At 40.3% G+C, this 64271-nt stretch overlaps 2 protein-coding genes across 2 annotated transcripts; both read left to right on the forward strand.

Annotated features, from left to right (window-relative positions):
• Nucleotides 1-16768: 16768 nt before the first annotated feature.
• NPVF (neuropeptide VF precursor) lies at nucleotides 16769-19370 on the forward strand. Its single transcript, XM_074867840.1, has 3 exons — nucleotides 16769-16909; nucleotides 18447-18819; nucleotides 19327-19370. The coding sequence occupies exons 1-3, from the start codon at nucleotides 16769-16771 to the stop codon at nucleotides 19368-19370; spliced, it is 558 nt and encodes a 185-aa protein (XP_074723941.1).
• A 17445-nt stretch (nucleotides 19371-36815) lies between these two features.
• SPMIP4 (sperm microtubule inner protein 4) lies at nucleotides 36816-59105 on the forward strand. Its single transcript, XM_074869206.1, is given in 15 exon segments — nucleotides 36816-36964; nucleotides 41934-42019; nucleotides 42022-42088; nucleotides 45608-45679; nucleotides 51434-51468; nucleotides 52520-52699; nucleotides 54520-54605; nucleotides 55154-55294; nucleotides 55296-55329; nucleotides 55541-55632; nucleotides 58286-58403; nucleotides 58552-58611; nucleotides 58614-58697; nucleotides 58700-59011; nucleotides 59014-59105. Coding segments are annotated over 15 exon segments (1608 nt in total).
• Nucleotides 59106-64271: the final 5166 nt, after the last annotated feature.

The raw sequence follows: 64271 nt of genomic DNA on the forward strand, positions 1-64271 counted from the left end.
CAGTAAAATACAAGAAATTCATTTTAGCTATTATATTTTGGAAGGCTGACAACAGCTGCATGAAGAACTGAACCTGCATCTCCCACGGAGACACATAACACTTAAATCACTAAGCCATTTCCTTTGATATCCATGCTGTATTATAAAATTAATCTTTTGTGGCAATTAATTAGAGTAGTTATGAGGAAAGTCATGCAGTCTGAGACTCACATTTATTGCTCAGTGTGGCCTTGTTTGTTCAGTCAGATTCCCTTAAGCCATTAATAGAGGTTTATGTTAATTTCCTTAATGCTTCCGATCAGCATGCTCAGAGTTACAACTCCACTAGGGCTTCACAGATTATCCCAATATATAGTACAAGTAAACAATAGATGCTACTTCCCTCTGCATGTCAAACTCCCTGGATACCCTAATGAGTTTACATCTATGCCAGTCAAAAATGTTAGAGATAAGTAAACAAAACTCCTTGTGCTGTGACTGAACTTTCTGACACATTCAGCCCTGAAAAGGTTAAAAATAAAAAGCTGCCTGGGTTTGTTGCTGAAACCATGAATAAGTAAAGAAAGCAAGCACATTCTTTAGCCAGATCTCTTTTCTCCACAGGTATTTCTCTGGAAATGCTTGAAAAGCTGGGTATAGCACAGTCCCAATTTTCTTGAAAGGAAGTGAGCTAAGAGTAAATCTTGAAAATGCCAGACCTAAATACTGAACTGGAATTTATTCAAATGCCTTTCATGTCTAATGCATAAAGCCTGGTTATTCCATCAAAGTCGCTTTGAATCAACCCTAGGTGCTTAAACATGTGAAAAACCCTAAGCTCATGTAGGAGATTTTGAGCTTATGTATGTAACTTAACAACCGGGCCAAATCTCCCATTGGTCTCAGATTCCAGTAGTGATATGGAAACAACCAGGCACTTGTCTCAGGATGACAGAGAACTACATTTCTTACGCTTTCCTAAAGAAATAAGCCAATGGAAAAATTATACACTACTGTGCTAAAAATGAATTATTACACCCCTTAAAAACAATCAAACAAACAAAAATCCTTAGCTCAAAACAAGAGGCAATCACTACACAGTGGCTGCTTAATGCATTTGATTATGTGTGTTTTCTTCTTCAGACTCCAGAGCAGCTACTCACAGCTACAGAACCGGAGTAATGATCCTAAGTCTTCATTTCTGCAACTGTGACTGGTAAAAACACCAAAAAGCCAGGAAGCCCTTGGAACAGCATGTAAATGGCAGCTTGAAGGCTGCAAATCTCACATAGAGGCCAGGCACTGCATCCCACAGGAGGTAGAAGCTCCTGGTGTAGACAACAGATCAGACCAGGGCAGGCCAAGCCCTCCGAGCTGCTTCAGGCACAGGACCATGGACCCCAGCATGGGCTAACTGACCTTCTCACCCAAGTATTTAGCCACTGTGTGTCTCCCCCCATCTCCTCAAAACCTGTAAGTCACCCACAGCTGAACAGTCTCAATGTCCACTGATGTGTTTGTCACAGATAGTTTAAACTTGGGCATGTCAGCATTACTTGTGGGAAGAGGTTTGATCCTTAAATATCTCTTCTTTGATGAGCAGAGGACTAGTTCTGTTAACAGTCTTTTGTCTTGGCCCTGATTAGCAAAAGCAATCATAAGTCAGTGTCTCCATTTACCTGCTAGTTTCTCTTATTATTATTTACAATGGCGGGTGTGGTTTCTTTCCATCTTGAAAAATGATTTTTACAGCCTCATTTAATTTTTCTTCTTTTTTTTTTTCCCCAAACCTGAGCTTCCTACTTATGGTCAAACCTTATACTCTGCAGATATGTATGTTCACTGTAGTTCGAAGGCACTGCCTTTCCATCAACTTTTTGGAAGAGGCTGCACTGAAGAAAAGCTGTGGGATGCAGAACCTACTACTGGGAGGCTCACTGAACTCTGAGATCTTTGCTCTAGAGATGAACCTAGAGAAGAAAGATGAGACATATATTCTGAGAGAAATGGATATGTGCATGTCAGTGGTATATCAGTTTCTAATCAATATTAAACCTCTAACTGCCAAGATCAATAAAAGCTGCAGGGTTATAGCTGTCACATAGTTTCTCAAACATATCGGCTAATAATGATTTTTGCTTTGTGTTTTTTATGTCTAGCAGATGAGAAATCTCTACTTTCATCTTTAATATTTCCAGTATTGAAATTCATATATGCTCTCATGATCAGATGTCAGGGCCATGAGTAAACTTACCCCCTAGCTTAACAGACAATAAACACACCACAAAGATCCTACACCCTTTCTGAAATGTAGTTCTGTAATGCCAAGTTAATGTGGAGTCACAGACTCTTTTCAGTAATGGAACTGGTCAATAGCTTCCAGTCTGGGGAACTGTCTGCCAGCAACCAAAGCAATATTGCAACAGCCCAGCATGATACTTAAATGGGAAGAGTTGTTCTCTACCATACTGTTTCCTGTACCTTAAAGAATAGCTGTCAAATTGTCACTGACTACAGATCCTCTGGAATATGGCAGCTGCATGTTCTGATAGTATCTGATTGAATCACCTACTTAAGAATCCTTTTCACCTATGTTTTTCCATCAGGAGATGTTGAATCCCACCATCTCACAGACAAGTGAAACAATTGCATTTTCTGGTGAAGTTGTAGCTTTGTTGTAGTTGCAAAGGTATAGAAGTGAGCTGGGTCTAAGCAAAAGTGTAATATATTTTATGAGACTAATCACTGTTGTTAAAAAAAGTCTATACACTTTTAGGCACATGATTTTTTAAATATGAAGTTTAACTGGATAATTGCAATTGTTGGACCGAGAAAAAAAGTAATGAGTTCCATTGGAAAAGGGATGGATTACAAAGCTTCACGTTCTTCAGATGTATAAACTTGGACTATTCACCCAGGAAATTGTAAGTTCTATATGGGTTTTGGTCTTTAGGTGTATTATTCCTTGAAGTCTAGGTACAAGAATATAGAGTTGCAGTGCACCCTGATGAAGTGGTAAGGGTTTTTGTCATGCCCCCAAAGCAGAAAATGAAATGCATTTTATGTATTTCTTTCCTGTCTCTTCTCCCATTCTGATAACAATGTGTTTGTGAGGGCTCTGTTCGTTCATTGTGTACAGTCTACGTTATCACAGGAGCTTGAGGAAAAGCCCCACACAGTAAGATCTCTTTGCCAAATTATTACCCTCAATGCCAACTGCTACACAGTGGAGAAGATAAGACTTCCTTTATTCTGTTATGTCCTACCATGAAGGAAGGGCACAGATCTTGTTTAAATTAATCACACTAAAATTTGGATTTAAAAATAAGCTTTTTTTTTAGAGACTAATACTTTAATATGCACAATATATAACTGGTATACACATGATAGGAGCAAAGATACTTGCTTCTATTGTTTCTATTAATAAATATATTACAGAAAAACAGACATTATCACCCCCAAAAGTGGGCAAGATCTTAAAAAATGAAGAGCTCAATCTTTAATGCAATCCCCCTTTCTCTCTCTCTTATCTGTGAGTTTTAGTGAAAACTAAAGCTTACAGGAATGTCTGTAAGAGATTGTTTTTGCTCAATTTCAAAAGTGTTTTTCTTTGTTGGCATTCAACGGTTTTACAAAAGAAAATAATGAAAGCAAATAAAACCTGTAACCATACCCAGCAGGACAGAAGTCAAACGAGAGAAAGCTGATGTCTTTGAGCTGACTGAGCCACAATAGACAGGTCTTAACACAGTTAAGCATTCCAGAGACTGCATTAGGGACTGTCAAACCTACCTCACTAACACCAATTAACTGGGAGATAGGGGGATCTTAGAGTTTGGATCAAAGCCTTTCTTGTCCAAATGAAAGATCACATCAGCTTTGAAAGAAAGCTCCAGATGTCTATGGAAAACCCCCAAAACAATCCCTCTTCCATTCAGCTTGTTTTTCAGTGAATTTTGAATTACTTTGTCAAGAAGAACAAAATAACATCCCAGCTGGAGAATGTGTCAGATGTTTCATTTAAAAACAATATGAAGTCAGGAAGCTGGTAGCCAACTTAGAGGGACTGTTTGATCCTTTATCAAGATTCTATTGCTTTTGAGGAAGAGCAATATTAAATCATTCGCTCTAATCAGTTCTCCATCTAAGAACAAGCAATCTTTAAAAAAAAACCCCAAAATAAAACAAACCAACTAACTGCACTCTCCTCCTTCATACAAGGGTGTCATGGCATCAGCATGTAGTGCATGATACAGCAAACCACATCCAGGAATAGTGACCTCACTATGCTGTAAGTTACTAAAAAGGTTACAGTGGTTATCAACCAAATTGGCTTAATAGTGTTCCATAAAAAGTTATGTGAATAGTAAATTCAAATATATTTGATGCATTAGTGGATCAGAAAAACTTACCGGAAAACAGTATCTGACACCATGTTCATTGCCTCATCTATTTTAGAGAGCATATAGATGAGCAGATAGCTTTAGAGATTAATACATGCAAGTGCTTCATTGTTAGCAAGGAACAGACATTATTAGGAAACATAAAGAAATGCAATCAAACACACTACAGACTTTGTTTGGGGGCCAGAAACTGCACACTTGGTGTCAGTGGGCATTTTGCCAGAGTAAGGCTGCAATATGAACTCATCCTCTGTTTACTTGTAATTCCTCACTTATGTTTGTGTTTTAATTCTGAGTGAGAACACAAAGGACACATGAGTTTCTTTGTTATATAAGTGGATCAACAGTCTCAAGTTATTTTAGCATTTGCTGGGAAGGATTTTCAGGCGAGCTTTCATAGAACACTTTAAAATGCAAGATGGCAAGATCAAATTGGTGGAGCAAACAAAATGGATCTAAGCCTAGGCACTGACATAAGTAGGTTTTGTAGCTTACAAGAAATACCCAACAGTTGTAATCTGCTAGTTCAGTAACAAATTCTGCTGTGCTGTACCAACTACATTATGTTCAGAAATAGTTTTGCCTCTGCCTGCTATGACTCTGGGTATTATTTAGACTTTCTGTACAAATATATTTACCACAAAGATGGGTTTATACCAAAGCCAAAGAACAAAGCACTCCAAGTTTTGGTGAAGTATGGATTGAATTCAGAGGTCCTTTTCTCAGCTTCTTTTCTCAGAGGAACAGGAGGACAGTGTTAGATTTAGAATTCACCTGTGGGCAGTAATCTTATTTGGACAGGGATTGGTATGTCAAAGGCACATGCCAAAAACTGCAGAGTGGAAAGCACAAAATGGCTCAAAATACAAGACCTAAATTTATGGTTCCTTTGAGCTGTGTGAGCATTAAATATTTGGATCAGAAATGTGCAGTACAAAATACTGATTTTCAGCTTACTTTGAAAAGAAACAAGCTTTCAGGTACTGTGAACACTTGTTTATACGGTGTTACTGCTGCTTGGTTTTGCTTTGATTTAAAATTACAGAAGCAGAAGTAAAAATATTCCACCCTCTTAAATACCAATAAAATGCATGGATTCTCTTATAAATAAAAAAATCCATAAAATAACAGACTTGGAAATATTCATATAAATATTCTGCTGTAAACAAACCAGTTGACTGAGCAAAATAAATTTATAAATTTAGGGGAGAACAACAGCAGAAAACAATGAGCATTCTTTCCCTTTGGAAACCAAAGTGGATAAATAGGTTTAGTCATCTCTGTCCCAAGAGAGTCTCAAAGGATGCATTTTTTTCAATGTAAAGTGCAAAGAATTGCATTGCATTTCGAATTCCATTTTAAAACTAATTAAAGGTTTGTGCCACTTTCTCTGTGTTGGAATGCACTTCAATATGTACTCAGCTTAAGGCATGTGCTCAAGGAGAACTACTCAAGCACTTAACATCATTAACTATGATTTTACGTGCTTTGCTGGATCTGGGCCGAAATGTATAGAGCATATTACTCATCTTGCAAGTGAATGACAAAAATTAATGTCATCTAGGCAATTAATGAATGGATTTACTTCAGATCTAGGTTGCTGTATCTCAGAGAAGCCTCCTTCTCATTTAATTTAAATGTTCAGGTTATTTAAGTCAGATGTGCAGGGTTATATGAAAGTTTTCAGAGTTTGTTTACAGATGCACCAAAATAGCATCATAAAAATATATTTAGAGGCCAGGTTAACTACTGGGAATATTTAAAATCTGTTTTGATATTCTTTTCTGTCCACGCTGTATTTTTGTTTGTTACTATATTTCACGTTAATGTCATTTGCAATAATTGTTTGCTAAGTATTTTTGATTGCAAGAAAAGAGCTAAAAGCGCAAGTGACAATTCTGATCCCAGTTCACCAGTAAGGCTTCTTACCGTCATATATTTCCCAATCATGTGCCTAAAAAGCTCTCTTAAATAAATATCTCATGCCCCCGTGTGGTTAAATTGAGAGACTGCTGAATAAATCCTTTGGAATTACTTTTCTGTTTCTTTTTATTTGCATACAGCATTGTGTGCAAGGAAACAAAGGAAGAATGATAACCAAACTGCGTAATAGCCTAATTTAAATACTTTACCAATAATGAAGGTCTGCACATAAGAAAAATCTAGAAAATGCTGAGCTATTTTAGGGACTACCATGGCCTAACGTAGGATAGAGTGCACAAAAATCTGACAAAAAATGCTTCATGTGAAATTGCAGTATGTATTGCATTGACTGTTGCTTATGACGGCACTAGCTAAAACCCACTTGTTAACTTCTAGGCATCTTAGGTTTTTAGGTACAGTTTAATTAAAAATACACCCTGAAAATACCAACTTATGATCTTAATCAGTAGATTTAGTGTCAAGGAGGGGGATGTGTAGGCATTTTTCCTAAATAAATGTCCTATCTTAGGAGTCTTGGCAAAGCAGATATCAAGATAGATTTTTTTAGCATATTTCTTCACATCCCAGACTGAAGAATAAGACAGAATGATTATCATGCATTGCATCCAGCATCTTGCTTTTTACAACAAAAAGAAACAAAAAATTCCCCACATGTGACTGATCATATTACACTGAAATGGTAATTTTCTGGGTTAGAATTGGAAATAACTCAGTACTCATAATAAAACTCCCTTTCAATAATTTGTGTTCATCTAAAATCGCAGTCCTGCAGACATGTCTATTATACACCCATTAGTCTGCATGTGGAGATAGAGATTCAGTTCCTCTTGGCCACAGACATACTTTTTGACCTGTAGCAAAATCACTGAAAGTTGTACTGAAAGATGTTGGTAGAGACACTGTGTTTTTCTAAATGCCAAGGTCAGTTACTTCCATCAAAATCAAAAGCTTCTGGGCATCCCCTACCTCTATTCAGAGGCTTTTAACTCTCCTAAGCAGCTCTCCAGCACTGCCGTCAAGTTTGTGATGCCTCTGCTCTCAGTGCTCGGGGTACAATGGATAGATTGCCCAACTGAGCTGACTGTTAGACACTTATATTTATTTATTTGTACTAAGTAATTGTCACAGTTACCTGTGGAGCAGAATACGGCTGTGACGCTACAGCAGCCTAGCACATGACACTTAAATTAGCTACCTACCGTGCTCATCCCCTTTTGCTGTGATTACCTCCCTGCCACACTCACAACTAATCAAATTAACAGTTACGTCCATCTGTTCTGAACCAAAATCCATGGCATGATGTTAGGGTGGGATCAAGCCCAAGACCTGCCTCTTGCTTAGGCCTGGCATCTGCCTGTGATGTACCATGCTGACCTCCCCTCAGCCTTCTATTACTGTGACATCCTGTGTGAGAGGCTGGTGAGATGAACTTTAATTGAGAAATTAATATACAGCAGGGAAGCAAGAAAGCAAAAAGAAAATATGTGAAACTGGGAGTCATACAGCTGTTTGTCATACAGAGATGTGAAATTGGTAGTCATTATGCCCTCCTGCGTCTGGACAAATACACCCTAAATTGAACAGTCTTTAAAGAGACAAAGAGAGACAGAAAAGAAGTTTCCACCTCTCCCCCCAGCCTCTGGCAGCCTGTTCCTAAAGAATGATTTTAATTTTTTCTACAAAAACAAATGCAAGAGTATAGGGAACTATATGATAGAACTAGGTGAGTGTTATCTCCAGTGATGTACTGTTGTAAATAGAAAAATTATCAGCTCACTATTCTAAAAAATTACAGGGCTGTAAATCCACCAGGGGACTGTGGTGATATCATATACTATAAGAGCAAAGCTCAAGTGGCCTTATGCAGTCAACTCAATCCAGGAATGGAATTATAGCCCTATAACTCAAAATTTGCTTAGTTCTTACACTTTACAGAGCAAGGAACTGAGCTTTGGATTGACACCCTGCACAGACTGTGCAGACTTGCTCTTCTCCTCCTCCTCTTTCTGCCTCTTTCTTCCTTCACAGGCACTGCACACAGCTCTCATTGCTCCTAGCACTTCCCTTACAATGCAGCAACTGCCACCAGAGCTGCTTTTCTACCGGGACTAAAACTCCTTGATTTTGTCTCTTAGAAAATCTGTGCAAGGTTCAGGGAATCAAGTAGCAAATGAACTGACTCGCCATCTGATAAGGATTTTGAGGAATGGTGTAATATTAAAACTTCATCCAGTATACGTTTATCTGATGCCCAAGCCAATACATCAAGAATTAAAAAGTGACTCTTACAGGCCATTGCCAGCCCATCCCAGAAATGTTGGGCACTCCTGGTAACTCCTAGCAGGATCAATAAATGTTCTTTACTCATAAATTAGGGACACACTGTGCAAGTTTTATAATTCTCTGTTTTAAAACAAAGTGAGGTTGCGCACAGCTGTTTCAGTATATATGGGCCCCAAGTCAGCACAGCAATTAAACTTGAGTAATTCTGCTTTTTTTCCTCTAGATACTTTCAGTTGAAAATGGCATGTCCCATCCTGTATTCAGGTGATAGATTTGTCCTCTCAGTCTTTTTTTTTTTTTATTTCTTCATGGGCTTTCCTCATTCAGCTGCCCTGAGATATCACAGAGGAGCTGCAGAACAGCCAGTGTATGGGCTCCAGTATTCACCTGCACTTCACCATTCCTAGTCTTCCCATTAGAAACCTTCTGATCCCATGGTCATACCATAGGGATCAGATCTTTACAAGATTCTGTCCTCTATATTTCAGATAAACAGGGATTCACAGACAATTTACAAAAAAATAAATAAATTGAGAGAGAGGGAAAGTAGTGGAGAAGAGCAACTCTTTTCACAAGACCGTAAAAATTTCAACACTAAAGCAGCCAAGCTGTCCAGCTAGCCTAGCATGCTATCTCAAGCAATATCCAGTACCACATTTCAAAGAAAGCTGCACAAAATCTGCAATAATCAGACAACTGCCTGCATTGTTAATCTTGCCTGTTTTCAGTCAGGGTGGTACCTCTCTTCCCAAGCCCTACTTCAACCAGCTGAGAAGCCCTGGATCCTCTCCCTGGGAGATGGTCCTGGCAGAAGGCTTGCTCCATGGCTTCCTGGCTCCTGACTGGTCCTCATTTCTTTCCCAGGTGAGATGACAGCAGAGAAGTCTGTCAAGCATTTTTCTGGCTCCAGCTTATTTGATGAATAGCAATGGGAGCTGGCAGAAGCTTGGCAGGCCTCTGGAGCTGGCAAGAAGTGGCAGGCTGCCTCTTAGTGGCTTGGTTTGTCAGAGGTGAGTACAGCCCTGACCCTGACACAGGGGGATGCATGCTTGGAATGAGGCAGAAGTCCACCCCACCTCTTCCCACGCTCATGGTGGTGGGATGGGGACCTTCTGAGCTAGAACTGTGAATTATTATTTCTATACAAGCACTAAAATAATCCCAGTCATGGACCATGGCCCTAGGGTGGTGGCTGTGCCGCTTCACGTTCCCTGTCAATTTTCCACAATGTAACGAGATGTTACAGGCCTTGTAGCTAAGACTCAGCCCAAGATTAAGTGATGGCACAATCAGCTCCTTCACCACCACGTGCAAAGTTCAGTTCTTCCCAGTGAAATACTACTTCCCATTCCAGGATACTGTCTAATGTCACTGTCATAAAACAGCAAGGATGAAAAGAACAGATTTTGCTCTACATTTTTCCCTTTAAAAAGCTGCATTAAGAAGAAAAAAAGATAGAGAGAGAAGCTTTATTTCAAATAAGCTGGACCTGCTTCTCCAGCTTTGTCAGTAAAATGCTTGCAGCCTCTTTCTCCTTCCAAGAAACATAGGTGTTTTCCTTTAATTTTTTTCCTCTCCTAAATTGCTTACATTTTTTCCTAAAGGGAAAATCAGACTCTGCAACCCATAATTCAGCTAATAAATAGTGTAATTTTCACACTCCTCAGTGTTTATATACAAGGCATACAGGAACTATTAAATAAGCACAATATTTCTAGAAAAAAATCATTCTGAAAAAGGGGAGAACAAGGAATGAAGGTATCTGTATCTATAACTAACACAGGTTCCAAACTGAAAAAGAGAAGGGGGAACATGGAATAATGAATCTGTTAAGAGTCCCTTGGTTAATAGTTAACTTGAATAAAAGCTGCTAATGGTTTTTTAAAGTCCTGAAGGAGTTTTTAAGACATAATTTAATGTTGTATTTTTTTTCTTATGCACTTTCCATTTCTGCCTGTGGACCCTAGATTTAATCAGATTTCTCTTTCTTCTAAGACTTTATGAAGTCTTTCTTGATTTGCAGCCAACCAAAGCACTTTTAATAATGTATGGTAAGAGGGTTTAATTTTTAATAGACAAGAATGGGCTAGAGCTACTACACACTGTAGTAGATTGGTAAGTACAGTATTACACTCTGCAGAGTAGTTAGTAAAAAAGAAGAATGTATTTATATCCCAAATGTTATTGAAAACATGTTTATTTTATTACTAACATGAATGTATAATTGAAGAACCTGTCAAATCCAGAATTATTGTTCACACCTTATTTACCAAGAAGATAAAGTCATTTTCAGCTTGTTACCATAATAACTCAAGCCCCTCATTGTTTTCTGTCTCTCATGCTGTTCTGCTGCTCTAAAAGCTCAAGGAAAAAATAAAAAAAAAAACTATTAAAATGTGAAGTACACATTCATATCCTGGGTTCAGCTAATCAAGGGGCAAAATATCTTCTAACACTGGAGACCAATTCATAGGCATTACTCTTAAAATAAGATTATTTGTACCTTGATATTTGCATGCATTTGTCCTTTGTTTACTACTACCCAGCTATCAGGAAAGCTCAGAGCTACATGTAGATGAAAATCTGGTTTAAAACTGAAGGTCTGATTCTGCAAATCAGAGAGGGCTGGTTTGTAAAGGTTGTTTTTCCTTACCAAGCTATAGTACACAAAGAAGGGGGCTTTCACAGTAACTTCCTCTATTCTGCAAAATCCCAAAAGCTGAGCTAATGCCTCATTAATCAAAATAGAAATTATCACTGCGCTCACAGTAACTGTACAGATGTTGAGGCTTTATACCTGTGGTATTTCAGCAGAGTCACTCCTGATTTAGTATTGGTTTCCTAACAAAATGAGGCAAATTTGTTTCTCTGTGCACAAACATGTGCCTGTCAGTCACCCTTGATAACTTTCAAGTTTAGAAGCCAAGTTCAGTTGAATTTGGCAGGGAGAAGTCTTGCTGAAATTCCACTTCATGATAACAGGCATGGCAAGAGAGGATATACACACTGTTCACACAGGGATCCTACAGTAAGGTTAATCCTTAGTGGACCTCAGAGAACACACACTGTCGTTTACTCTTCAGTTACAAAGTCTCGAGAAATCAAGCTTCACTGGTTCCCCTGATCACTGAAATATTTATTGTCAGTACGAGAGGAACACCAGGCCTACATCCGTTCAGACTGGAGAAGAGAAGGCTCCAGGGAGACATTATAGTGGCCTTCCAGTACCTAAAGAGGCCTACAGGAAAGCCAGAGAGGGACTTTTTACACAGGTATGTAGTGATAGGGCAAGAGGTAATGGCTTTAAACTGAAAGAGGGTAGATTTAGCTGGATGTAAGGAAGAAATTCTTTACTGTGAGGGTGGTAAGGCACTGGAGCAAGTTGCCCAGAGAGATTGTGGATATCCCCTTCCTGGAAATGTTCAAGGCCAGGTTGGACAGGGCTTTGAGCAACCTGGTCTAGTGGAAGGTGTCCCTGCCCATGGCAGGGGAGTAGAACTAGGTGATCTTTAAGGTCCCTTCCAACCCAAACATTTTATGATTCTATGATACAATATTGGGATACTGAGTGCAGAGGAGGTATGACTATCTGCTTAGAGTCATATATATTCTGGGCAAATACACCTTGGATTGTGCACCAGAACTGAAGCATGACACACCAAAGCCAGCACAACTCACTGCATGCCATAGAAATGGGTGAAAAATGAACAGAATTGCTTGCCAACAAAAAAAATTACACATTTTTAAATCTTCTTACTTCAAAATGAGCCATAGAATAGGTCATATAATACATAATGGCAAAATGAATATATTATGAATGATTTGTCATTATGGAAATGCGCAGATGCTTATTAGTGGCATGAGTCATATAACATGCAATTTTCACACAATATGTTGTTAATAATGGATAAGGATTTATCAGTATATTCTTATATAAAGAAAGAGTAATATTAAAACTTGTTCTTTCACTGGAATCAAATAACTTACTCTGCATTGAGTTGCTTATGAAATTGAGCTACTCTTGCCATTACTACTAATTACATTTTAATGTTAAATGTTTAAAGTAGATATACATCAAGTCACTGCAGTAACTCATCACAGATCCGCTAAGCCAAAATAAATGTTCTTTCCTGTGCCTACCTACACTAAATGAAGAGAAAAAATGAAGCAAGCACTACATTGTTCTGGTTTGTAGCATGCAGCACCTGTAGGAAAACTCTTAAAATTGCCCCTACCTGTGAGGCTTGTTTCACATGTAGATGGGAGGGCTCGCTTCTGTTTAACTGGGGAATTTTCAAAACAAATTTCAGTTATGGTCAAGTCCTCTGAATAGTTTGGCTGATGAGTGATGTAAGATAGCAAGACAAAACAAGTGTGGGACAAGAGGCTAGGAACTCAGAAGTTGTTTTCAATGATATTCAGAGCCCACTCCCCTAAATACGCCTTGATCAGATCCTTTGTGGATCAAGCTGGAACAATTCAAGAATAGACAGCCATCTTCCCCAACACTGTTTGTTGCAACCACAAATGTGTCTTCCCTCCGCAAATAAATAATTTTAATAGATCATGCCAGGATGCCTCAGCTGCCTCAGTTTGAATTCACTGGGGCAGCTTATGCTGCTACTGAAGGTGGTCTAAACACAGCAGAATTTGCAGTCACATTGATGAAGAGTGCTCATATTAACCATTTTGGTACTTGAACGCTAGGGTTTGACAAGTCCTTCCTCAAGAAAGATAATGAACAATCATTGTAAGTGCTTGACTTGAAATTTCCAGAGTTCCTGCTGTAGAGCCATCAAAGGTAAATTAATCCATAAGAAAGTACAGGGATGTACAACCCTCTGACTGCCTGGCATGCAAAACACCTGAAAACTTCACTTTATGTTGATTAGAAAATCAACATACATAGGAGACAAACTGAATGTAAGAAAGCCTGACACAGCTTAGACAACAGCAATACATTTTCCTATTCTGTCTAGGGAAAACAGAATTTGTATTTGTGCCAAAAAATGCAGGAGAGTTTTTGGATGTTGCCAATTCCATTTAATTTAGAAAGTAAATATCTTTACACAGTTAATTGAAAGACCATTGATTAAGAGAGGTTCATAAACCAGCAGCTAGGTAAAATGAAAACCCAATGGCAAATGACCACATGTTAGATAGATATTAGCACATGAATTGCATTCATTATTATCTTTATTGTTACCATAAAGAAAAGGAACTTGGAAAATCCATCTGTTTCCACAGATGGAAGCCCCCTGACATGAGGCTCCAGAGAGTCAGGAACCCATACTCAGACCTTGGTGAAAAGAGACAATTGCTGCCCCTGACCTGCCAGAGCACAAAGAGGACATGGGCTCCTTTTAGAGGTCTTCTCCACTGACATCCTTCTTTTATTCCCTCTGTTTTCCAAAGAATTTGGCCCAGATATGCAAATACCAAAATTTTGGCATCCCCAAAACTCTGTCTCCCTGCCAAGAATATTTAGTATTTTCAAAAAAAAAAAGAAGTCACCTACTCTGAGAGGAGGGCTAATACCAAGGCACTCTGAGGGCAGATGATGCTTTCTTACTTCCTACATACATTTGTTTATGTATGCACATACAACCACTCTTCATGAATCATTACTGGTCCAGTATCTTTTCCCTCCCCATCTACCACATCCCACCCTAAAACAACGTCTTGCAGAACAGTCTCAGAGAATGCAAAGGGGAAGCATTGCCCCTTGAGACTATGCAGAACTGTGCTTATTCCCATCATACGTCACTTTTTCCAGCAGTTTTCTGAAGGAAGCACCAGATCTTTGAACCCAATATTTTCTGTTGTCAGCCAGGGCCAGAAGGATTACACATAGCAAGGAAACGAAGAGGAAATTAATGTAAATAATGTGTACAACAACAAGGAAAAGCAGCACACAAAGCCAGTGACTGATTAAAATGCATTCTTTTCTCACAGGGTCTCCTAATTAGCTTACTAATACCATTCTCATCTATTTAAACAATTTAATGGTCTCCTGTCACATAAAAAATGAGCAGAATCTTTCTGCTCATTCCTTTCCACCTGGGGATGTTCACTTCAGAGAAACTGTTCCTTTTTCACTTCCAGCTCTGTCAATGGGATTTCCCTCTCCCCTGGGAAGGGAGGCACATCCCCACACACACTGTGCCAGGCAGGGTCACCTCAGGCACCAGTAACAAGCCATATGGGTAGACACTTCCCTCCCACCCCTACCCCCCTGCTCAGCTCTCCCCACATAGCTGTGATTCCAGATGTTACCTCTACATCTGGCTCCCAGGTCAGCACTCTCATCTGGCTGACCCCTTAGTCTGAGACCCAGTGGGTTCACTAGAAAGTGTAAGAGTCTGGTAGTAGGCATTGTGCAACATCTCCCCAGCCCCCTCATGTCATCCTCCCCTCAAGGAGGTTCAAATTCCCTCTAACATTGCTTACCTTCCTCACCTTCAAGGAGACACCCCCAACAGATTGTCTTCCTATCCTCAATGATCCCCAGTAATTATAGGAGTTGGTGGAGACAGGAACCATGTATCTATGGGGAATGGGGGCAAGATAGTCCAAGCCTGGAGAACAGCGGCTTGCTGCTCCTCCTGCTATTGGATAAGGACTAAAGTGTGGAGAGGGAAAGAAGTTGTTGTTATTTCTCCTAAGGAGATCATTTATTGGCATTTATTTTTCTTCTTTTTTCACTTTAAGTGGCTCTAGTAAACAATTTAGGTGATAGGTTTAGTGTTTCCTGTTATCTTGGTCAAGTTAGAGTAGCAGTCATGTCGGAGCAGTTTCCAACACTCAACCTGAGGTTCTCATGAGTCCGAGAGGAGGTTTGAGTATCTTGTTAGCTCTAATACTGATTAAGGCCTTCAGGATCTCAGTTTCAGAGAATCTGAGGCACAAATGACTCCATGCATGCCACACAGCTTTAAACCCATAAAAACAGCCAACTTAATTCTACAATGAGGTTACTTGCAAATCCTTCAGCTTCACAGGGCAGTAAACACAGTAATATACTGTCAACAGATAAACAGTCCATACTATCCATACTGCCCAGAGCATAAAACATGTCCTCTTGGGACAACTTTGCCAGTGCTCTAATGGAATGGACATTTTACAACCCTGGTGCTGAATTGCAAAATAACTTGTCTAGAGTCCAGTTTTCCGATGTGAGTATTTACCATGAGCAGTCAGATCTTCTCCTATGTGGCTGATTTTAAGTATTAACATATGATATTTAGGCAATCATTACAAGAATTTAAAAACAACAAATAGAAAAACAACAGAATATGCTTTTTTTATGGTAGCCTGGGTCACCAGCCTATCTAGCAACCAATTCAATGTGCACCTCAAGGGCACATTTAGTGTGCACCCTGAATCCCCTTCTGGGACAGAACATGCATGGGCAGTCCAGTGCTTTCACCAGGTGCAGCAAGGTGGCAGATGCCTTTTCAAAAACTGCTGGTGGAAATTTGGCCTTAAGAATATAGATGTAACATAACCTTTGACATTTCTAAAAACTTAACTGATGTGCAGGGTTTTAAAAGCATGTTCCTAATTCAGTGTGAATGCAAATTAACGTGTTCCATTTAGAGCATAGATGCTATGTACATCAATAGATCTCATTGATGCATAACATCTCTTATGACCCGATCAACAACTTCAATAGACAGCACTTGATTTCAATTGGCCAGATGTTCCTGGTTGTACATAACTAAAAACAAGCACTAAACAAGCAGGTCCAGAAGGATCATTTAAGAAGAATACATACATGGAGAAACCTTCCTTTCACAGTCCTTCTGAGGACACTGATACAAAAGAAACAAGATGGCTTTGTCTACTGGTGATGGAACATTGTGATTGTTATGGCTCTCAAATTTAGCTAATTAAGACATATTTCACCAGAAGAAAATATTTGTAAAGTCAGCGTGTCCCTAACAAGAAGCTATGTTGGTTAAAAAGGTTCACAAAAGAAATTCCCAACATTCTTCAAATATATTCAAATTACTTCCCTAATTAATATTAAGAATTGAAGCTTTTGAGTCTGATGTCATAGGGAACAAAATCTTTTTGTTTTCTGAACATATAAAACGATGGCAGTTTTCTTTTCTGTACAGATTCTGAGCTCTCTAAGTAAGCTTAATTTGAGAAAAATGACAGTCATTTCAACCAACACATTTATTCTATTTGCTTTAGCTACAGCGGTCTTTCTAACATCAAATAGTATGTGCCTAGATGAACCGATGAAGTCCAGTCTGCAGAGCAGAGAAGATGATGATGATAAATATTACGAGGTAAGATCTGTATTACTATGACATTATCTGGGGGGACTGTGGGTCAGATCTTAAGCGCTTTGAATTTTTTGGCAAAGACTCTTCCAACCTCATTGCACAGTATTCAGCATTATAGCACTAGCAGTATGAAAAAAGCTCATTGAAAGAATTGTCAGGAAATTCATTTTCTCGGACATACATACTGTGCAAATCAATTCATGTTTCAATTTTCTTACAATACAGCCTTACGATTAGGTTGAGACTTTTCCTGAAATGTTTCTTACTTACACAGTGGGGCCTCAATTAACATTCCTGTCAGGCATTTTATGCACATAATATAACAGATACATTATTAATCCAAAATTAATAAAGGCATGCTTGTAATACTCAAAGAATAATGATAAACAGAGAACATTTTAAATCTAATATAGCTAATGGTCTTAAAATACTACTCTGGAAATTGACTATAAAAATATCTTTGCGGGGTTGTACATTTATTATGTCTCAATAGATGCCAAATGAAATTTGCACAGTTCATCTGTATTATTTTCCTTGTCTGCCCTGCAAATACTCCCTGGGAAATGAGAGCAAACCTATCCTTTTGACTCATCATCATTGGTGTAATAAAGATCTTTCAAACCACAATACAACTTTAATTACGCTAGTGAAATCCTCTTCAGGTCTTCAGCTCACTGTCTTCTATATACTTCTATATACTTCAGAAAGGGTGTGCAGGTGCATCAGAGGGATAGTTTATTTAATGTTTTAGTCATGGAGTATGAACTAGAATGGTTTATTCCCCTTCTCTCACAGTAGAAGCTCTCGGGGAAGTCAGTAAACAGGGACAAGGAACTGAAATTAGGATTAGTAGAAATTGTGTTTTTAACAAATTAAAAAACACATTTGCACATATTTGCTGTTAAGGCTTGGAAACTTATTTTTGTCACAAAAATAAGTGATTTTCAATCTGCCCAGGGAAGGAACAGTGCTATATAAGAAAGGGTCATGATATAGCTATTTTTCAGGCAACAGCTGCCCTTTACATCATGACACAGGTAATCTACTAGGCTCAGTTCTGCATTGTGTGCCAGCATAGACACAGAAAGTAGATTTTGTGCTGGTTGCACAAGAAGAAGCCCAGGAGCTCCTAATGCATCTTGTGTACTAGTGAAGGACTAAAGCAACTCAAAGCTCAGGGCAATCTCTATGCTGCAGGGCCAGAACAGACATGATGTGGACTTGACCCAAACTCTTGCCATTCATTTCTCTGGCTATTAGCCTGGCAGGATATTGGGTCAAAAGCATTCACCCAATGCTTAGGAAGAAATGAACTATACCTTCAGGTGGGCTGTCCCATCCTCCTGTTCATCCAGACCAGAGAAGTAGTTCATATTACAATGCAGTTTAGCAAATACAGTTAAAAAGCATTAGATATCCAAAAAAGAGTATTACTCAGCAGCTTTCTAAGGAGATATGAAAATGAATACTTTGTGTGATTGGTAGCTGGAGTAATGTCCTGTAAAGTGATAGTATCCTTTTTTTAATTATTTTTCTTTAGATTAAAGATAATACCTTGGAAGAAAAGCAGAGGAGTCTCAATTTTGAAGAAATGAAAGACTGGGGATCAAAAAATATAATTAAAATGAATCCTCCTACATTAAACAAGATGCCAAATTCCATTGCTAATTTACCTCTTAGGTTTGGAAGAAATTATCCAGAAGAAAGAAGCATTAAACCATTTGCCAATTTGCCTCTGAGATTTGGGAGAGCTTTTGGAGAGAACATACCTAGACATGCTCCAAAGGTATCACACAGGCTTGGGAGATCTCCACTTGTTAAAAGTGCCAGTCAGTCACTTCTAAATTTGCCACAGAGATTTGGGAAGTCACTGTCTGTCGATCTGTCTCAAGACATTCAGGAATCTGATCCAGGTAATACTACACAAGTGTTCAAGCCATTAAAATGCATATTAAAGCATAGGTTAGTGATGATCAAATACAGGATTTCCTCAAGGGATATCTCTATGCATTTCAATATGAGTCCAGTGTGCCAAAAGAAATATTTGCAGTTCATCAAATCAAAAATCTCACCACAAGAACTAGTAGAGAATCTTTTTATGAAATCTTTTCTAATGAGAAGATGACAAATAGCCAAAGCCAAAAATGTTCATATGACAAGATTAGGTTTGAAAACACTTTTTTAGATCAGGTTTCATTTTGAAATGTTTAAAGCTTTGACGAAAAAGGTTCAGAATCATTAAAATATCCAATTTCAGCACTATAAAATGACCAAACAAAATTACCTAAAAATTACTCTTCCATTTTCTAAATTTATGCAAATTAGAGTTAAAAAAAGAGAAAAAAATCCAAGATGAATTGCAGCATTTTGAAAATTCCAGGTTTTCTTTCATCTGAACCTTTCTTTTTTTTTTTTTCCAGATTGTTTTACTGAGACAAAGTTTGAGATTTTCATTCCAAGTTAAGATAAAAAATTTTTTTCGACATCTCAGAAACTTTTTCAGGATGGAAAAAATATTTCCTGCTCATTACTAAGAAGAATTTAAACCAGCTCTTTAATAACAGTCCTTCTTATCGTATCTGCTGATTTATCTGAATATGCCTATTTGTCTCGGAACCAAGTTTCAGTTGACTACCCCTGACTTGCATCTGACACATGCATAAAGTAGTTCAGGCCAGGAAAGATAACTCATATATCAGAAGCCAAGATTCTTTCGTATTTAATTTGATTCCTTTCATTCCTTTCTCACTGTCTCACCTGATTATAACAGATTTTGTTTTATTTGTCTAATATTTTTAGGGATATGAATTCTAACAGTTATGTTAATCCTGGAGTGGAATCATGAAGACAGAATCTGAAAGACTTGCAATGTGTTTTCAAAACTAAAGTCATGAAGAGGAAACATATGAGAACTGAAATGCAAACCTGTCATCATGTTATGAATAATGTATTTATTCTGTACAAACCCTTGATGTATAAGGCAATGATAATTGTAGTGACTGTTGTAGTAGTTCACTTCAGTGGCAGTGTAGTATAAATTCTATTTACTCCTGTGCAACTTATGTCCTGTTGGCTGTAAAACCTAGTTTCAGAACAATGGCTATACAATTGAAAGCATTTTAAGCAAAATTAAAAGAAGCATAGTATGAATAAAGAAGCATGGCACAAATAAAAAGAAGCCTACAATGTGAATAACAAACAGAAGCAGTATCAAAACCATCAGTACCCTTTGAGTCATATGCAGCTAAAGAAAATGAAGAAAAATGTAGAGAAAGCACTTTTCCTGTTGTTTATGAGTCATGTTAGATATAAATCTGAAAGGTGACTTGTCAAGAATTTGCCACAAATAAAACCTAGCTTCTTGGACCCCCACAGAGGAATAACATCTAGCCAATGTCATATCATAATGCAATTATCTTGGGTTTTATATCTGAGATAATGCCATCCTTAACATCCTATAAGATCTGCCCTGTGGGTGTCCTGATTCTTCTGTTAATGTGAATGACATTACAGCTACCAGATACACATAAGCCCATATTTCCATTTCGTATTTCTTATGAAAAACATTCCCTTCTAAGTGGAATATTGTGTGTTTAGGCTTCCTTCAAGTTTTCAGTAAGTTGAGTTTTCAGTAAGAGAAGCTGAATTCGCACCTGTTACAGGGAGCCAAATCTGGTGGACTACAGGATCTGAAGGATTCTTTCTTCTAGCCCTCAGATGCTGCATTATCTTGACACCATGTCCAGCCAATGATGGGTGAGGCATCCCCAAAAAAACACACCACACATACGTACACACACTATACAGCCACAGTTGACTACCAACAGACAAGAGAGCAGCACCTTTACAGTCTCCACATACACACCAACAAGCCTGACATAAACATACAAATGGGCTGATCCTTTTCTCACTCACAGGCTAACCAAACCAAGAGCTCGCTAGCAGATCTCCCACCAAAACACAATCAAACAGGTCCCTCCAGTAGCTGTTCCAGACCTGTGGTCTCTCCAGCAGCTGGCTCTCAGACCCTTGGTCCCTCCACTGTCCCAACCTATGGTCTCTCTGGTAACTGGCTCCCACACCTCTTCTGTTCACCAGCTAGTCCAGCTTTAAATTCATATTAGAATCACACACACAAATGGGTCCCTTCATCAGCAGCCCTTAGATGGTCAATCTGTTCAATAGCTGGTATCCAGACAATCCGTCTCTCCAGTTGCTAGCCCTCAGAGCTGCAGGTCCCTTCGACCCTCTGTCTTTAAATCCAGTGGCTGGCACTCAGACCACTCACACTACTCACCACCTAGCCTGGCTTGAAATTTGCTAGCAGATCACACACACACATGCACACAGAATAGAGAGCACACTCACACAGGAAAAACATTCAATTATTGAGTTTAACAAGAAGGTAAGACACTGTGATGACCAGGTACAGGGCATAGCTTGACAAAAAATACTGACAGCAGCTGGACTGCATGCAGCCAACCTCTTTTATTCCCCCTCTTCTCCATTTTCCCATGCTTGTTCTCCCCCCATCTATCTTGATCCCTCCCTTTGACAGTCTTTGGTTCTCCCCTCAACATCCCAAAATAAGTTTAGCACTTTCCCACATCCCTTAAAACATCCCATAATAAGTTTTATGTGATCCTACAAGCCCTCTCAAATATCCCATTGTAAGTTTGCTCTTTCCCATGAGATCCATGATAACCAGTTACAGAGCTCTGGCTGAACCTCCTCAAGGCACTGAGTGGTTCCTTTAAGGTCCCATCAATCAGTGATCTAAGAGTTCTGCTCTTTGTTACTGTCTTGTTATCTCCTCTTCCTCGGGGTTTGGGTATCTGAGAGTTTAATTTATTATTTCTCCTGTCTCTTGTCTTAGTCTTTTATGCTGAACAACCAGTAACCAGATATCCTTACATTCCACATATCTTTAGAGGAACCTGGAAAAAACCCTAATCAAATGGATCCTTTTTATCAGATAAATTCATAGCTGGGACAAAGCCTGAGTTGCCATTCATCTGTAAAGTTAATGAGGCTACTAGAAACACAACACTATTCAACCTGTGGCTGGAGAATCTAATTCAATCCAAAGTAATAAAACCACAGTCCTGAGAATATCTAGTCTCTCTACTCACTCAAACTTGAAATATCAAAGAGGTAGGGACATCTAAACAGATTATAAACAATGAGATTGTACCTTTTGAAAGTAAGAGTCCCAAACCAATCTTTGGGTTTCTCTCAGTCTCAGAAAACACTTTACCTAACAAGTGCTGGTGAAAGACCAGTTTTGCAGCATAACACTTGGATACTGCAGACAAGTCCATGCTGAAGGACACTGGTCAACAAATTGTGTGGGGCAAAGTCCAAGACCCAGCCTACAAAGTAGAAGCCTTATCATTGCCTGCTGCCAGAACAGGATGGTATTCTTCCTTTAGTCAGGAAAACTGTGGGATCTTTAAGTGATTTACAGTCAGATGAACGGCTGGAGGAAATGCCCTGAACTTTGAGTTGTGTTCTGATCCTGCAAACCTCACTGCACATCATGTGAACCAAGAGCAAACAAGATTTGTGAGAATCCCTGAGCAGCAGTAGAAGCTGCTTTTATAAGGCGCATATCACCTAGCAACAGGGAAGGGGTACACATCAATTGGCATTAATGATGGCTGCTAGGGGAGGAAAGCAGAAGCCCCAACACTGGCCCAGCAGCAAGTACGATTAGGTCTGCCCTGCCAGCTCCACAGCACAGATACAGGAGACGGCCGTTGATTTATTTTCCCTCAGCAGAGGAAGAGCTAGGTGAAAAGTACATAAAGGAGGAATTATGCTGTGCTGTGCAAAATTTCTGTTTGGCTTGAGAGCATATGAGCCAAGAAAACAATCACTGGATAGTGCAACAGGAGGGGAAGGGGCACAACAGGCAACATACACTGCTATAGCTGTTACTCAGCAGATTATTTATTATCCTTACACAGATATTATTCATGAACTGGGAAAAAGCAAGGAAAGGACTCAAGTAAATCAAGTGACAGACTATCAAGGCTTACCAGTATGAATTCTAGTAGGGTTCAGGAGCTCCCAGCCTTCCTTGCCATAACATAATATTTATGTCTGTTATTAAAGCCTTCATGTAAAAACAACACCAGGCTTATTTTAGATTCTGACTTAAGCTTATAGAGAGGACAGCTGACAATCTACTGATCAATTTATAAGTCTGAGGGCTCATCATGTTGTTGATTTCAATGTATCATTTGGACAGATTTAGTGGAATGTAAAGAGACATTGCTGTTTTACCATCAGAAGGAGCCAAAGACTTGGGCATCTGGCATTTGAAATCTGTCAGTCTTAAATTCACTTCAACTGCTTTTGCAACTGTCTTTCGCATTTTCTTCAACAAGTGACAACTGGGTTAGCCTTGGTCATCACAGACCACTAGTAATTTCCAAACCCTAAACAAGGCATTTTAAAATTGCTCCCTCTTGAAAAGTACTCATTAGCAGGAATTGGAAATTTTTTCATTAGTTACACCCATTAAACTACATCAAGCACAGATGCACGGGCACCCACAGATATCCAGTTCACACTTGTGCTGCTCTCCTGATGATGTAAGGTGTAGAAGGGCCTCAGCTAGTGCCACTCAGATCTTTTGTAGTACAAAATATGGGTGAAAAAAACCTGTGCTATTAGGAAGGGAAAAAGAGGCTTAAGGTATCCTTACGTGTACTTTATCTCAAAGAATGATGGATAATGTAAAATACATCTTTTCTTCTTTTCATATCTATCACACAGATCCTACGAAGTGATTAGCCAGAAGTTCAGTCCTATGGACTTACCCAGAACCATATCCAATTAAAATTTTGGTGAAAACCAGCAAAAACGGTTTCTTTTACAGATGTCATCCCAATTATCCACTTAGAGTCCTAGAGTTAACTGGTGGAAGAAATAATCTAGACAGGCTTTCAGAAAACTCGGATATATTTGTAGGCTACCATTGTACTTGTATTGTAAGAAAAGTACATGGTTATAATATTATTTATTACAGGCCTGTCAGCTTGACTTTGGTGCCCAGGAAGCTGATGGAGCAGCTCATCCAGAGTACCATCACAGAACACATGCGGGACAACCAGGTGATCAGGCCCAGTCAGCAGGGGTTTATGAAAGGCAGGTCCTGCTTGACAAACCTGATCTCCTTCTACGACAGGGCGACCTGCTTATTGGATGAGGGAAAGGCTGTGGATGTTGTTTATCTTGACTTCAGTAAGGCCTTTGACACCATTTCCCACAGCATTCTCCTGGCAAAACTGGCTGCTCGTGGCTTGGATGGGCACACGCTTTGCTGGGTAAAAAACTGTCTGGATGGCCGGGCCCAAAGAGTTGTGGTGAATGGAGTTAAATCCAGTTGGCGGCCGGTCATGAATGGTGTCCCCCAGGGCTCGGTTTTGGGGCCACTCCTGTTTAACATCTTTATTGATGATCTAGACGAGGGGATCGAGTGCACCCTCAGTTTGCAGATGACACCAAGTTGGGTGGGAGTGTTGATCTGCTCGAGGGTAGGGAGGGTCTGCAGAGAGATCTGGACAGGCTGGAGCGATGGGCTAAGGCCAACTGTAGGAGTTTCAATAAGGCCAAATGCCAGGTGCTGCACTTTGGCCACAACAACCCCCAGCAGTGCCACAGGCTTGGGGAGGAGTGGCTGGAGAGCTGCCAGTCAGAGAGGGACCTGGGGGTGTTGATTGACAGCTGGTTGAACATGAGCCCGCAGTGTGCCCAGGTGGCCAAGAAGGCCAATGGCATCCTGGCTTGTATCAGAAATAGTGTGGCCAGCAGGGACAGGGAAGTGATCTTACCCTTGTACTCAGCACTGGTGAGGCCGCACCTCGATTACTGTGTTCAGTTTTGGGCCCCTCACTACAAAAAGGACATTGAATGACTCGAGCGTGTCCAGAGAAGGGCAACGAAGCTGGTGAAGGGTCTGGAGCACATGTTGTACAAGGAGCGGCTGAGGGAACTGGGGGTGTTTAGTCTGGAGAAGAGGAGGCTGAGGGGAGACCTCATCACCCTCTATAACTACCTGAAAGGAGGTTGCAGAGAGCTGGGGGTGAGTCTCTTTAACCAAGTAACAAGTGATAGGACAAGAGGTAATGGCCTCAAGTTGTGCCAGGTAACGTTTAGACTAGATATTAGGAAGCATTTCTTTACAGAACGGGTTGTTAGGTGTTGGAAGGGGCTGCCCAGGGCAGTGGTGGAGTTCCCATCTCTGGAGGTGTTTAAGAGTAGGGTCGACATAGCGCTGAGGGATATGGTGTGGTTGGGAACTGTCAATGTTGGGTTAATGGTTGGACTAGATGATCTTCAAGGTCTTTTCCAACCTAGACGATTCTGTGATAATAGTTTTCTAAAAAGAGAAGGTATTAATTGCTATTCAAGTTCATTCCATCTCTTTATGACCATCCTCCAACCTTCTGATAGGGCACAAAGTAAAAGGAAAACCAGAAGGTTACTTCTATTGTTAAAAAAGGAGTCAGGTGATTAATACAGACATAGTCAGAAAAACCTTGCACAGGAAAATTCATTTTGCTACATCCCAGATTTTCAGAGGCACCCAAGTACTGCTTTATCTCACACAGCAGCACCTCAACAGACAATTATTTCTTTTAAGCCCAGCATTCAACAGGAGGTTGGACCAGATGATGTCCAGAGGACCCTTCCAACCCAGAATTTTTTTTGTGATTCTACTGTTCTTCAAGCTTGGAAGATGCAAAGCTAAGACAAAACTGTTACTTCACAAAGGAGTCTTTATTTCTATTTCCTTATATACCTTTATAACTTTGACCCCACGTCCCTTGCCAAGTGTAGGTCACTTGCCACAGCAGAAGGTTTCCTAGTCAATAGCAGCAATGGTGCAGGAAGGTAGGAGCCTTTAACTGTTTCCATCTTCTGCAATTTACTGACTACTTCACTCTTTCCCCCTATTTTGTCATATTTAGGACACCTGTTCTGGTTTTGAAGCTTTTGCACTTAATATATTTATCTCATCTCAGATGCTCATAACAGCTGACTTCTACCATACTTATCAATTACCATGTTCATTGCCCTTAGTATGACATCCAGATACTTTGTCTCTTGCAACACACTGAAAATTATAGGCACAAGGAGAAACCAAATGGAAGTCAGTTTATGATTCAACAGAGTTGAAAGCAAAGCATGTATCGGAAACTCTCCTCTTTCGCTTCTTTCAGAATTCCTGCAATTCAGATGGACCCAGAGAGTTGATCTTACATATATAGCTAGAGGTAGCCAATAAACAAATAAGGACTATTTTCAATCCTTTCAGATACAGCTTCACATTCCACCTATTACAAAACATCTATTCTCCTTTCTCCTCACATTTACAACACACAATTACAACAACAGAAATTCCCCATGATCATTCCACTTTTCACTCTCTAGCTGTGTTCAGTCCTTTTTGCCTGTTACCTCTCCCGATTAATATCCTTATTCCAAATTCCTCATGTCCCTGTTGGGCACCAAAAAGGACTGTGGTGGGTTGACCCTGGCTGGATGCCAGGTGTCCACCAAAGCCACTCTATCACTCCCCCTCCTCAGCTGGACAGGGGAGAGAAAATGTAATGAAAGGCTCATGGGTCAAGATAAGGACAAGGAGATCACTCAGCAATTACTGTCACTGGCAAAACAGACTTGACTTGGGAAAATTAATCTAATTATTACCAATCAAATCAGAGCAGGGTAACGAGAAATAAAAACTAAATCTTAAAACGCCTTCCCCCCACTCCTTCCTTCTTCCGAGGCTCAACATCACTCCCGATTTCTCTACCTCCTCCACCCCAGCAGTGCAGGGGGATAGGGAATGGGGGGTTCGGTCAGTTCATCACATGTTGTCTCTGCCACCCCTTCCTCCTCAGGGGAAGGACTCCTCACACTTTTCCCTTGCTCCCGCGTGGGGTCCCTCCCACAGGAGACAGTCCTCCACAAAATTCTCCAACATGAGTCCTCCCCACAGGCTGCAGTTCTTCACAAACTGCTCCAGCGTGGGTCCCTCCCATGGGGTGCAGTCCTTCAGGAACAGACTGCTCCAGCGTGGGTCTCCCACGGGGTCACAAGTCCTGCCAGCAAACCTGCTCCAGCGTAGGCTCCTGTCTCCACAGGTCCTGCCAGGAGCCTGCTCCAGTGCCAGCTCTCCATGGGATCACAACCTCCTTCAGACGCATCCACCTGCTCCAGCGTGGGGTCCTCCCCGGGGTGCAGGTGGAGATCTGCTCCACCATTAACCTCCATGGGCTGTGGGGCACAGCTGCCTCACCAGGCTCTGCACCACAGACTGCAGGGGAATATCTGCTCCAGCACCTGGAGCACCTTCTCCCCCTCCTTCTTCACTGACCTTGGTGTCTGCAGAGTTGTTTCTCTCACATATTCTCTCTCCTCTCTCCAGCTGCAACTGTGCAGGTTCCCGCCTCACCCCCTTAAATATGTTATCCCAGAGATGCTACCACTGTCACTGATAGGCTCGGCCTTGGGCAGCAGCGGGTCCATCTTGGAACCAGCTGGCATGGGCTTTATCTAACATAGGGGAAGCTTCTAGCGGCTTCTCACAGAAGCCCCACCTCGTAGCATCCCTGCTACCAAAACCTTGCCATGCAAACCCAACACAATGTTGAACAGAGTCAGTCTAATGAGCTCCACGTGCTGTTCATTCCCAGCAAGACTTAGCTGGTCCATTTGCATGAATTAGTGAAGGAGAACAGAGAGGAACTTTTTAAAATCAGCTGTTTCTCCTAGCTGCTTAACGTCTGCATCTTGGGGTAATAAAAATGTTTAGAATTAACTATATGACCAATATGGAGAATTTTATTTGTAAAAGAATGGAGACAAACTTTCTTTGAACCCTGCTGTTGAAGAGAGAGGCTCAAGGAAAAATTAAAAGCATATGTTGGGTGCTGAGCTTGTCTTTGAGTGGGGTTACCTTTTTGATTAAGTACCTACTTGCCCTTAGAGATCATCATCAATTCTGAGAGCTGCAAGTCTGCCTCTCCCTCAAGAGGCATTTCAAATGAAATGGTACCGCCTAATTTAGCAGCTGATTTATTTTAACAGCATGAAAGAAAAGTCATGTTTAATTTAGATGCCTGTGAAGAAATTAAATACCAGTGAAGATACACCGGAGTACCTATAGTGTAGTTATACTGGCATCACATACGGCTTATGGAATCCTGAAAGATGTGTGAATGTAGGTGATTCTGAATTGCTCTTGAACTAGAAGTGTCAGTCTTGTGTGGAAAGAGCAGGGGAGGGGAAAAGAGCAGACTGTCTTCAGAAGGTACTTCCTGTGCTAGCTTAGCCACCATCGTATGCTTCTCAAAGTTCCATATTTCAAGACATTTCCTAACAAATGTATTCCTGCACATATTTATACTGCATATGAGTTTATGAATCCCCAGGGGCGGCCTGGGGATTGCAGAGCCCACCCCCATCTCAAATGTATAACTAGCAATAAATTCTTTCTGGGTCTTATTTCCCTCTCCTGCTAAGTGCAGATGGTGCACAGTTTGGCACTGGCACAACAGCAGCGCAGGTTGTGCCTGTGCAGTGGTGACTTTCCTAGTTACCCCAGAAATCACAGACATGAGGATATGGTAAGTTGGGCTGACTGTGAAAAGGGGCACATATGAGAAAATTTGCAGGTAATGTATAAAGTAATAGCTTTTTTCCTCATTTTCCAACATATAACAGCAAAATATTCTCATTTGTTAGTATTATCTTGACAATGAATAATCTATTCTTGTTTTGTATAATACTGTTCTCTTAAATCACTATTGCATTGTATGCTCTCACGTCTGCTACAAAATTTCTTGTTCAGCTCACCAGCTAACAAGCACTAGAGATGTCACTGTGCATGCATGTATACCTATTCTGTCTCTGTACACCTGATTGTCAGAAAATGTGATAAGCAGCAGCCTTAACTGAAACAATATAAACCTCTATAAGCCTGTATTTGATAGCATTATTCATACAAGGGATGCATGGTAACCCTTAAACTGTATAGGATCTTTGTAAAATATAAATTGGCATTGTGGCCTGATCCTGCCCTCAGTCCGGGATAAATCTAAAGTAACTCCATTGGAATCAAATCATTTATTGATTGATTGACATGACATGGAAACTGAGTGCAATTTAACATATAAAAAAATTCAAGAATCACAGAAGGTGTGAAGAAACTGCCATGTGCAATTATGCAACATTTTTCATGTGTACAGGTCAACAGTGAGGCACAGGCACTTGAACCTTAGTGGCTAGAAATTAAATGATCCTTACCTGTTTCTTCTAACATGCAAGTCACATCTTCAAATTCTGGGTTATAAGGTAAAACTAAGAAAATCGTATGTAATTAATTCGATAATCTAAATAGTCAACTGCTGTGCTCAAATGAAAGATATACATAAATACATTGTATATAGAAAAACTGTCTCGGAGATACAAAATTTTATGTTTGTTCTCTAAAGTAAAAGCAAGACATTTGGGATTAGCGAAATGCAGTCTGAAATTCCTGTCGTTGCAAAACTGGTCTGTGACCACGAGAGGGCAGAAAGAACATTTCTCGTAAAGCTTGATTTTGGGGAGGATCAAGTATTTCTTTATAGAACCTGGGCTGTAAATTGCCGTAAGTGGCTGCTGGAGGAGTTAGGAAAATGCAAACTACACAATTAGCTTTACAAAAGCTATCTCATGGACTTCCAACGTTAACAAAATCTGGTCCATCTTTAAATAACTATTCCTAGAACAAGTAAATGAAAAAAAAAAAAAATTAAAAAAAAATCACAATAGCATTTGACATAAAGCCTGAAAGAGTGTTTCTTGAAGTGTGTATTAAGCTGTCTATCAGTGCTTTCTAACTTTGGCCTTTTAGCACCGGCTTAAGGATAAGAATATGTATAATTTCCCACTTCAATAAACAGCTTGCTTGTGCACTTTTTGGACCCAAATACCTGTGCAGTTCTCACAACATTGTGGCTATCAAAATCAGTGTGAAGTCCAGAGAATGACATCTCAGTTCTCTTCACTGAAATGCTCACATCCCTCTATTTTCTCCACCACAATTAGGGGAAAAATATGAATTAGAGAAATTATTTTTCTCCCTATTTAGCTGAGCTGGTCTCACCTTTTCTCAGCCCACTGCCATGTAGGTAACAGAAACACAGCTCTAATCAGTTAGAAATTATCTTTCTATTTTCTGTTTCCACTGGCTATGTCACATTATACCAGCTGAAGCACATTCAGTTTCAGCATGGAAGGGTACTGGTTCAGTAACTGCCTCTGCAAATCTTCATCTTTTCTGCATTAGTCAACAGGAAGGTTAAAAGAGCTCTGACTGAGATCATACATGTACCAGAGCCAAACACAAATGACTGTTTTATCTGTCTGTCAGAGCCATCAAGTGACTTTATTCCCTGGGAGCTGAATATTTTGCTGAAGAAGGCAGATTACACTTCCAGTTCAAGAGGTGCCTTGTTGCAAGGCTCCTTCCTCTCTTTGCCCCAGCAAAAGGCACAGTTTTCTTTATCCCACTTTCCACATAACTGCCACAGCATGGGAACACCTTTGACAGCCCTTGATTGTGGGACTGTAGAAGCAAGCAGTCAATAGGGCACTGGGGTAAGAGGGAAACTGTGAGCAAGCTCTCAAGAAAAGCCATAGAGAGGTAGAAATGGAAGGACTACATGGGAAACTCACTGCAGAACACCTTTAATATGCTTGGGTAGATAGCTTAGTAAAGTTGTCAGGCTTGTAACTGTCATTTTTAGCGTTGTGTTGAGGTCATCTTTTCTAAGGTCTGCTGAATAGCCTGGGAGGAATTCTTAAGCACTCACTTCTTAATGCCACCTCATTTCTGCTTTTGCCTTCTGACTTCCACAGCATTTTAGAAGTAGAACTGGTTGTGACAAGCTTATTCTCTATATTCTTCACAACACAAGATGGGATGAAAAGCACAAGGGTGTTTCACTCAGCTGTCTGAAAAGCCTTTAAAACACACATACACAAGTCTATGGGCCCTGATGGGATGAGTGCTGAAGGAGCTGGCTGATAACATCTCGAGACCACTCTAAATCCTGAACAATCATGGCAGCTGAGAGGTGTCTGAGGACTGGAAGAAAGCAAATGCCATTTGTATCTTCAAAAAGGGCAGGAAGGAGGACCCAAGGAACTACAGGCTGGTCAGCCTCACTTCCATCCCTGGGAAGGTGATGGAACAACTCATCCTGGAAACCACTTCCAGGCACATGAAGGACAAGAAGGTAATTGGGAATAGTCAGCATGGATTCACCAAGGCGAAGTCATGCTTGACCAATCTGATGATGTTCTACGATGAAATGACTGACTTGGTAGACAAGGGGAAAGCAATGGATATTGTCTACCTTGACTTCAGTAATGCTTCTGACACTCATAAAACCCTCATAGAGAAGCTGATGAATTATGGTCTGGATGAGGAGACTGAAAACTGGCTGTATGACTGGGCCCAGAGGGTGATGATCAGTGGTACAAGGTCTAGTTGGAGGCCAGTAATGAGCAACTGACATACTGGGGCCAGTCCTGTTCAATGTCTTCATTAATGATCTGGATGATGGGGCAGAGTGCATCCCCAGCAAGTTTTCTGATGATAGAAAATTGGGAAGAGTGGCTGATACAGCAGAGGGTCATAATGCCATCCAAAGGGACCTCAACAGGCTGAAGAAATGGACTGACAGGAACCTCATGCAGTTCAATAATGGTAAGTGCAAAGTCTTGTATGTGGGGAGGAACAACCCCAGGCAGCAGAACATGTTTGGGGCTGACTGGCTGGAAAGCAGCTTTGCAGAAAAGGACCTGGGGGTCCTGGTGGACACAAAGTTGGACATGAGCCAACAACATGTCCTCACCATAAAGAAAGCCAATGGTAGCCTGGACTGCATGAGGAGGATTGTTGCCAGCAGGTTGAGGGAAGTGATCTTTCCCCTCTACTCAGCACTGGTGAAGCCACACCTGGAGTACTGTGTCCAGTTCTGAGCTCCCCAGTACAAGGGAGAGATGGAGCTACTGGATAGAGTCCAGTGAAAGGCCGCTAAGATAATGAAGGGTCTGGAACATCTCTCATTTGATCAAAGGCTGAGAGAGCTGGGACTATAGAATAAGACTAGAGAAGACTAGAGAAGAAAAGGCTCAGAGGGGATCTCATCAATGTGTACAGATATCTGAAGTGAGGGTGCAAAGAAGATGGAGCTGGGCTCTTTTCAATGGTGCCCAGTGACAGGACCAGAGGCAAGGGCACCAACTGAAACACAGGAGCATCCACCTAAACATAAGGAAGCACTTTTGACTATGAGGGTGACTGAACACTGGCACAGGTTGCCCAGAGAGGCTATGAAGTCTCCCTCCTTGGAAACATGGTCCTAGGCAGCCTGCTTTATGTGGCCCTGCCTGAGCAGGGGTTGGACCAGATGACCTCCAGAGGTCCCTTCCAACCTCAACCTGTCTGTGATTCCATTATTTTGTGATACCCATCTCTGCCTGACCCCTTTGTCACATCAGCACACAACAGCAACTGTAGCCTTGTAAGGGAGCTATAGAGAGAGGTATCAGGGACCTTAGTCCTCCCAATCAGTTTTTTCCCAAAGAAACTCACTAACCTGGAGATATAGGTGGCAGAGATACATCCAAATTAGGTACTGACAGATTTACATGAGGGGTGACCTCTCTGTGTGAAGATTCAGAGGGTCAAAGTTATGTCCTAAAGCCTTTTTCCTCCCATCAGCACAGCCTCTGTAATAACAACTAAGGCAAGTAATTCCCATAGTATCTTAAAACCACAACTCTAAATCTTCCATAGTATTTTTTTGGAAGGAAATAACAGAGTTTTTCAACAGCTGAGTAATTAATGAAATGAAGGAAAAGATTCTGCTGAGCCTTTCCATACATTCAGCTCTAGACTAAGATGAAGCGTGAAAAAGAAACACTGAAAATATTTTTTTCAGAATATATTAAACTTCTGAACTCTGTGAATTACTGATACAGCTACATCACTTGTACATGGCACAAGCATTAAAGTGTAGTTCACTTTAATGTGATGGCCAAGCCATCCATGTTAAAAATAAACCAGTGGTCCAAAATCATAATAAACCAATTACTGTCTCTACTGGATAATAATAACACAACAGTGCATTTAAAAGGTATTCAGAAAAGCTATTTTTGCATTATCACTTGCCAAAAGACTTGTTTCCAGCTTTTTTCACACTGCTTTTCCAAGAAAAGTAGGACCTCTGGCTAATTTTGCCCTGTCTGGTGAAAGAAACAACAGAACAAAAACACTCTTTTCAAACGCATCCATTTATTTTGATGCCAGTTCAACTCAAACAAAAACCACATTGAGAGAAAAGAAAAGGTCAGCAGAAGAAAGTAAAACAGATCAAAATCTATCACCATGTCTGTCAAACACAGAAAGACAGAAACATCCAGCATGCCAACTAAACAGAATCCAAACTCCACCAGTGGCCATGTCCAACTGTTTCGAAGGATGGTGTGAAAATCCCACACAAGACATAAGCAGAGAATATTGGTATCTCCAAGAATGGGAATAAGAAGTGGCAATTCACAGAAGTCCTGCTGCTGTGCTGCCTGCCTTATTTGAAATGTTCTAGGCTCAGACAACTTGTCAGGAATTGAACTGACACCCACATGACTTCACTCAGTTATTCCCAATTAAATTTTCTGTAACAAACTGGCTTTTGGCTTTGCTTGTGGCTATGTTTACTGCTTTATTCAGGAGAGGTAAAACAGCACATCACCTACTTTTGTCTTGGACCCCAGCTCCCAGGCATGCTCTAACATCCTTCCCCCTCACGCGTTAGGTAACCATCTGCTGACATCACCAGCTGCCTCATTCTGTGTACCACCCCGAAAGATTCCCAACACCTCTCACTGCGATGTGAAATACTACCAGAACACGGGCCAAAACATAGTCACGGTGCACCGCACTGAACAAGAAGGTAAGCTTAGTTCATAGTGCTGCGCTACAGTTTCCTATTAACCTTTTCTTCTGAAAACAGACAGACAATAAAGCTTGGGATGAGAGGGGCTACTCCCCAGATATTGTCTCCTGTTTTGGAACAATATCTCTTTGGGCTTCAGTAAACACAATATTTGAAAGATTATTACATTTAGAAATTAATTTTTCCTTACATATCGTTCCTCAGAACATTAATGTATCATTTTCTTATAGCTTCCTGCCTTCTTCCACTGGAAGATTTTCCTCGTCAAAAGGCTCATAGTGAGATAATTCATTCTCTTAGCCATGGATTTCTGAAAGCTCTGGGACTGAAATGTGAATGATCATGTTTCCTGCTTTGGAGAGACATCATCCTGGAAACTAGTGATTGCCTTGGTGGCTAATTTCCCCTGGATCAATAAGGACTTGGGACTTTGGTCCTGCCAGCACCTGGCTCCACCTGACTTTATCAGCTTTTTCCTACTGTTATCTTCCCCTATCTATCGCCACCCCTCTAGCCTGAGTGGCCTCACTGAGCTATAACCCCCCTTGGCTTCTTCTGCCAAGGAATTGGGCTAGTTTGCCAGGGAACAGAACTGGACAGACAGTGGGTGTCCTTCTGCATGCATTGGACTGTGTCCAGAGATCATTGTTCATAGGAATGCCTTGACCCTTTGTCTGGATCCTGCTGCTAAAGGTAGGTGTCAAGAGCTGGGAACTTGAGGTTCTCAAGCCAGTCACCTGGAAATGCTGTACAATGAACTATTATGTTTCTGGAGCTGAAGCCAGATTTTAGGATTTGTGTGGTGGCTTTGGACTAGTGCAGCTGCAGGGACATGGGATGTATATGTTCAGAAGCCTTTTCATGAGGGGGTATGGACTACTACCTATCAGTGGGGCTGGTGTTGGTATGACGGGTAAGACTGCAGATAGGCATAACTCTGTATGTACATTGTGGATTTGAAGCTGAATTCAGTCAGATCACAATCTGGTGCTACGGATGACCGTTGAAATGCCAAGAGACTGATGAAGTAAAATTGGTGGCATAGATTCCTGCCTCAGTGGGCAGCTTCTGTCGTGAAGCCACAAAAAGAAGCTATGAATGGTGGCATCTCCCCATATGTGCAACAGGCAGGACAAAAAAGCTACTAGTCCCAGATGTAATTCTGTCAGACAGAAATACATTTTCCAGAAAGGTTAATAAAGCTGAATAGAGAGGAAATTCTGCTAGGGTCTGAATAGTGTGGACTCAGAACTGCATTACATTACAGAACCACAGCACTCCTGCTGGAAGGAAAGTCTGGCTTCTGTTTCTTGCAGATTGTGAATCAACAACTCTGAACATTTTTCTCTTTGCAAGCCAGTGGTACTTGAATTTGAGTCATCAGTATAAGATTCCCATAGTGCTCATGTAGATACCATAGCAGACCACCAAACACTAGAAACTGCCAGCATGACAGAATTAATTTGAATTTTTTTCACTTGAACATGCTGTATCAGCTTCTTTTCTTACAATACATATGGCCCAAACCCCTAGACATCCTGGAAGAATAACATATTTCAAATATTTTCAAATTAGTTTCCTATTTTAATAAGGCAAAGCAAAATCTTTTGTATTTCACTGACATATGCTTGAGAAGAAGAGGGCTTGATCAAAATATCCTTTCTGTCAAAGCTTTGCAAAAGTTAGGATAGTAAACATGTACCAGAGAGATGAATATATATTGCTCCTTTCTCCTTGAGACTCTCCTCAGACTCCTCTTGTCATTGTAAGATCCATATCCAAAAGCTAGCAGACCATTAAGTGCAGAGCCATACAGAAGTGGCTTAAAGGTACAACTCAAAATGTAAGGAGGTAAAACAAAGGCCTCTCAGCCTTCTCCATGTGATGAGCCATTGGGTTTAGTCAAAAGGAGCCTTGTCACAGCTTGTGGAGAGCAAAGTGAATTCACTGCTTCCCTTTGTACCTGTGAACTTCTACTAAACATTATTACACACCCCTACAGGGCTTGTCATAGAGCAAATGGACTTCTGAGGGCTTCCTCAGGAAAACCGAGAATCCCAGAAGAAGCAGGGCACAAATACAAGGGAATGCTCTGCTGGCTCCTGGTGGACACAGAGGAAGCAGTAGTGCTTCTTCATGTACTTCATCTAAGAAGTTGCTAGTGGTTTTTTGAGAGAAGACTCTCGATGCTATGAACCAGAGCTTCACTGGGTTGAAACTACAAGTCCTGGTGCTTTTCTCGTGCACAACAGAGCAGCTCAGTACAGAGGCAACTTGTTCAGATATAAATGCCTGCATGACGTTCCAGAGAGCAGAGGCATTTATACTGACCTAATATAGCACCTCTCATCACAAAGAGCTAGTCAACCAGTGTTGAAATACAACTTCACTCAAGTGAAAGGGGGACTAAAGCATTTCCTTTCAGCACAGAGCTAGAAAGACAAAAATCATGCCAATTAAGGAAAAAATTATTTTCTATGAAAAGTATCTTGGGTTTAATATCATCCTTTTCAGAGTGGGACCGCAACTTCACAGTGAATCCAAATTCACAAAGTGAGACTTTCACAAGCAAGGCTTTCTGACTGCAAGTCCAAACTACCTCCTCCCATTACATGAAAGTTTATTTCTAGCTCTGTTCATCAGTGACACAAAGCAACAGTATCACACCTCTTTAATCTGCCTCCTTTTTTTGTTTATTTTGTAACCTGGTACAAATAACCAGTAGCAGTAGTAAAAGCAACCATTGTTTCCTGTTAACACTTGCCAGAATTAGGCAGAACTCATCCATGTTTCCTCCTTAGCATCCAGATGCACTAACAAAACCTTTGATATTTGGTATTTTGTCCCTGTATCTTCCCCTAGAAGCTCAAATATGATACATGATGCTGCTGCATGACCTGCCCCACTGCTATAGAGAAATTGAGGGAACTGAAATCCTATCAAGAACCTTTGAGTCCAATGAGGTATTAACTCCACTTCAAATTCCTTCTTGTCCAACTGTCTCATAAGACAGGTAAGAACAGAACTCGTAAAGGTAAATGATTCTGTTAAAAGTATTTGATATCCATTTACTGTTACCGAAAGTGTTTTCTAATGGTTAGGTTTTCCTGGCAAGACACAATGTTTTTCTTTTTGTTTTAATGAAACAAAACATTTTCTACTTTGTGTAATAGTCTGTCAGTTCCCTGGGAAATATGTTGATTGCAGCTGAAAAGAGGACTGCTAAATACATTATACTGTGGCTTTAGTGCTCAAAATATCCTGAAATAATTTTCATAAAGAATAAAACCAACACATATATTGTATTTCTAATCTGGGAAAAAACGAGCATATTTTGCAAACCAGTCACCAACATTTCTCATGTTATTCTTTGATCTACTCCTCTTTTGAATCTTTTTTTTCTCCTAGATTACAGGCTGACCTAGAATTACTGAGATAAACTTTAGAATTAAAATTTAAAATGATAGGAAGCCTGCATTTTGCTTTCTTCGTTACCAATGTATAATCAGGAAGTTCCAGGAATATGCATTTTTACTGTATTTTACAGTCCCAATTATACTCTTACCTAGGGGCAGGATATGGCAGAACTCCTGCAGGTTTTAAAGTTCTGGAAAGTTGAACCTCCATGCTGCTTAGTACTCATGACAACTTTTTTTTGATCTAAATTTCTAATTTTTACATACGTAACAGGTTCCAGAGTTAGTCTCAAGTCCTGCAGTGTTCTTTCACATGAGATTTTATATCTTTTGTTACCAAAATCAATTCTTAGCTTCCATTTTACTGACAGCCTCTGGTTTACTACTACTGCTAACTTCTTCCATTATTTATAATGTCTCATATTCAACATCTGAATTCCAGTCGGAGTATTTTGATATTATTGGATTATCACACTTGTCAAACTGTGTCTTGCTGACTCCCACTTATGTATCTTCCCTGAGGCAAGTTTTAGTTGTATTCCTTGCATTACAGGAATTTGGGTGAATTTCCATCTGAACTGTTTTAACTATTGACAGACTTGAAAGTTTACTGAATTATAGGCCTGATCTAAATTTTAGTGAATGTACAGGAAAGATTCGTGTCAGCTACACAGGATACCTAGCAAGAGAAAAAATTAAGCTCAGAATGGGCTGCAATGTCGGGATCTGAACACACCAGCAAAGCATCTTTCAGATGACAACTACGTTAGACCCAGCTCTGAAACACAAACAAGAAATAAACGTGGCCAGGTTGTAACATTTCTCTTCTCTGTGAACAGGAAAATCCGTATTGTAACACAGGCAGTAAGCTACAGTTTTCTGCTAATGTAAACACACACTCACATGAACTCACCAATTTATACCTGTAAAGAAGGTGGCTGCATGTTTTACAATATCATACATGTTTTTTAAATGGTGCATTTTTTTTCAAGTTGCATAGTTACAAGCAAATAAATAAATAGAACACAGTTGTTCTCAGCTTTTAAAAATAATGCATCCATGAATTTTATTACATTATCATCTTGGACAAGAGTATTCGTTACCAACACTTGCACTGATAAAGAGCACTCCTGAATAACCAGAGGCATGTACGTGTATTTGTATAATGCTAGGTTATATACATATATAAAGAAGGTACCCTAAGGACTTTACTGTATGATCAGATAGTCAGATTCAGTGTTGATATACTAAGATGATGTATTTAGTTATTTATATGTTTATTGGCCAAGAGTTAAAAAAAAAAAAAAAGTTCAGCCATTTTCACCCCCCAAAAAATTCACTGAATTCCAAATCAGTATGTTGCTCAGTGACTATGTCTACATTGGCAAGTATTGTGGACGACAGAAGAAGATGTGTAGAGTGAAACAGTTGGTGCTGAGGATCTGAGGTCCAGAAAAAATGCATTTCAGGTGCTCTTTACTTTGGATTACCTCTAGTGTGATTGCAGGATCTGAGGGTCCACTTGTGGCTGAGGTGCCCTCCTGGTGCATTCCTGGAGCACATCTTCCAGTTAATTTCATCCAGAAGGAACACAGTTCAAGTACTCCAAGACCAAGGCCCTGCAAAATAGAGACCATTGGGAGATTCATGTCAAAAGTGCACTCCTGGTCCAAATTAAAATGCCAGTGTGAATGCGCCCTATGTGAACTCACTCAGAAGGCAGGTCCTAATCCTATCCCTTTAAGAACTCTCTTTCCACAGGCTTTCTGGAAGCTGTTGGCAACATCCTGCCTCAGATGTGTTGGCTTCATACACTGATCAAATCAGTTACTGGAGCTCTTCACAAACTCACAATCTAAGACACTGTATTCATACACTTAGGTTTGAGCTCCCCACAACAAAACAAATTTGAAGGGAAAAATGTAACTTTTTAAAAATAAAGGAGGCACTAGTAAACTGATGTTCTTATCCCAGAACATTAGCTTTGTTGGAGCAAAAGAGCCAGAAAGCTGGAAGTTGGCTGGCAGAATTCAGAATAAATCTACAATTGTGGAAGTTAGAAATGGTAATAGTCTCTATTAAATCATTGACTATATTGCTGAGACTCTTAAGGATTGTTCACGAGATATTCTTTAAAACTTTGTTCACCTTAGCCCTCTTTTGATATTCTCTGGGCAGAGACATTTGTTTCTGTGTCCTTGAGATCTTCAGTATCGCTGGATCAATATCAACTATAAATGTTTCTTTGTGAGAAGGAGACTTGGAAACATTTTACACTTAACAAACTCCTGTTTGGGCGAATGGATGATCAGACCTTTGTGTACAATGTTTCTCTTTTCTGTCTAAGGTAAAGTGGTTATTCTGCAACTTAGTAACCTATAGATAGCAGTCAACAGGAATGATTTATTAATGTTTCCAGTGAGAGTCAGCTTAATGAATAGAAACACCACAGCAATGCAGGTGAATTGGCATCTGCCTGCCTTCTTTCAGAAAGGGCAAAACAGGCTTTAGACCAAACTTAAGAAATGGATGCTTGAGTTCCTTCAGAAACTTAAAACAAGAAAAGCTTTCTGATAATCTATGGCACACCAGTTGTTTCTTATTTTGGTTCATTTTACAATACAAACATATTGCCCTTTGCACCCTGGCAGGATAAAGGAACAGCATCAAGCAGCAGCACAGTAGTGCTGAACCACACAGAAGGAACTACATGATAGAAGGGCACTGCGCTTCCAAGAAACCAGAGAGAACAAAACACAACATGGCATGACTGTCTGTGTCTTGTAGATCATGATCTCTCCCATAGATTTTCCTAAGATCTATTTAGATATTATCTAGGACTCTGCCACAGTTTGAGTCTAAATGTACTATGAGAAGAAGTTTTTGTAGCCATTATTTTTTATTTCTTAAAAGCTTGTACTCATAATGAAGGTCAGGACTGTAATGCTCATTGAAATGCTCATAGCTATATAATAAATGAGCCTATTTCCCTTCACGTTTTAGGAGATGTGGGCTCAGGGATGTTATTCTACCTTTGAATCAATGTAAGACGAAGTCAGAATTAGGGGAACCTTATACCTGAAAAATACCATAAGCTTGAATCCAGATAGTATCTGCAGAGTGGCACTTCTTCCCCATATAGCTTAATAAAAAACACCCTCTCCCTCCATCTCCAAAACAGTGATCAACACTACCAAAGATGAATAACATGTCTGCTTAAACAAGGATTTCTTTAGCTGATACACCTCTCTCCATCAGGAATCACACATCCAGAACCTTAGAGCAACACCATACTTTGGAGCACAGGGCAGAGAAACTCAATGTATGGGAGCGAGTTGGAATATCTGCATGATTCACCACGGCCTGTGCTGTGACAGCAGTGCAGTGGCTACACCACAATCAACAAAGGCACTCCTACTGGTCTGCAGCCATGTCCAGCTGCTTCACTCATCCATAAAAAAACAACCAATATCAGAAAAAGATGCCAGTATAGGTGAGGTCTACATAAAGCAAGAATCAGGGCCACCCCATGGTGGAAGGGCTGACAACAAACATAGACATGCCTGCTGGTTCCCAACACATTCACCTAAACATCACTCTCTGGTTTCATATGAATGAAGACAGCACACCATTAAAACATCTGAGGATGACCATCCCCATCACATACAACAGTTCATTGCTTCCTTGATAGGGTTTTCAGAAAATCCTGGGCAGCTAAGTCAAATTTAAATCAACTCACTTCGGCTCTTACAGAATCATAGCATCATAGAATATCTCAAGTTGGAAAGGACCCATAAGGATCATCGAGTCCGACTCCTGGATCCTTGCAGGACTTATTAAGGAGATAAGACAGTTGGCTGTGCAAGTGTTCTCCTGACTGGAAAGCTGCTGCCACCCAAAAGAAAAGGAAGCTTTAAATTTTCTGTGACTTTAGTGTTCATCTTTACAACACTGTAAACCAAAACTACGTAAGGTGAACATGCATCCAAACACATCGAACTGCTTGATTTCAAATGACACAAATGCATGGAAATGTACTGAATATCCTCAGCCACTAGCACATCCACGTGAGGTGCCTGACACAGCTTGTATTCACTGTGAATTACAGCTACTAAACAATAACATTTCTCACTCCTCTCTAGAGATGGAGAGGGGAGGTTTTCAAAGCTACAAATAACAAATTCTAAAATCAGTGGGAATTAGATGCTAAAGCTTCCATCTGTGCCGTTGCATATATTTGCTGCCCATATGCCACTTATGTAGTATTGAAGGGACAGTGCAGATATCTACGTGCTGGCAGTTGAGACTCAAGTACACTGTAAGATGTACATGTTGCACATATCTATCTTCCTCTCACTGTTTAAAACATAATAGACCTTCATTAAACAATTGCCAATCACCATTGTACCTACTTCTCCTAAGTTCACCATAATAGCATTACCCAGAATAAGGCTAACTCACAGCCAAGAAAACAAAGCCAAGTTGTCATTGTTTACAAGATTTCAAGTAACCATCTCTGTTGCTGCCATTAAATATTCTGGTTTGTTTGGGGTTTTTTTTCCTTCAGATGTAAAAAGACAGGGAATCCCTTCACTGCTGCAAGCTTCCCTGGGGAAAAGAAAGGGAGCATGAAGGAATTGCACTACCTGTACTGCCAGAAGACAACAGGGTAAGTCTCTATGTACATTTGTTAAAGGATATCCACCTTATAGTAGTGGTGTAGACCCTTGGCCAAGGTAGGCTACACATATACTTCTCACAATCAAAATGTTTAAGTGAAATGCTTTTAACAAGAATAGCAACAGACCGCTAACAGGTTAGACAGCAATGTAGACTGAGATGTGCAAGTATCTGCATTCCAAAACCAGGCAGTTTAAGCTTCTATTTTTTTTACAGTGCCCTAAATATTAATGTGGGAATATATTGGTATCCACATATCTCCACACAGTGTTTTGCTGAAACACTTAAAGTTCCAAATTTCCATATTTATATTTTGCTTATAATCTGATAATTATCTACTGTTGGCTGTTGTCCCAGATACCCTTCCTGACCTTAAAAATATCACTACTGGCATAATTACAGCATCCACAACTCCCATAGGCATAAACATGAAAAGCTGTTGTAAAAGAAGAGATCTGTCTAGACAACAGCTGAGGGGAAGAACTCTGGGGTATACTTTCTGAGTCAGGGCTCCTCTCTTAGCCTCTTACCACAATGAATTTCTTCTTTAGAACATACTGGGGTTGGTGCTATTTCCACTGAAACCAGTTCCAAAACTTCTTGTTCATCATGATAGCTTTTGTCAAAAACAAAAACAAAAACAAAAAACAAAACAAAACAAAACAAAAGCCCCAAAAAAAAAAACCCGACTGACTAGCTGATAGATAGGCAAACAATGATGCCAAATCTCTGTTGTTCAGACACTCAGGTAGGTTTCAAATCACCATTACTGACTTACAGGAAAGCTTTGGAGGCTGAACATGGTGCTGCTTAGGGCTGACTTAGAGAAGTTCAAGGATAGCCTTCAGCCCTGCAGGCTTCCCTGGAGAACATGAATGGAAGATGTAGACTAAGCATCTTGCATGGCTATCTAAGGGTTAAAACATGACTCAAAGACTCGAAACATGTCTTCCTGTCCTTGCTCTCCTCTGTGTTAACATGAACTAGCCTCTCTGTAAAATGATGACAGAATCATAGAATATCTAGAGTTGGCAGGGACCCATAAGAATCATTGGGTCCAACTCACTGCTCCTCACAGAACCTAAACTAAACTGAATCATATAACTGAGAGTGTTGTCCAGAAGTTCCTTGAACTCTGACAGGCTTGGTGCCATAATCACCTCCCTGGGCAGCCTGTCCCAGTGACTGACCACCCTCTCAGTAAAGAACCTTTTCCTAATGTCCAACTTGAACTTCTCCTGACGCAGCTTCATTCCATTTCCATGTGTCCTGTCGCTGGTCACCAGGGAGAGGGGATCAGCACCTCGCCTCTGTTGCCCCCCTTGTGGAAGTTGTAGACTGCAGTGAGGTCACCCCTCAGCCTTCTCTTCTCCAAGCTGAACAAACCAAGTGACCCCAGCTGCTCCTTGTAAGTCTTGCCCTCAAGACCTTTCACCAGCTTGGTTGCCCTCCTCTGGACACACTCTAGTAGTTCAATGTCGTTCTTATATTAAGGCACCCAAAACCGCACACAGTACTCGAGGTGAGGCCACACTGGTGCAGTGCAGAGTGGGACAATCACCTCCCTCGACTGGCTAGCTGTGCTGTGCTGGATGCACCTCAGGACATGGTTGGCCCTTTTGGCTGCCAGGGCACACTGTTGGCTCAGATTCAACTTGCCATCAACCCAAACCCCAGATCTCTTTCCATGGGGCTGCTCTCCAGCCTCTCATCCCCCAATTTGTACATATAACCAGTATTACCCCATCCCAGGTGGAGAATCCTGAACTTGCTCTTTTGTTAAATGATGCTGATGGGACTTCTATCCCAGGAGCATGGCAAGTTGCTATGATCCCACAGTGGCAGGATCAGTACAAGAATGTATAATGAGCTTGAAACAAGAAGTTTCATTACTCCTGTTTTTCTTTTCTGAATATGCAATCCACTGAATTATTTGTTGTTCAGGAACACTAGTGTAGAGCCCCTGATCCATACAAGTAAATCCACTCTGAAGAGAAAAAGAGGTCCACAAAGTAGAAAATGCCTAGGTGGCATGTAGTCTGTGTAGCTATCTTTACGTTCCTACCCTCACATTGTGAGCAAGTGAATGTTTTGTCCAACTCAGGCATAGTACCTAATGAGAAGGTAGATGAGTCACAGCAACGACCTGCCCCATCTCAGAAAACCAACTTAGCAATCAGAAAGGGAGAAGACATTTGCAAGCTACTTTATAAACCTATGTTCATGACATCCATTTGTTGTTTATCTTGGGCAGCTCTCACAGTAAAGCGATACTACACTGATCATCCCAAATCAGCATTCAGACCTCTTAAATCCCTGAATTTGGTTCTAAAATTAGTGTTGTTGCTCCACAGGAGCACCCTCCTGTAGCACAGTCTGTCACAAGGGAGCACCCTCAGCACCAACTGTCCTGTGCACAGAAGGGTGCACAGGACCTGGCCTCCAGGATGGAAGTCGAGTACTACTGTGGTGTGATGTCTGAGTGACTTTAGTTTAAGATGAAGGTGCTCAGCACTTCTGAACACACAGCCTTGCACCAGATCTGGAAGGCTAAGTCTGACCATAGATGCCCACGTTGCTCAACTGACAGTACCCATGTCAGAGAAGCATGCATTACACTGGACAGTGCCAATGTGGGAAAGTGCTTAAAAAGGAAAGAGAAGACAATAACCATTCTGAACTTGTGGTTAGACCCAGAGTATTATGAGCATATTCCTGTTGGACTGTGCTATAACCCTCAAGCCTTGGGAGCCCACTGAGCCAGCCATAAAAGTCAAAAAGATTCCTTCTGATTCAGCATCATTTCTCTCCCTTTCTCTCAGCCAACATCCCTTCTTCAGCCATGCAATTAAGGCCACCCATTCCTTTTAGCAATAGACATTTGATTAGATACTGTGGGTGAAGCTCAGCTTTAGCAAGGCCAGGTCAGAACTATAAGGTTATTTCTAATACCAGGAAAATCTTACTGGTTATGGCTGATTTTTCCAACTGCATTTCCTTCATTTTGGTACTCGCATTTGCTCTCTCTTCTATTGTGGTTTTTTGCCTTTTTTTTTTTTACCCGATGTCCCATACTGATTGTTTTCCATTGTTTAAACTCTATGACAGGTATGCTGCTATCTTCGCTTCAGTGAAAAGCATCATGCAGTTTGGCTGGACTCTGGAAGCCCTTTGGCATCAGGAGCTGAAAGTGATCCTCATAACGTAGGAATAACTTACCTCCTTATAAGGTCAAAATCTGGAACCTGCACCCATTCAAGGCATTCCCACGGCTCCTACTGAATGTTAGGTGTGCATGCTGAGGGGCTGTAAGGGCCAGGCTTTCACAGGGGGAAATGCTCAGCATTCTCAGGAACCTTGGGTTCAGGCCCGGGTGCTCAGCACCTCTCAAAATCCAGCCCTGCATGACTGAGATTTTGAAACCCAGAATAGATTTCCACACTGGCAGCATCTATGAGTTTTGATATTAAGGGTTGGTTATCTGAGAAATCATGACAAAAACATATCAATATATTTGGATTCTTATAAGCAAATAGAGCATAAACTTTATACATTTATGCTTTCTCTTTGCCCAGAGGCCTTCACACTGAGCAACATTATGATGTCATTCAGCTGAAAAGAAATGATGGGCGTATGAATTATGAACTGTAAGTTTAAAGTGTGCATTAACCAGACTGTGAATTTAGTGAATAGAACAGCAAACTGAATATTCATTCCACTCTGGTGATATTACGCACATATGATATGAAGTGCAGATATGATATGAAATCTGAAGGGCCATGCTCTGTAAAAAGGGATTAGCTAGTAACAAAGGAGGGCAAACACAGTTGGGAACATCTGTGACATCAGAATATCAGAACATCAGAATATCAAACATCAGAATACGGCATCATGCTCCTTCAGTTTAGTAGCTCTTCAACAAGTGTCTCTGAGTTAGCTTTACAGGTTGTCCATATTGATCAACTTGTAATCTCAAAAATGTTAGTCTTTCTACTAGTTAGAATCCAGATTGAACTGAAATAATTGAAGTAACCATGACACCATGTGTATTTCAGTCCATTTTTCTGGTGTATATATATATATATATATGTATTTTTGGAGGAGACTTGCCAAGGATTCTTTTCCTCACTGCTGCTGTTTGAGATACCAGATTGAGTGAAGTTGGATGCTGCTGGAGTTCTGCAATCCCAACATTTTGCCACTTGATGGCACCAGCAAAACATTTAAATTTGATCAAACTACCGAGATTTTAGATTAAGGTAATTTAAAGTGTAAATGTAAATTCTTCAAAAGCAGAAAATTAACAAATTAGACATCTCATATTAGTATTGATAACTAGAGCATATTAGAAACCTGAGAATAATTCTGCAACGATTTACCAGTTATCTTTATAGGGCTGTGAGGCGCACTGTTTGCTCCCGCTACGCCCCTTTAGCCTCCCTGTATGTGAGGTACCTGCTCCTCATTTTGTGTAAATGGGTAGCAGGTACATCACATCAGACACTCTAGAAAAGCAGGAGAGCTAATTGTAAACAGGCCACAGAAGCTACACAAGGAAACCTGCAACCCTGCTGTTTGTAATCACTGTTTTTTGCAGGCTTCTCTCTTCATTACCTCATTACAGCATGCAGCACAAGCAGAAGCAAGTGTGCAAGTGTAGGTTACCTACAAGAACGTACAAGCCAAAACGCCTTTTCACTGGAACAGCTTATGGCCTTTGACCAGCAATGTACATTAGACGCTCTGGATGTGTCGCTTCTGCAGAATTTGATTACAAGCTATGAGAAAGTAGCAGGTTTCCGTGCAAGTTTCTTCCTACAAGTTTCCTAAGCACTAAGTGACAAGAACTGACCCGTGCACTTTTGTAAGATAATGGGGCACTTTTAAAGTTGTTTTAAAACCAACATGCAAAGTGAGCACTCTCATGTTGCACAGTTAAGCTCGGTGGTTCTATTACCTAATCTATCCCCAAGAAAACTCTATTGACTGCAGTGGAATGACGCTGAGGAACAATTTGGTCCGCTGTGACTCCCTAGTCAAATAAGTGTCCTGTTACGTGTCATTTATATTGGTATCCCTGAAACAGCTGAAACACAGATTGTGGAGAAAAATTAAAAACTGCCCATTGCATGGGGTAGGAGGCCTGCTGTGTTTTCAGTAATGCCTAGGCTGGTCAACTTCAAATGCTTCTTCTTGGTTAAGGATGGTCTGGGATCCATTCACTTCACAGCAAGAGTGTTCCTTGTGCCAGCTCCTCACCAGAATGGATCATCCATGTACACAGGCTGAGGCAGAGATAGCGGCACCTTTCTGGGGATTTGCTTCCTTAAAAGGAAGCAGCCAGGGACTGTTGGGACTCGATGTCCTTGTGCTAGCTGTGTAAGGAGGAAGGCGGTTTTACACAAGAGTAGATCAAACTCTGCCCCTGTACATACTGAAAAGTTCATGACTTGGACTCTGAATATTTGATCAACAGCACATTGATGTACTTTCTCCATTATTTTGCACTCGCATCTTAACCTGAAACATGCTGGGTCTCTATGCTTTGCCCTAGTTTGAGCATTTTCTTTTCCTATAAGGTTGTATTTTTTTGGTCTTTGAAAGACTTTTAAATTGAAAGAAAGAATGCATAATTTAAAACAAAAAGTGAAACACACACAAAAATCTTCCGCATCCATAGTCCAAGGTCTTTCAGAGCAAATACTCTTCCTGCTGTCAGGGACTATTAAGCGGTGACAGCCACATGGAACCTTTCCTGAAAAATACCCTCCAAGTGCTGCTCTGCAGGCCTACCTGGGAGCTATTAACACTCAGTTTATTTACCTTATAGCCTGTGAGGGCTCCTTTGAGCCATTACTGTCTTTTGTGGGAAATGAATTACCAGGCATTTGCAATAACTCTCTACACTTTCATGGAACAACTATGCCTTTGCCTTAAGGATGCACACTATGTATCCTTGTCCAGTTTTGCCCTGGGTTTGTGCAGATGTGCATTAGCAGTGGGCCACACACATGTGCCCTTCCAGTTAAACGTACTGGAGAAAACTAGTTGTCTCCTCCCATTTAAAGGTGTAATAAGTTCACATCAAACAAGACTGCAAAATCCTGAAAGGCCTTGTAAAACACCCTCAGTCATTGCCAAGAACCCTATTATACACACACACACATTACATCAGGGTAGAGCATTTGCAACTGTCCTTCCAAAGACAGGTCACACCGATGAGGCTTTCAGTGGGTTCAGTGACAGCACAGAATGAATGAAAACTGGCTTTTTTCCATGTGGGCTTTAATCTGCTTTCAGTGTTTATCATGTCACACAGCACTTACATTCCTCTGGCTGTCCCCCAGTTCCTCAACCCCTGGTGGTTCCCTGAGTTGCACTCCCTGACCAAGCAGGTTTTAAGATTAGGCCAGGTAAGTCATTACCTCCATTTGCAAGAATAAAAGGCTGCAGACAAAGCCAATTTACACATGGTAAATGTTTTATTCTCCAGTCATAATTTCCTTCCTGTTAAAATTGGCAAGAGTGATACATCTTATTCTCTCAATAATTTACTGAGTACATGGGAAATTAACAGGAAAGAGCAGCAAAAAGTTCTCTGGCCTGATCTAGAAAAGAAGGTCATGAGGATCCCCACACTGCATCACTTTCAGGACAACACCACACCTGAGAGAAGAAACAGATCTTCAGAGGTTCCTACCATGTGGCAGAGAGTAGAAAAATAGTGGTAAGTGGGAACCCCTCATGAAGGTCACACAGGTTCCAGTGTGTCTTTTATTACCATTACTGAACAAGTGTGTCTCTGCACATAGCGCTCTGCACTACATCAGGAAGGAAGCTGCAGAACTGCTGCAGGCAAAGCTAGTGTCTCCATAAAGATACCCTCTCTCACATGAAACTTGGTTTATGCCTATTTTATCAAAACATGTTTGAAGAGTGCCCATAGTGAACTCATTGCTAGGGCAATGAGATGGTGTCCATCTGGACTGCTCCCTGGATTTGTTCTACAGCTTTCCAAACTAGGAGCATAAGTTCCTTCAGTTTGACTCGGACTTCTTTTCAAGAGACTGATAGACTCCATATCCTCCGTGGACTGAACATAAAGGGGCAGAGAACATAATACTGAGCAACTGTTTCTTGTTTGATACTGTCAGATTCCGGCAAAAGTCTACTAGAATTCCAGTGAAACCATCTCAGGGCCAAATTTGGAAAAACTGCTATTCCTTTCTTCCTTTCCATCCAGATCTCTATCTTTCAATACTACCATCCATTCTGAGTGGCTTCAGGCATGATTACCCAGTTTGAGTTTTAAAAGTATAAGTAACACTCTAAATAACTGTCCACATTTGAAAATGCAAAGCTTCTCTAAATCATGGCAGTCATGAAAATGCATGTTCACCCTCATTTCATTGCTGCCTTAAGTTTAGATGTTATAAAGAAAAGTGCTCTGCAAAGGTACTTAAGTAGTGCCATGCCAAAGCACAAAGCAGACTGATTCTCCTTACTTACGCAGACTTGTATCAGGAATATGCCCAATGAATGCAATGAAGCATTCTTCAATTCACATCATAACACAGTGTGAATGGAAATGGAAATTGAAAATACTTCTTAGCGTTTCTTTTCAATTTTACAATTGTAATATTGTAACACAATGTGAATTGAAAAGAAACGCTAAGAAGTATTCTCCTTCACATCTACAGTACCAGTAGACATACAGGACCAGTTCTAACAGTAGAAATGGAAAATCAATTAGAAGTATCTGTGGAATAAACTTAGCTGTTCTGTAAGTATGGCTATTTCTGTAAAAGCTTTCCATTTTCAAGACAGATACGAAGTTTCAATCAGAGTTCCAGGCCATTATAAATGTAACAATATACAAATGTTTGTCAGAATCCAACACTTAGAAGTCCTGTTATCTTTGTAGCATCATACATTAAAAGTAGATCTTTTGTTCATCTCAGCTGAGGCATGAGTTACTCTGGCATGGTAATCTGTGAGATATCACACCTCATGTCGATTACACTGAGTCCCGTAGCATCACAGTATAGATTTCACAATAAAATGCATGACTTCTGTATGTTGTATCAGAATGTGTGAACAAAATTGATGTGGCACTTGAAGTTTATCTTCAAAACACCCATGTCAGTTTGGAAAGAAATAAGCACAGGGCTGTATTTAAACTCTTTGAACAAGGGGGCATATTTCCTCTTTGCAACTGCACACCACCTATTTTTACGGGGACTAATTCAATGATGGGAGTGGCCAAGTTGCAGATCTTGAGTCACAGGTGACTGGGAGAGAGCTTGGGTGCAGCTCCCATGCCATGGCTATTTCATTAACCAGGTTACAGAGTAACACCCAGCTGTGGGAGGAGAAGAGTTCCCACAGGAACTGCTAAGGCTGAAACGATGGAGTCCCCATGGGGCCTATTAACATCCCACATGACTCTGTCCTCAAACTGAGCAACGGGAGGAGCCCTGAGAAGTTAGCACCATCTCCTGCTTGGGAATGAATCTAGGACATCCTTCTCACTGAGAAAATCAAGGGGTTTTAGCAATATGAGGATTTTGGTATATGGCTTGCAGAATTAAGAAACTTTGTGTGATTACTGTAAAAATAATAAAGCTTAAAAAAAAGACTATCATCAGACAATCTCTCCTACCCATATATGGTAAGGATCCTTTCAAGCAAGACCTGGTAAGTAAGCCTTTCTCATGAAATACATGAGATTTTGGAGCTCCAGATGAACCACTTAGATTAGACCAATAATACTGTATTTCAGGGTTTTTAAAAATTTTTTCATTATACCACAAAGAACCATTAAGCAAATTAATATTTTTTTTTAATCTTAGATACTTTTCTGACTTGTTGCAGTAGTCAAGAGACTCTTAGCTAGACACAGTGATGAAATTCTTGCCCTTTAAAGTTTCTGTTTTCGACTGCTTTTTTTAAAACTTATTTGAAGCATAAAATAAGTCTCCATGGCAAAATATAAATAATTTATCAGCATGGAATGAATAAGTATTTTCTCTGCAAGTATAAACAGGATACGGTTTTGTTTTGCATTACTGAAAAGGAATATATTTTTACTAATAGCATGTACCATTGTTAATTAATATAGAGCTTACTACACAAAAGTGTAAGAGGCTAGTTTTTTCCTCCTTTTAAAAAGACATTCTGCACATCGCTTGTTCCCAGTGTCTTTTCAGTCTTTGGCACCTGGCAACACAAAACATTCCTCATGTAATGAGTGGTATCAGTAAGAATATTATCTGCACTGCTTACACATTGATTTGTCCCTAATGTATATTGATTGCACTGATTCAGATAAAGTCTAGGAGGTGGAAATGAACATGGGTCACTTCAGGTAACTTATTTATTATGTTTCTTCCCTAATATAGGCTTCATAAACCACCAGACAGTTTGGCTATATTACATCTTATCTTTCCATAATGAAATAAAAAGGCAAGTTGTTCCTCTTACAGCCATAATTGCAGAGTGCAGGTTCCTTCGTAATAAGCAGCAGCAACACTACTAGGCAAAAAACCTCTCTTTTGAATGAAGCATGTAATGATAGGGTTAGCAGTGTTTGCCTAGCACACCCACTCTCCTAACAAATACTGATCTTGCTGACTTGCCTATGGGCTAATTGGGTTTTCTGAACTGTGTTGTTCATGGCCTCTTTACCTAGTGTGAATTAAAGTGTTTGGGAGCATCTACCAAGCACAGCCAAGGGATCTAGAGTACGCATAAAGCAGATTTATGAGAAAGAAGCCTCAGAAATACCTAGCTTGATAAGACATCTGCACAGCCTCAGGAATGGAATGAATTTGGCTCCTGTATAAGGTTGTGACTGTGCTTTATGCAGCAGTTGGGGAAAGGTATTTGCTCTCAGTAAGATGCTGTATGCAGTTGTGGTAAAGTTTAGAAGAATCTGAACAGAGTGCTAGTCTCTCTTCATGGAATAAACTGATGCTTTCGTTTTCCTCAAAAGATTTCAGGATTCCCCTGATTTTATATTATTTTATCGTTGAAAGCTGAAAAGAACAGCTACAGGATTATGGGCAAATATTCCATGAAATCACTGTTCTCAGTATCCCGTAAAACTCTCCAGCTTTATCCTCCTTCCTTCCAGAAATAAACATTGTCTAAGAGACAAATTTTGATTTCACAAACACAAACTCAGTTACTATTAATTGAAGCTGTGCAAGAATCAGAAGTCCACATTTTCCTTCCCTTAAGCCACATAGAAGTAAATATGAATTGGTATGACTGATCATGTACAAAAGCTACAAGGGAATCATCATTGTGAATTCTTTGCAGGGTGCAAGCAAGAGGGGATTAAAGAAGTAAGATACTGCTTTCTGATTCTCACATCTCTCCCAGTTCTTGCAAAGTGTTATATTTAATACTAAAACTCTGTGAGATGCAAAATAAGGAAATTTTCTTTCTGTCCTTTTTCCTGACTCAAACCAACCCAAGATCACTGTGCCTGCCATTTCCCACCTCTCATCCCTACCAGACACACATCTCTAGGTACATCATGTTCCCAAACTTCTGATCACCTGAGGATTGAGACACTAGAATTGATTCAAGCAGCCATCAGCCTTTCCATCCCAATATCCCTACCAAGGCTTTTGATATGGTTGTTCTGAGGAAGACCAGAGGCAAGGCAGCACTCTGCTGGTTTACCATTTATTCTTGAAACTTACTTAGTAACACTACTGAAGTCATGACTCCTTTCTACTGAAGCTTAACAGAATCAGAATCTGAATATATCAGTGGTCAAGCTAAGCATCTTGGCTTAAATTAGAGCTCTATGTGCTGGGAGTTCCAGTCTCCATGGAGGATACCTCAGCACTCAGAATGATGAGTAAACCTGACTTGTGTGAACACCTTGTAGCCTCAGAAGCCAACAGAGCTATTCACATTGCTGCTAATCCCCACAAAAGCAAGGTGGATCATTTAGTGTATCTGGTATCTTCTGTCAGACAAATAATTCTTCACAGTCCAAAACAATGCAAGAGAAAGGAAAAAAATGCATCAGTGGGATAAAAAACTAGCAGTTTTGGGGCCAAAGTCATGCCTGTCATACCTTTACTAAGGACAACAGAGGTACCCATGAAATAAGAGCTGAATTATTTAAAAGATTTTATCACTACACAGATGGTAGAACAAGGTCCAGGGAGAAAAAGCAACTCTTCTTATCCTTTACGAAGACTGAGATGAAGCCCTAGACATTCATTATTTACAGAATACCATGTAAGCCATCATGAGGTGTTTGTTTTTAACCCCAGCAGCATTTTACCTTGAGAGTGTTTTACATAATATATTGGAGGAAAAGGGCATGAAAATTTTGTTCTTATTCTGTGTTTCCCTGGAGGCATTCTACTACATTGGGATTTTGACAGATACTTCATTTTGGAAAACTTTAAAGATCACATGCATGAACAGATGAGGAGTCCTTGGCAGCTGCTGACCACACAGGGTTATGGGGAATTTGGGACAGGAGAAAGCCAGCACCTCTGTGCGCCATGGCAGTACTTGCCAGGAAGGGTTTGGCCATAACTGTATGAAACATAAAAAGCTACACTGGCATGGGTAAGAAGCTTTTCATCAAAGCCGATAATGGTGGTCAATTTGCATTAATTAGCTGTCATTCCCAGTCTGTGGAATGAGTCATAGTGCTGTAAAGTTATCTATATATTTAGGTACACAAGCCATTTTTAGTGGAGTATTTGTCCATCCAAACCCAAAATCTTTCCACCGACTATGTAACACTAGGAGTAGTCATTTTTAGTCAGTTTTCATTGATCATTGGTCAATTTAAGAAACACTACTCATCTGTGTTGGTGAGGTTACAAAGCCAATTTTGCAAAGCAGGAGGATCATTGGAGGCCAAGACCTATTTCCAGCAAAGCTTAGCAGGTTCAGAATTACTAGCTAAGGGGGCAGCTACCACCAGCACTTAGAAAATACTTTAACTTCATTTTCTGTTCCCTCCATACAGTTTGACTTCCTCTGAAATCAGGACACCCCAGTTCTCAGTGACTGAAGGAGAAATCTCTGGTTGAATACAGGTAACTCAGACCACACTCAGGTGCCTTTTACCACTGTAAGGCTGTATTTAAAAGCTTTGTGCCTTTTCTACACCTCACCTTTACAAAATTCAGAGTAGCTATTACATAGTTAACACTGACAGCATCATTGTGGGGTAAATAGGGAAACTGAACTGGAAAGACTGGACTGAAAAAGCAGTGATAGAAGCAGGGTTGGAAACTAAGCTCTTCCAAGCATGCACTGCAGTTTCATTTTTATAAGACATCTAGTAGCACTCAGTTCCTCTGATGGTGACAATATGAGTACAGAGCCAGCTTCACAATTCATCAAGCTTTATTGTTGCTGTTTGCAAAAATCATGCACAGAAAATGCAGTAAGAATCTTCCCTACTGGTGTGTGAATCAATCCGGATCTCCTCCTTCTGCAGAGGCAGCTTTATCTGGTATAAGATCCAGCCCTCAGCTGTTTGTCATCACCTCTCTGCGGGAGACAACTAGCCTTGCAGATCTGCTGGTGCAGACAATCACATTGAGTGCTTCCAAAAAGACAGCTGGGTTAATTTACACTGATTAAATGGGTGATCTGATTTAACCCTGCTGATCTTGTAGCAGAAGAGTGAAGATGAGTTCTGTCTGCAGATCCATGAGATCAGTCACCTAATGTAGAAGAAACATTAGCAGTGGCAGTGAAGAAAGATACAGCCTTTATAGACATGCAGTTTTATGGACGTGGCAAGAGAAACAATAAGCAACAATCTATTAAGGCAGTCTATAACTGTGACTACAAAAGAAAGCTTATATAGCACATAATGTTCTGCCTAGATGTAGCTACCATGGAGATCTTCAAGGTCAGCTGAATTGTGTACCTGTTGAATCTTCCACTTGAGTAGTAATACTGTACTGAAGGCATTTTTTTATCACATTTTTACTTTTATTAGCATTTACTAAATAGATAATTGGGGAGGGTGATGCCACATGCGTTATTTCAAATGTTTAAAATAGTCTTTTCTATCCAGCACAAATATCTGGTTTATACCTTATCTATTTCTTCTTATCCTTCAGCTTCCTAAATTTGCTGAAGAAAAGGGTCAAATATACTATCTAAATCCACTAAATATAATGGTCCCTAACTCTACTTTTAAAGAGCTAGAATATAACTTCTCTGCAAGAACAACCAATATGCTACAAAACACTGAAAGAGCTCTGGGGAATCACAACATTCAGTCGGGACTTCATAGGTAAGCATTTTCTGTTAATTTAATTTCCTTGGGATAGCAATTAAAGACCATGAAGTGATAAACTCCAAATTTCTCAAATTATTTTTTTGTCATTTAGTACAAAAGGCCACACAAACTGTAAATTATCTGAGGTTTTTCAGAGGAACTGTGCATTAATTCTGATTTTCCTAGCCAATAAAAGTATGTGACAGTAAAGTATGTCGCCATTAAGAAAAAGGTGCTATGAGTCCCCTTATCCTGGACAACTATTACATGAAAGCAGTTGGCAGATTAACAGGAGAACTAGGTCAATACACGGAACTAGTAAGTACTGCATTTATTAAGAATTTCATGCTTCCACCACAAGTAATATTGGCAAGAGTATTACCGGATTCAGCTAGCAGAACTAAGCCTTCCCTTCGATAATACTTAAGAGCAGGGGAAGGCTCACTCTAAAACAGAGGCAAAAGTTCAGTATACTAAACCAGTCCTTACACAGCTGGTTGACAGAACTTCTGTAATGGATTAATGACTTTTTCAGGGTTTGCAGGGAGAAAGTTATTGTGATTATCTGCTTATTTTTTATCTTACCATTTAAAGTTGCCAACAACACATGACAGCAATTCAAATGACCTTTTGCCTTGAGGAGTATGAGTAACAGTCTCCATAAAACGAGCTGGCAGCTCTCGTGTGAATGGTGCAGAACTGCAGGGACTGAAACATACTGGCTAGATGTTCAGTTGGTGTTTATCAGGACAACCCCACTGACCTCATCAATTTAGTGTGTTTATGGCACACTGTGTGTTTGGTAAGTTACCTATTACCATGGCAGGCTATCGCCTCCTTACTAACTATACCAGTTTAAGTTTGCAGAGTTTCTATGATTCATCCTCCTCTGTTTGCATGAGTGATTTGCCTTTCTTCCTTAAGGGTGCATCAGTAACATTATCAGATTCTATTTTAATGCAAAGATTTACTCTAAAGAATGTATAAAACTATGTTGGAAAACTCCATGTTTTATTGTCTTCAACAATTTTTACATTCTGTGGAGCCTGTATAAAAGTGAAAAGATAGTATTTATATTAAATGTTACTCACGCAAATGAGCATAACATGGTATATAAGAGTAACAAATGAAGTTGAGCTGTGTTTGCTAATGTACCATTCATTACCTGTACTGGCTTAAGCCATTCAGTGACACCTGCACATTGTCATGCAGAGTACATACACAGGTCTGATTGTAACTGACTAAGCAATTCTGCAGGTAAAACAACAGAAGGAATGGAGTCCTGCTCTGCTGGCTTTACAGCACTCCTGGGTTCCAACTGCACACACACACAAGAAGCAGAGCAACGAAGTAAAATGCTGCGTTTTTCTTAGTTCAAGTCCAAAAATGGCCCTGTGTCATGATTTAATCCCAGCCAGCAACTAAGAACCACACAGCTGCTCACTCACTCCCCCCACCCCCCAGCAGAATGGGAGAGAGGATCAGAAGGGTAAAAGTGAGAAAACTTACGGGTTGAGAAAAAGACAGTTTAATAAGTACAGCAAAAGGCATGCGCGCAAGCAAAGCAAAACAAGGAATTCATTCACCACTCCTCATGGGTAGGCAGGAGCTCAGCCACCTCCAGGAGAGCAGGGCTCCATCACGGGTAACGGTGACTTGGGAAGACAAATGCCACCACTCTGAACGTCCCTCCCTTTCTTCTTCTTCCCCCAGCTTTTTAGTGCTGAGCATGATATCGTACAGTATGGAATGTCCCTTTGGTCAGTTGGGATCAGCTGTCCCAGCTGTGTTCCCTCCCAACTTCTTGTGCCCCCCCCAGCCTTATTGCTGGTGGGGTGGGGGGAGAAGCAGAAAAAGCCGTGACTCTGTGTGAGCGCTGCTCAGCAATAACGAAAACACCCCTGAATTACCAACACTGTTTTCAGCAGAAATCCAAAACACAGCCTCATACTCGCTACTATGAAGAAAATTAACTCTATCCCAGTCAAAACCAGCACACCCTGGATAAAAAGTCCCCAAATTGTCCTGCTTTACTTCTATTGGATTAAAAAAAAAAAAAAATCCAAGCAAGGAAATCCCTTTTGAAATGGCATTTACAAGTTTCTGATAATTGAATCCCTGTATCTGAAATGGAAAAGCTGTCTAGCTTTTTCTCCAGTGTGATGAAGAAACAAATGTTTCGCTTTATGATGATGAACACTTTAAAGAACGCTTTCAACAGCTTGTCTCTGGAAATGAAAATCCAAACTAGAAGCTTACATTAATTCAAAACTGAGCATTTTATTGTCCCCTAGCTTCCAAAGTGTGATTGGCAGAGGCCTACCCTGACCCATGGTGATTTATCTGAACAACATTATTCCACTTAAAGCATACATACATTAAATATCAAACACTCAGATTGTTCAGCACAGTAACTCTGAAGTCTGTTCTTTGGCTATAGAACTCAAATGTACTTTATGTTTGAACAATTCCTATACAATGTGGCTTTGACTCCGCACTAGTATCTGAAGCCTCAACAGTAGAAATTATTAATATGGGGTAACAGTACTCAAGCAGTGGGTCAAACCGTGGTTAAGCAAGCTAAAAAGTCACATGCCAGTGAGCATCCTCAGTCCCACCTGCAACAGTTCCTAAAAGAAGTTAAAAAAAGTTAAAGTCACCATTTATATTATCATATTGACTATGAGACCACAAATGGGAAGACATGCTTACAGAAGAAAGGTGAAGAGAACACAAGACATCTATACCCATTTATATCTTATGCATTGGGGTGGAGCGGAATACTTTCTTTTCCAAAACATAAAGACTGACTCTAAGCTGCTCCCTATGTGGCAGGGCAGTAAGAAATGTCTGGGCTGCTTCCCTCTGCCTGGGAGACCTCTAACTGAGCCATTTCACTAGTCTCAGGCAATGGTTTGCTAAAATAAGAGACTTAGATGACAGTGTAGATCCTGTTACTTCTTCCATATAGAAGGAAACATTTCTGCTTAGTCTCTTGCAAGTGAGACCTCTTGAAGGGTGCACTGTATGTTTACTTCAAGGTCAATGTCTCCACAAATCAATTCTGCAAGAACCAGTACTCCTCCAGTGTTCAGATGCCTCTGCCCTTATTCAGGGTTCCTACTGTTGTAGCCAGCTACTGAGGCACAATGCTGAGTAAAATAAAAACAGTAGCCAGTCTAGGTCAGCAGCATAAAGTGACAGAAAGCACAGGCCAGAAATGGGATGTGAACCAAGTGCAGGCTACTCTGTCTCAGCCGTGCTACCTGAAAGTTCATTATCTGGATACAAGGCTGCCAGAAACAAACTTCAGAAAATCCCTGATACATTGCAGACAGAAGCATTGTACAGGTGGCAGCTTTCAGGAAGGCCTGAACTTGAATCCTTTCTGCCTGTTCCCTCTCCTATGAAGATTTCAAGCCCAGACATTTGGATCAACATACAATCTGGGAAAACCCAGTTAGTCTACGTAAGCCAGGCTTACCACTGGATGTAAAGAGTGAGAAAAGTAGACTTTTGTTGCACAAGCTTTGGCATCAAGAAGCACGTCAGCCTGCATGGAGACCAGAGGACAGGCCAAGAGAGACAGCACTGCCTGAATGGATCCCTAGCTGTGAGGTTCCTCGGCACCAGACAGCATTGCTGGAGCTGCAGCATTCCTCCTCTAAGACAGCAGCACAAAAACGTTTTCATGATTCCTAAGATGCGAGACAAAAGACCTCAGCGGTAACATCACTCAGGGAAAGAGACACAAATTCTATTATTTCAATGCTTTTTATTTCTTTAACTGACACATTCCTTGTCCTTTAAAAACAGTCACAAATAAAATTACCTCAATACAAACTGTCTGTCCTTTCCTAGAGAACCACAGTAAATTCAAACAGTAAAGAGAAGAGCAGCTAGGGTAGCCCAGGACATGTGCAGCCTATTCGAGACTAGAAGAGCTTGTCTTGGTCTAGAGGCTGTGAGAACATGACTCTTCTTGAGAAACTCATTAGTGGGATAAGCACTGGCTACAGAAAGAGCTGGTTCATTAAAGGCCAAATAGATTCACAAATGAGTGTTACAGTCTGACTGGGAATAAATTTACACTGGGAATCTCAAGATTATTTTTAATGGTCACATCAGGGAGGTTCAATAGATGAGGAGAGGATAAGAAAACAGGTTGCTCCAGAGCAGACCTGTCCAGTTTATGAAAGGAGCTACAACACAGTTGCCAGCAACAGCTGGGAATCATAGTTACTGACCCAATAAGACCCTTTGCAGGCCCTCACAAGCACCAGGCTCCCAGGTCAAAAGGACCCTGTGCTACTCTGCAGGGAGTCAAACACCAATAATGTCAGCACACACAGGGACAAACATGTTGCTCATGAGTGGTGGAGTCTCTTTGTCTATGCACAGCACACTCCCAAAGCCTCCATGCTCTAAGGTTGACCACGGCCTCTCCAAGTCTACATTACTATGTCAGACCTATTGTGGCTTGTATTTCAGACTCTTCTCTTTCCTTTTTTATTCATTGCCTAAAACAAGAATGTTTTAAGTGAACTGGAAAGGCCATAGATACCATATTTATACTGCATTGAAGACTGGTAGAGGGAGAATGGGATTTAGCAATCCCTGGAGGGCTTTGAGGGAGCTTTAGAATGAAGCAGGTGAACTACAGAAAGCATGTAATCTGTTATTAGGAATTAGTCCTAGATGGCTGCAAGTGGTCAATACAGTAGCTAAGGATTAATAGCAGGCATTAACATGGTGGTTATAAAAATAGTTAAGAGCAAGAGATAGGGACAGAACAGCTCTGCTGCTGTGTTGTGCTTCCTGAGCTGTTTAAGATTCCCGAGAAGTGCGAACAAAAACCAACCAAACAAAAAAGTCCCCAAATGCAATACATTTAAACATCTTAAATCATTTTCGTAAAGCCTTTTGAAAATAAGAAAGCAGCAAAGGAAACTTTAGTGGAAAGCTCTCTCATGGATTAGCAACTGACTTTGCAAAAAGGATGCAAAGAATAAGCTTAAATTGCTACTTTCTGTGTGCTGATAGATTAATATTTCTGCTACCAAGAATTCAGGAACATAGCTAATATTAGTTCAATGAGTATCTTAAGGAGCAGCAGCCAAGTGGAGATTAGAGAAGCAGAAACAGCACATGGGCATTCATTGTGGGGTTTTTTTAAACTGCTTAATTAAATGAAGGATTATTCAGGTGTTTCCCAGAGAGGACCTGAAGAGGGAGCAAAACGTCTTTGTATTTTTCATTAAGAGTTTTCTCATTGCAGTCTTTTAAACTGTTCCATTAAGTGATCAGATATATTCCCCTCTCCCTTCAAGCAAACCACCAGAGTTAAGGAGACTACCAAGTCTCCAAGGAGTATATGGCTCAAACAGAACCATGCTTCCAGCTAGTTGTTATCCACTGGACTTTCCTTTACAGGAAGAGATACTAGCAAAGAATCATGGCAGAAAATTAAGCTCCTGGTTACTTTGTTTATGTGTGAGATCTTCAGGATGCCAGTCAGGACAGAGTGCCCCAACAGTGCACTATTTTCTGAGCAAGTATTCAGAGTACAAAGGGCTCAGTGGCTACCAAGAGGATATAAGGAAAATGATGTGACAGGAGTCAGGAGAGGATACTCACTTTCTATCCTACCTCTACATGTCTCAGAATCACAGAATCATCAAGGTTGGAAAAGACCTTGAAGATCATCTAGTCCAACCATTAACCTAACACTGACAGTTCCCAACTACATCATATCCCTCAGTGCTATGTCAACCTGACTCTTAAACACCTCGAGGGATGGGGACTCCATCACTGCCCCGGGCAGCCCATTCCAACACCTAACAACCTGTTCTGTAAAGAAATGCTTCCTAATATCCAGTCTAACAATCAGACAGAATCAGAACAATCAGAAACAATCAGAATTTTGGTTTTTACAACAAAGATGATTAATGCATTTATTAGGACACCAGAAGAGTACAAGAGAGTATCTAGAGGATTTAGTACAAAAGTAACAGAGCAGAATAATAACAGATGAAATTTAAAAGTGAAATATGATGAAACATACTGCAAAGAACTGCTGAAGGCAACTCAGCCACAAATAGCTTTTAAAATAGTTGTTACCTCCTGGAGGAATGATTTCAAAATAAGTGCTGACTCCTGCCTTTTGCTTTGCCTCTAGCACTATTCAGGAGAAATTAAACTGAAGAGAAGACAGAATATTATTTCATAATCCTTGTGTATCTCGCATTTAGTTTTGTTCAGCACATTTCATAAGTAACAAAACAATAAAAGACTGGAAAAGAGCAACAATTATTAAAAACAGGGGATTAGTTATGCCCTAGGTAAGAAATGTGAAAACTAAACTTGTCCCTTCCAGGAAAAAAAAACCAACCCAACCAAACAAAAAAATCCACCCCTACACATACAAACAAACAACAAAAAAAACCCCCAAAGAACTATAAACTACAATTTAGCAATGAATACATAATGCATTTACTACAGAAAAGTTTCATCAGTTGTTTGTAATCATGTATCTGTAAGACATTGAATGAAAAACTCTGGGATTTTTTGTTTGGCCAAATTTATCAGACAAAGGAAACTTATAAAGTATTCTCTAATTTACTTGTTTATTTTTCCGCTTGGAATACGATGAAGGCAAACAGCTTAATATAGTTGTAAAAAAAAAGGCTTAGAGACATATCCTAGGAGTCTAACAAAAACATCTGCAATGCTAGTAGTTTGGATTAAGTGTTCGTAGTGCTCTGAGACTTCATGCTTTAGGATAATAAGCTCACCCTGGGCAGTTTTTAGCATCTGCAAAGCATCCAGCATTGATCATTGTCAGAAATAGTGCTAAACCACTAATCTGCTCTGATATAACACTTGACACATTCCTAACATCATGTGTAAAAACAAGCAGACAATGAGGCTGGGATATTAAAACCCGATTCTAAAACTACAAGTCAGGTGATTACTTGGTCACAAAAATCTTGAAAACTTGACACAACAGGCAGCAAAACTAGCATATGATCTCTGCAGGGAGGAATTCCACCTCTCCACTGACAGAAACATCCCATGGGTGCTACCACCTGCAGCAGTGATTTTCTCAGCAAAGAGGACAACCTGCAGATCTATGAATCATGAACATGTTGTCTCCTGACTTGGTCAGGCTTCACATTCAACAGCTCCTCCTGCTGCTATATGCAAAGCACTGACAGCCCTGCAGAGGACTAGGTACATACACACTTAAAAGCATTAAGCCTGCCATAGAACACTAGCTTTATTTCTATGGGAGAAGAGCTAAATTTGCCAGTTTATGGCCTTATTTCTACATATGTTATAAATGGTTTCTCCTTTGAAACCCTAAGGTAAGCAAAGCTTTTATTTTTTAAGACTCTCATCTGAATCGTGGGGCCATTATAGTGCTCTTATTTCATGAAAGGTCCTCCTGTCTGGCCTGTAGCTTAAATACAAGAACTGTGTAGGCTTTTGTAGATTACATTAGATTAGCGTATCATCATTACATAAGGAGACCCTACCATACAAATCTCCTTACAAAAGGAGACTTAATTTGGAGCTTTTCTTGGGGCTAAATTGATGCTTTGGAGACTAATTTGACAATATTTTCATTTAAACTGCTGCAGAAGTACTTCTTACCCTATAGCTTGGATTATTCAGGAGATAATGTCCCAACTGATCATGTAAATGAGAGGACAATAATCTTTGGCTCCCACAGATACACAAAGCAGATGTATTGTCAATGTGGGCAATTGTCACCCCCTCCAAACAGGATATGGCTGGAATTATTCCAATTGTTTGATACCTTAGAAAGAAAAATCTTTTTTTTTTTTTTTTTTTAAATTTGGAAATGTAGTAGCTTTGACCAATTACTTGTCACCTAAAAATAGATATTGAGGCCAGTAGAAATTACCATTCTTGTAGCATGGTTTTTTTGTCAGATGGAATCAGACTCTCAGACACTGCTCAAGGGCATTTACTATACCTCTATTATTTTAAGCTTTCCAGTAAACTGTGTCAGATTCCACAATAGCATCAGACTAGCTTTAAAGTTAAAACAAAGTGGACAATAAAAGGATACCCTTTTATTTGTCTTTCAATTCTTTAGCACTTAAAGTTAACTTTAAAATTCTTTTCCAAAAGCAACAAAATTATGTTTTTAAGAAAAGCAGAACTTGTGATAAATTGCTAGGTCCTGAATCTTTCAAATGTGAATGCCCTTGTGAGTTAAGTTAATTAAGTTTGGCCTTGAGTCCAAAAATGTTCTTTTTTAAAGTTAGTATCTTGAATGGCTTACATTTTTAGCCTACTTTCACTATGGGAACTGGTTTATAAGGATTCAGAATGGGTTTTCTGATAGTAAAACAGATGTTGACGCAGTCCAATCCTAGACAACTCTTGCATTAGGAAATCCTTTCTTGCTATTCCATGCTTCACTGCAAATTACCTGACTTTATGCATTTATGTTTTGTACTCACTACTCTATATTCATCCAAACAAGATGCCCCTGTTGTGTTATTTGCCTCAAAACATGAAATGATTACAAAGAAGTTGTAGCCCACACTTCTATCTTATACTGAGGTCCAAGGCCTCATTATACTCTTCCGTGAGTCTACAGAGATCTATCAGTCCACAAGCAGCTACCAGAACAAATGCTTGAGCAGGGCAGTCCAGTATCTCAACGTAGAAAAGACAGGCATTGAGTCAATGTTCTCAGCTGGAGGTCTGTGTCTGTTTTAAGTTGACAAAGAGTGACTCTGAACCCTGGATCTTCCTAGACTATGCAGCTCCCCACAGGCCAGATGGTGGGAATGAGAGAGACCTCTACCTACACCAGTCCTGGGGACACTTCATCATAAAATAAATGGCTACCAAATAAATCTCCATGCCTGTGACATAAATCCACAGCATCAAAGAATGGATGAAGTACTTTGGTATTT

This window comes from Strix uralensis, chromosome 1, assembly GCF_047716275.1.
Source record: "Strix uralensis isolate ZFMK-TIS-50842 chromosome 1, bStrUra1, whole genome shotgun sequence".
In the NCBI taxonomy this organism is placed as follows: domain Eukaryota; kingdom Metazoa; phylum Chordata; class Aves; order Strigiformes; family Strigidae; genus Strix; species Strix uralensis.

Bases quoted from the DNA above. Each gene is read 5' to 3' on its own strand.
- NPVF (XM_074867840.1), top strand. From the start codon at position 16,769: ATGACAGTCATTTCAACCAACACATTTATTCTATTTGCTTTAGCTACA. The intron at 16,910-18,446 runs GTAAGATCTGTA...ATTTTTCTTTAG, and splicing joins ATGATGATAAATATTACGAG to ATTAAAGATAATACCTTGGA. The intron at 18,820-19,326 runs GTAATACTACAC...TTTTTTTTCCAG, and splicing joins CATTCAGGAATCTGATCCAG to ATTGTTTTACTGAGACAAAG.